The 54,154-nt window shown below is 39.1% G+C and overlaps 1 protein-coding gene across 1 annotated transcript; it reads left to right on the top strand.

Annotated features, from left to right (window-relative positions):
- The first annotated feature begins 486 nt into the window (after window positions 1–486).
- Nup155 (nucleoporin 155) lies at window positions 487–49,190 on the top strand. The gene is made up of 35 exons (XM_027401330.2): window positions 487–783; window positions 3,256–3,393; window positions 4,300–4,396; window positions 6,734–6,804; window positions 7,465–7,557; window positions 8,599–8,765; window positions 9,963–10,068; window positions 11,417–11,490; window positions 13,419–13,510; window positions 15,793–15,890; window positions 16,338–16,490; window positions 17,754–17,854; window positions 18,772–18,942; window positions 19,892–20,002; window positions 20,683–20,777; window positions 22,792–22,880; window positions 23,503–23,565; window positions 25,170–25,317; window positions 27,027–27,093; window positions 28,533–28,648; window positions 29,679–29,776; window positions 31,697–31,827; window positions 33,630–33,821; window positions 34,948–35,086; window positions 36,078–36,213; window positions 37,870–38,023; window positions 38,217–38,321; window positions 39,064–39,218; window positions 40,760–40,889; window positions 41,525–41,638; window positions 42,039–42,159; window positions 42,577–42,687; window positions 46,277–46,413; window positions 47,917–48,023; window positions 48,979–49,190. The coding sequence occupies exons 1-35, from the start codon at window positions 624–626 to the stop codon at window positions 49,115–49,117; spliced, it is 4,179 nt and encodes a 1,392-aa protein (XP_027257131.1). The 5' UTR covers window positions 487–623; the 3' UTR covers window positions 49,118–49,190.
- Window positions 49,191–54,154: the final 4,964 nt, after the last annotated feature.

The following is a 54,154-nucleotide window of genomic DNA, read 5'->3' on the forward strand; positions in this document are numbered from 1 at the left end:
TTTACTTTGTCTTTGCATTAACTACCTCAAAGGTCAAAAGTGTATTAGTTTGATATTACCAGCAGAAGCCATGATGCCTGGCCCGGTAGACTTTCAGTTTCCTAGAACTAGATGGTCTATTGAGTGCACATATTAGGGCGCTATGGTAACGGATGTGTGCACTGCTAAGTAGCTGCAGTCACCGAATTCCAACTTGAGGGTGGGGCTCAAGGCCAAGGTTCAGCTCGCGCAGGGTCACCACCGCTCGGCCGACCGCCAGCGCCCCCTAGCCCGCTCCGCACCCGGAGTTCCTCCTCCCTTTCCCTTCCTACCCCGCCCGCCCCTCTCCTCCTGGTCCCTCCCCTCTCCACCCTTCCTTCCCTCCCCAGGCAATCTACAAACTCAACTCCAGCCTCCTCCCTTACTCCTCCAAAGTCCAACCCCTTCAACTGCCTCCTCTTTCTGTCCCGGAAACGGCGTCTTCCAGGACCCAGGAGGACGAGCAGGAAGTGCGTCATGATCTGGCGCCCTGTGTTTCGTTTGGCGCGCGCGTCCCAGCGAGCGGTTTTGGACTCGCTTGGTTTTTATCTCGTGTCACCTCGGCTTTGCATTATTTTTGTAGCCTGGTGTCCGCGATTATCGACATGCCATCGTCTGTGCTGGGCTCGATGATGATGGCCTCCACGTCGTCGGCCGCCTCCCTGCAGGAAGCTTTGGAAAATGCAGGGAGGCTTATCGACCGACAGTTGCAAGAAGACCGCATGTACCCGGACCTTTCCGAGCTGCTCATGGTGTCCGCCCCAAGTGAGTGAATCAATCGGTCCACTGGAGCCCTGTTTCTCCGCCTAAGAGATTCTGGTCTGATTCTCTTGTCTTAGTCCTTACTTATCTCTACATTAGTGCTTGCGAAGACATTCAGAGATTAGGGCTGGGTTTCCTAAATTTTTGAAGAACTGCAAATTCCTCTCAGTTTTTTTTTTCTTGTCTACATTTTGTTCATTGTAGATACCAGATTCCCTTTTTGTACATTTCTTGTATCAGGGATGAGGCAATCAGAAAAGCAAACGAGTTAATTTGGAAATCTACAAGGTTCTCTCAGAGTCGTATCTTATGTGTATAATTGGCATATTTATAAATGGTGGTACGAACCAGTAAAGAAGTAATAGGAGTCAGAATTCTGACTGACAGGGACGGTAGGACAAAGTGCATCTGTCAACAAACGAGATACCTGAAAGTATTTGCCTTAAGGTTAAAAAACTGTAACCAACTAAAGGTTTGTGGAATTGCATTAGTTGCTACAAAGTGACTCTTGAAACATGAAAGTTGGAGAAAAGTAGATACCGGTTATGGTACAGATGAGACTTGTGAGCAAAACAAAGGTACTTTAAGCAGGATAATTGATGTAAAGTAGACCAATACACGTGTAACGATTTATAAAAACCTTTCGAGAGATTTCTAATCAGAAGTACCAGTAGCCTTTGTACTTGACAGCTACTAACAAATGGGCTTGCCTTTGAGAAGATGTTTGACCTATTAGCCACAGTCATCTGAATATGTCCACCTTAAGTTTGAAAACAAGATATAAAGAGTCGTGCTTTCTGATACTCTTAAATATGTACACTGTTTACATATACTTCCTCACACCAATCCCTTTCCCTCTAGCATTTTTTTTCCCCTCTGCCTAACAGACTTCCCAAATTCTTTCTGTATAGCCCTGGTTGTCCTAGAAATCACTCTGTAGACCAGGCTGGCCTTGAACTCAGAGATTTCTGCCTCAGATCCTTCCCAAACTCTTAGTGAAGTCTGTAGTTTAATTCAGGCATGGTGCTACACATCTTTAATCTCAGCACTTAGAAGGCAGAGGCAGGAAAAATCTCTTTTGAGTTTGAGGTCTGTGTAGTCTACATAGTGATTGCAGGATGACCAGAACTAAACGGTGAGAGCCTGTCTCCAAAAAGAGAGCCTTTTGTTATCTTTGAGTTTTCTTGACCATTCACATTCTCATCTTCACAGAGTTATTCATCTTTTTTGTATTGCTACTTTGTTTCAGCTGTGCATTGTATTAAAATTATATTTTAGGCTGGGCGGTGGAAATGCACACCTTTAACTCCAGCACTGGGGAATCAGAGACAGGCAGATCTCTGTGTACTGGGAGGGCAACCTGGTGTACAAAGTGAGTTCAAGGACCTAGAACAAGCCAGCCAGGGTGGTTACACAGAGAAAGCCTGCCTCAAAAAAAAAAAAAAAAAAAAAAAAAAAAAACCTGTATTATATGATTTAGAGTTACCAAAAAAAAAAAAAAAAAAAAAAGACTCCAGTGGAGGAGTAAGCCGTTATACGAGTGAACCATGTTGTAGGAGGCATATCCATGATTGTTGGACCACAGTGATTAGTATTTAATGTCACTTCCCCCCAAATCTGTGTATTCCAAATTAGAGCCCAGTAAGGTGACTTGAATTATTGTCAGTCAGGTGTAGTGTTCAGGGCCCTGAAGTACGAGTCAAGCAGACTAGCCCACTCCTTCCCCTAGGCTCTGAAACATCGAGCAAGAGAAAGGAAGCACAATAAGAATTCTTTATTGAGCTTGGCAGTGGTGGTGTATACCTTTAATTTCAGCACTTGGGAGGTAGAAGTAGGTGGATCTTTGTGAGTTTAAGGTCAGCCTGGTCTACATATTGAGTGCCAGGACAGGCTTCAAAAGCTACACAGAGAAACCCTGTCTTGAGGGGAAAAATAATTCTTTATTGAGAACAGTCTATGTCCCCCACCAACTCCCAGTAATATATTGTATTTTTAGTACTATTTGTATGTGACATGTTGGTCTGGAGGAGGAGAAATCCAAAGGGGAAAAGAATGGATTTGTTTTGGTTTTAGGACAGGATCTAATGCAACTGGGGCTGGTTTCTAACTGTAGTCTAAGATAGCCTTGAATTCTTGATCCTCTTTCATTCACCTTCTCTCCCAGAGTGCTAGGAATGCAGACATATGCCACCATGCCTGATTTTTTTGCTAAGCTAGGAATTACAGCTAGGCAAGAACTGTGCTAACTGAGCTACATCCCCAATCTTGATAGCCTTGAAACCAGTAACTGTCCCAACTTTTAACAATGGGATTTCTTAGTTCCACTTTATAGCAGGTCAGAATTCCTTAATATCAAAGACATCAAAAGCACTGGGGTGGGGTGGGATAGAGGGAGCTTGAATTGCTTATCTATTCTAATAATACCTTACTGTTGTATATAAATGCTTCTTTTTATTTATTTATTTATTTTTGTAGACAGTCCTACCGTTTCTGGAATGTCTGATATGGATTACCCTCTCCAAGGACCAGGTTTGCTGTCAGTACCCAGCCTTCCAGAGATCAGCACTATTCGAAGAGTTCCCCTTCCACCTGAGCTGGTTGAACAGTTTGGACGTATCCTATTGCTTTTTTATTTAGCTATTTTATAAATATTAGATTAGTGCTTTCATTATTATAACTCCTGTTCTATGTTTACACAATGTCTGTAAGTTATTTACGAGTTTTCAGAGCAGAGCCAATGCTCAGTGGTAGAGCACTTGTCTGTCTTATCTGAGGCACAGCTGTTCAATCTTCATTACCCACCTCGCCCAAAATTTTCAGTCTTGGGTACTGGCATATATCTTTAATGCTGGTACTCAGGAGGTTGAGGCAGGAGGATTGTTGGCACTCTTGCAGCCAACCTGGGCTATATCATAAGACCTTACGTCAAAAACAGTGCCTGGGTAGTTTGCTTCCGGTCTTAGAGTAAATAAGCATGGGTCATTCATGGTGGCAGACACCTTTAATCTCAGTGCTTGGGTGGTAGACACAGGGGATAAGTGAGTTCCAGTGTAACCACAGCAGTTGTGAGGATAAGGCAAGAGAATTACAGTTCCCAAGACAGCTTGAGCTAATAGTGCTATCTCAAGAAAAAAGGAACAAGTGTTATCAGCTGGAAATAATTCAGCAGTAAAGAGGACACACATTAGATTCCCAGCACCCACTTGGTGGCTCACAACTGTCTGTTAATTCTTAATTCCAGGGTCTTCAAGGCCCTCTTCTGGCCTCTTTGGGCACACATGTTACAAAGACATACATCAGGATAAAACACAACCACACAAAATAAATAAAATAATTTAAAAGGGAAGTAAAGAGAAAAGAGAGAAGGAATGTGGACAGGAGCCTCATGGGTGCCAGGCAATCGCTGAATCACCGAGTGACAAATCTAGCCAAGAGATCGTGGGTTTTAAGTCAAAAGGTACTAAACGAATTGAGAAAAAATAATTGGACTGTTTGCACCTTACATTCATGCTTCCTCAGATATGCAGTGTAACTGCATGATGGGTGTTTTTCCCCCTATCAGCAGAGCTTGGCTTACAATTGACAGTGACATATTCATGTGGAACTATGAAGATGGGTATGTATGGAAGGCTGGCTTGGGATTCTCTTAACCTTTATTGTTTATTGCAGCTAGTGTTCTACTCATCAGAAACTGTCTGATTTTTAACTTTTGTTTATCTTGTTTGGGTCAGTGCTTCCCATTATGCAATCTAGTCATCTGGGGGCATTGAAATGTGGATTTGGGGGCTTGGGATGGCTCAGTGACTGAAGTGCTTGCTATTCAAGAAGCAAGCATGAAAACCCGAGCTCAGATCCTTAACATTCACATAAAGAAAGGCCAGGCATGACAGTATACATTGAGGGGCAGAGACAGGCAGATGCTGGTGTTTTACCGGCCAGCTGGTCTAGTTGAAACAGTGAACTCCAAGTTCAGTGAGAAAAATTGTCTTAAAAAATAAGGTAGAAGCTGGGTATTGGTGGTGCATGCCTTTAATCCCAGCACTCTGGAGGCAGAGGCAGGTGGATCTCTGTGAGTTTGAAGCCAACCTGGTCTTTAGAGCGAGCTCCAGGACAGACTCCAAAGCAATACAGAGAAACCCTGTCTGGAGGGGGGGGGTAGAAAGTGGAAGAAGACAGCCTACATTGCTAACCTCTGACTTCTATACATGCATGCACACAAGCATACCTGTGCACACATATGCACAATGTGGACTCTTTTTGTAACAATTTCTTGAACAACGTTCTTGGTCTAAGTACTACCTCAACCTACTCATGGCAAGCACTCTACCATGGAGCTACATTCCCCAACCAAAATACTGCTCTTGTTTTTTGTTGTTGTTTATTAGTTGGTTTGCTAGTTTCAAAGTCCTGGGGATTAATCCTACTGTATCATGCATGTTAAGTGTTCTCTCATTGAGTTATATCCCCATCTTCCAAAGGACCTCTTAAGAAACAAGGCATAAATTCCAATTTGTAGTCTGTAGAAAAGCTTATACATTGGTATTTTTGATCTGTCATTTGGCATTTTTTGTTTTTTGATTATATTTAATTTCTTTTGTGTATGTGTTCGGGTGTGTGTACCACAGTGTTTGTGGCAATCTGAAAACAACTTGCACGAGTCAGTTTTCTTTTTCCATTACATGGGCCCTGGTGGTGGTGCCTTATAAAGACTGTTTCCTTACATTTCTGTGGAAGTTGGTAATTATTGAAGTGATAGTTGTTTCATGGTTTTTTTACTTTATGTGTAAGTTAAATATACAGAATATATAAAATCCAAAGTCAGTGTATCTTAAATATAGCAGTATATTGATCTGGTTAGCTTTCTTTGTCTTTACAGGTAAGTCTTGTGTTACTTCCACTTCATATTTCAGTCACTCAGTTACCTGTTTGAGTCATCTATATCCTTATTGAGATAGGAATTGTCATAGAAGGCCTGTGTAGTTAAGCTGTTACTCTTGCATTGAATAACTGATGCCCTTTTAGAAACAGATATGTACACATGAACACATTCAAAATGCTATTTCATCAAAATTATACCATTTGACAACTTACATTCTGTAGAAAGATACTTAATCTTAAAACTATATTTAACTCTGGGTGGTGGTGGTACATGCCTTTAATCCCAGCAGAGGAGGCAGAGTCAGGCGGATCTCTGTGATTTCGAGACCAGCCTGGGCAGCCTCCAAAACCACAGAGAAACTCTGTCTTGAAAAACAAAACAAAAACAATTTATTTAACTAGGCATTTCCTTGAGTGTCTTAATCATAATAGCAATGGTCTGTGTGTTTGTTATAAAAGTCTTAACTTTAGTGACATTTTTACTTTTCTATTCAAATCTAATACTCATTCATTTAACAAGTAATTATCTTAAGACATGGATCTGCCTCCTCTTTGACTAGGGTTCAGTGGGTAGACCTTTACTGTGGCAAGAATTGGCTTTTTTCCAGGTCAAGAGTTATGTTGAATTTGGATTTGTTGATGGAATGACCTCAATACCATTGGTTTCTGAATTCCTTTATAATCTCTCTGCATTATGATACAGATTACACACTGGAGAATTTTTCCTATTCTATTATTATCATTAAGTTTTCCGAGAGCCTTCCCAGACAGTCCTCTCCACACTCCTGCCCCTGTCCGGGGATTGTCATTATTTGGTAGCCATTGCTTGCAGCTTGGATAGATGCTTGGAAAGTTTCTCTAGCTTATCCTTAGAAAGATCTAGTGCCTGTGTCTTAGTCCTTCACTAGTTTTGTTTGCTGTTTTAGGTTTTTACTCTATTCTATATCTAAATTTATGCAGCTAATAAAGAGCATTATAAATAAGATATATATATATATATATATATTATATATATATATATATACACACACACACACATATACATATATAAACATGTTTTCTTTACTTTGAACAGAGGTGACCTTGCCTATTTTGATGGACTCAGTGAGACAATTCTTGCTGTGGGGCTTGTGAAACCAAAATCTGGTAAGAGATAAAACTATCAGGATGAGATTATGACTATGCACATATTCTCCAAATGTTTTAAGGGCTCAATCAAAAAAATTCCTACTCTTCCTTATAACACCTGGCAGCAATCACTCTACTTTTATCTATATGATTGACTTTTTATCTGTAGTTTTTGTTATTTTGTGTCCAGCTTGCTTCACTTAGTATGAGTCTTCACAGATCATGCATGTTGGGTATATCTGAATTTCCTTCCTTTTCTGCCTGGTGTGGCAGCACATGCCTGTAATCCCAACATGGGACAGGGAGGGGGGAGATCATTTCAAGGTCATCTTCAGTTACATCACTGGATTGAGGCTAACTTGGATTGGGCTACCTCAAATTTATCCCACAAATTTCCTTCTTATGTGTGGCTAGGTAATGTTTACCCGGTATGTGTATGCTATAATTTTTATATGACACTAACTGTTAAATCCATTATTTCCTGTTAGTTCTTTTCTATGTTTATGTACTTTTTAGTGCTTTAACATAGGAATATTTAATCATCACAATTTGCTGACTGGGAATCAGACTTTTGTTGTCTAGTTAGGAGCTCACTTTAATGGTACAGCCATATTTTATTCCTGCCTACATGCTGTGTGTTTTTCAGAAGATAATGTACCTTTGTCTGCTTTGCCATAGGCATTTTTCAACCTCATGTACGCCACCTGTTGGTTTTGGCAACCCCTGTGGATATAGTAATTCTTGGACTCAGCTATGCTAATGTACAGACAGGTATGGTAGCCCACTCATATGCTAAGGTTTTTTTTGTATTTTTTAAGATTTTATTTATTTATTATGTATACAACATTCTGCTTCAATGTATATTTGCACACCAGAAGAGGGTACCAGATCTCATAACAGATGGCTGTGAGCCGCCATGTGGTTGCTGGGAATTGAACTCAGGACCTCTGGATAGCAGCCAGTGCTCTTAACCTCTGAGCCATCTCTCCAGCCCCCATATGCTAGGTTTTTAAAAATGATAGTATGTTGAAATGAATATTACAATGGTTTTTTAGTACTAAATCCTCACATGAGTTTGGGTTTGCTTTTTCTTGCTATTTTGCTAAATGTGATAAATATGTGTACTATACGTGCAGTTTAAGAATTATCTTTAGTGAATGTTTGTGCATGTACGCTACAAGGAATTGAGTTCAAGATCTTACATATGCAGTGCAAGCACTTTACTACTAAACCACATCCCTGGCCACTGTGTTAAACCATTTTTTTTGTTTAAGAATTATTTATTAGTTTTTTGGGGTAGGGTTTTACTGAGTAGCCCTGGCTGTCCTGGAACTCGCTCTGTAGACCAGGCTCACCTCGAACTCATAGAGATCTGCCTGGCTCTGCCTCCCAAGTGATGGGATTAAAGGTGTGCACCACCGTAGCCAAGCAAGGTTTATTTTTATTTTGTGTGTATGAATATTTTGCCTGAATGTATATTTGTGCATTGTGTGTTTGCTTGGTGTCTGAGGAGGCCAGGTGATGTTAGATCCTCCAGAACTTAAGTTACAGAGGGATGTTAGTAACTTCCATGTAGGTGCTGAGAACTGAACTCATGTGTTCTGAAAGAGCATAAAGTGCTCTTTAACCCCTGAGTCTGAGCCATCTCTCCAGTCCCTCAAGCTTTTATGGTAACTTTATAAAGTATGCCATAGGTGTTTGGGCTATTTTAGTAGGTAAAGTTACCAGTTCTCAAGATAATGTGAGGATTATTTTAAAGTTTGAAAAAGCTAAGAAAAATGTTCCCTGGTTTTTCTTGTTGCACACTTGTAGGTTCTGGCGTTCTTAACGACAGTATGTGTGGTGGGATGCAGCTGCTTCCAGACCCTTTGTATTCTCTTCCCACGGATAACACTTACCTTTTAACAATTACTTCCACTGAGAGTGGCAGGATTTTTTTGGCTGGAAAGGACGGATGTTTATATGAAGTAGCATACCAAGTAAGCCTTAACATTTACATTTGTTTTTGTTTTGTTTGTTTGTTTGTTTGTTTTTCTGTCTCTTGTAAAGGAAAAGAAAAGCTTTTGTCTTAATTTTCTAATTGCATGATATATATGTAGGGGACAGTGTAAGCCACTCCTGCTAGAAGCTGGCTACAGGTGTGCCTAACCACGCCCTAATGGGCATGGTCAAGGTGAGGTCAGGATGATATGAGATAGGGTTTAAAGAGACAGACAAGGTACATGGGGGGGCCCCTTCTCTCTGGCCTCCTGCCTTGCTGCCCCTGGCATGCTCTGGCTTACGTTTGGCTGGCATTTACTTAATAAAGGATATCTTAATCTCATAGGTTACAAAGCTCCTTCAGGATGTATGTATGTATGTATGTATGTATGTATGTATGTATGTATGTATGCACACACATACATATATAGGATAGGAAAATATTCAAGCATAAACTATAGTCTTCCATCACTTCTCCATACCCATAAGACCCAGTCCTCCTGGGTAAAACCCTTCTTTCTTGGAGCAAAGGTCAGTATTCTAGAACTTGGCTCAGAGCTTCACAAGTGTTAGACAAGCACTGTGTCTGTGAATGTATCGCAGCTTTCCTACTGTGATAATCTGTTTATATGTGACTTTAAAGCAATCGTTCCCAACCTATGGATCACAAACCCCCATAGGGGGTTGCATATCAGATATTTATACTACAATATACAACAGTAGCAGAATTACAATCATGAAGTAACAACAAATACAATTTTATCGGTGGGAATCACCACAACATGAATTGTATTCAAGGGTCACAGCATTAGGAAAGTTAAGAACCACTGTTTCAAAGCATGATACTTATGTTGGTATATGTGTATTTATATATAGATAAATATCTGTTTGCATGTGTTTGTATGTATATGCTGTGTTTGTATGTATATGCAATCAGTTTATGTTTGCAAATGTATGTCCTTAGGTTACTATTAGTTATTTTCACAATTGGCTTTTCATTGAATAATATTTCTTGAACGTTATTTTTTGTATTTAGTAGTTATTTCTAATTATAGAATGATTTGTAATTAATTTTGAAGATATTTTCCTGTCTTTATAATCGCTGGTGATTCATGGAGACATGGAGAGGCTTTAATAAGCATGGATACAGTCATTGTGTTACCTGTATTACAAGTCATGTATTGCTTTTCTCCAAGGCAGAAGCAGGCTGGTTCAGTCAAAGATGTAGGAAGATAAACCACTCGAAGAGCTCACTTTCCTTCCTTGTCCCTTCCTTGCTGCAGTTCACATTCTCAGAAGATGGTAAGTAGGAAACAAATTGGGCAAATAAAAGAAAATTTTTGGTACTTTCAGGCTTAACTGTGTGTGTGTGTGTGTGTGTGTGTGTGTGTGTGTGTGTGTGTGTGTGTGTGTGTGTGTGTGTGTGTGTGTGTGTGTGGTTTGTTTTTGGTTTTTCGAGACAGGGTTTCTCTGTGACTTTGGAGGCTGCCCTGGAACTAGCTCTAGTAGACCAGGCTGGTCTCAAACTCTCGTATCTGCCTACCTCTGCCTCCCCAGTTCTGGGACTAAAGGCGTGCACCACCACCATGCCCGGTGTCAGGCTTAACGTTTTCTTCAGAAATTTGCATTCTTAGTTAAAATACTTTTTATATACTTAAATTCTGCATTTGTTATATGTCCGTGAGGTGTCTCAAAGAGCAGAGACATTATAAAACAGAAAGACATTGTAATCTTCAGTTCATTTTCTGCAAATTCAGGATCATTCCTGGACTATGTCCAAAATACCTTTCCTACTTAAACAAAAAGATGTTTGTGTGGTCTGTCTGTCTCTGCATACATGCACAAGTAAGAGAGACAGATTTACATATGTGATAAATGGTCAAGAATAAATTCCCAGCTCAAATTTATATCTCTCAGTTGTTTAGTTCTTTTGAGACAGGGTTTCTCCTTGCAGCCCTGGCTGTCCTAGAACCAGTCTGTCCTCAAACTCAGAGATCCACCTGCCTCTGCCTTCCAGGTGCTGGGATTAAAGGCATGGGCCACCACCAACTGGCCCTGAAAACAAAATTTTAAAAATTAAAAATTCATTTAGAAGATAGAATGAGTAGTTTTTCTTTTAAGACAGAGTTTTGCTATATTCACAGCCTGGCTTAGTAACTCTTATATATTTCTTTCTCTCTCTCTCTCTTTTAGTTTTTTCAGACAAGTTTTCTTGGGTAGCCTTGGCTGTCCCAGATCTAGCTCTATAGATCAGGCTGGCCTCAAACTCACAGAGATCTTCCTGCCTCTGCCTCCAGAGTGCTGGGATTAAAGGTTTGTGCCATCACCACTACCACCACCACCACCTGTGTTTAATCTATTTCTTAAGCTCTTAAGCAGTTCTTGGGCCATAGCCTCCTACAAGCTAGGATTACTGGAGAGCAGCATCCAGTAACTTACCTGAAGCTGTAAGCTATTTGTGCTCCCCTTGATAGTGACAGTATTTGACATCTTTGTGTGAGCTAACATTCTCTGGCTTGGTCCTTACTTTAACAACTAAGTAAGAGAGTAGAAAGCCCCTGAATGCAAATCCTAATGCATCAGTTTTAATTTGTTGTGACTGTTCAATTGATAATCGTTGGGGTTTGGCTTTCTTCTGTTTTACTTTTAGATCCTATTGTTCAAATTGAAATTGATAATTCCAGAAATATTTTGTATACAAGATCGGAAAAAGGAGTAATACAGGTAAATATGCATATTTGCTACCACTTAAAAGTAGAAAAGCATCCCTTTTTAAATTTTTTTTAAATTACTGTGTGTGTGTGTGTGTGTGTGTGTGTGTGTGTGTACACACATGTGTTTATGCACACCTATGTGACACAGAGGATAACTTTAGGGGTTAGTTCTCTCTTTTTTTTTAAGGGCAAGCCTTTGGTTCTCTCTCTCTCCTTTGTTAAAGGCAGGACTTTTTCTTTTTTTTTATAATTTATTTTTATTTTATTTGCATCGATATTTTGCCAGCATGTATGTCTGTGTGAGGGTGTCAGATCTTGGAATTACAGACAGTTGTGAGCTGTCATGTGGGTGCTGGAAACTGAACCTGGGTCCTCTGTAAGAGCAACCAGTGCTCTTAACCGCTGAGTCATCTCTCCAGCCCCTAGTTCTCTTTTTCTATTATGGTATTCAGAGATGGAACTCCAGTTGTCGGATTGGTAGTGGCCAGCACCTTTAGCCAGTGAATTATCTTACCTGCTTACACCCCTCTTTTGTTTATTTTGTTTTGTATTTTGCTTTTGTTTTTTGAGGCAAGGTTTCCTTGTGTAGCCCTAGCTATCGTGGAACTCACTCTTTAGGTCAGGCTGGCCTCTGCCTCCTAAGTACTGGGTTTAAAGGCATGCACCATCAAGACCTGGCACGTCTCTGTTTTATGAAGAAGGTTTTATCACTCAGACTTTCTGTGTTTTGTAAAATTTGTTGTTTGAGACAAATTCTCATGAAGTTTAGACTGCCTTAAGCTTGATTTGTGGCCATGGATGACCTTGAAGTCTTGCTCTGACTCTACCTCCCAAGTATCTGTTTTTACTGGTGTTCATCACCATGCCTGGCTTCAACTGTGCTTTTTCTTTTCATTCTCTTCCTTTCTCTCTCTCTCTCTCTCTCTCTCTCTCTCTCTCTCTCTCTCTCTCTCTCTGTCTTTGGTTTTTTGAGACAGGGTTTCTCCGTGTAGCTTTGGAGCCTATCCTGGCACTCGCTCTGGAGACCAGGCTGGCCTCGAACTCAAAGAGATCCATATGCCTCTGCCTCCTGAGTGCTGGGATTAAAGGCGTGCGCCACCAATGCCCGGCCCTCTCTCTTTCTTTTTGAGATTTATTTATTATGTATACAGTATTCTGCCAGCATGTATGACTACACATCAGAAGAGGGCACCAGATCTCATTATATATGATTGTGAGCCACCAAGTGGTTGCTGGGAATTGAACTCAGGACCTCTGGAATAGCAGCCAGTGCTTTTAACCTCTGAGCCATCTCTCCAGACCCCCAATTGTGGATGCTTGCTCCCTGCTATCTACCTTCCTTTCTCCCTCCCTCCCTCCCTCCCTCCCTCCCTCCTTTCTTCCTTCTGATCTTTTTTTTTTTTTAAGATTTTATTATATGTACAGTCTTCTGCCTGCATGCCAGCAGAGGGCACCAGATCTCACTTAAGATGGTTGTGAGCCACCATGTGGTTGCCAGGAATTGAACTCAGGACCTCTGGAAGGACAGTCTTAACCGCTATTAAGACTGTTAACTCTTAACCGCTGAGCCATCTCTCCAGCCCCCGTTTGTTCATTTTGAGACATGGTTTCTCTATGTAGCTTTGGAACATATCCTGGAATTTGCTCAGTAGACCAGGCTGGTCTCGAACTCACATAGATCCACCTGCCTCTGCCTCCCGAGTGCTGGGATGAAAGGCATGGCCCCCCACCACCGGACCCAACTGTGATTTTTCTAATAAACACCTCAAACATTTTCTTAGGCCATTTTTTGATTGTTTGTTTGACTTGGTGAGATTTCAAATATTCTAATGTTTCCTTGTCTGGTAAGTATCATTTTACTCTTTAAATGAACAAGTCAACTTTAATATAATGTATATGACATATAATTCTGTCTAAAGGAGCAATTTTTATTCACAGGTTTATGATTTGGGCCATGATGGACAAGGGATGAGTAGAGTTGCCTCAGTTTCACAGAATGCCATTGTCTGTGCTGCTGGAAACATTGCTAGGTAATATGTACTTTAATGTCAACATTTCATTTGCAGATATGATTATACTATTTATATATGGTATATGTACATAAGTGTATATTCTTTCTATAGCATTTATACATAGCACATATGTTATATATACTATAAAATTAAGCCTCCAGACATCTCTAAAAGTTGAATGGTTAAGGAACATCACATTAAATTGTATTTGAAACCTTGTTGTTATAGACTGTTCTCATGTTGGTTTGAAACATATTTTGAGTGAAGTATAGCTTGTTGCATTTTTCCCTCTTGGACTTTTTTTTTCAAAGGTGCTGAGACTCAAACCCAAGGTCTCCCACACACTAGGCAAACATTCCGCCACCTCGCTGAAACACCAGCATTTTTTCTTGGAACTTTAAACTCAAGCTCTTTGTTGTGATAAGTGTTATAGCAGAGATAAAGTAGGTCAGCTCCTCCCCCCTTGCAACAGGCCTCCATGGTACAAGGTAGAATTTCATAGCTTTAATATCCCACTTAATTCTAAATAAAACAGAAGCTAAATGATACAATTTCTTTCTTTGGCTTCTTAAAGAGCTAGAATCCAACTTGCAATCTAAGGACTTCTGTACTGGACTCTGAACCAGATGTTGCATACTTGCCAAACTACTTAGTGATCTGTAGATATTCTTCTCCCTTTATAATAGTGGTCTCAACTTTTTAGATTATCTGTAAATTTGGGTAATTACAATGATCAGATTATCATAATGAAAATCTTCAGCTTTCTTTTCCTACTTATTAATTATAAAAATGTATATTCTGAGTGCAAATGATTAGAAAGACAGTTTTCCTTTTTCTTTATCTTCTGGAAAGCTTGCCACATCTACAAGAAAATGAGCAGCATGTTAAAAAGTCATGCAACTGAAGCAGTAGGATTTTCACTTTGATGCTCTCTGGGCTACACAGGGAAACTCTTGTCTCAAAACTATTAAATTGCTAAAGAACCTAACTATGTACTCTCAAATTGATCAATTGTGATTTAGGATATCTATCTAAATTCCCCAGTTGCTAATGATGGTCTCCTCCTTAACCTTCTTCCGTACTAGCCAAGTCACTTGGAAGTCAAGTGCAGGTAGCGTGTCTTTCCACTTCCATTTTTTTAAGTACAGTGGTAACATTGCAGAAAATTAGCAAGTGGGCATGGCGGGGCACTCAGGAGCCATAAGCAGGTGATTTCTGCCAACCAGGACTACATAGTAAGATCCTGTCTCAAAAAAAAATGTATATGGGAGGAAGTTGGACTAGTATAACTACATAATTACATAGTGAATGTTTAATTTCCCAGTAGTTCTGAAATTTTGACTTTGTTTCTTTTGTTTTTTGCTTACATTCTATTTTTCATGATAAAGTATGGCTCCTCATTCTCTTTCTCTCTTTTTAAATGTAGAATATGAATTTGTACAGTGGCTGTGTGATTCTCATCTTTCCAATTTGAGTAAATATACTGCTAACGCCAACACAACTCTTTAACAATTTTTATGGCTTTTTTTTCTTTCCAAATTCTATTATTAGATTATATGAATTGTATTGGTCATTAGTCTTTTTAATGCAGAACACTCCTTTTATTCATTAACTTTTATTTTTCATAATGTTGACATTTGGTAGGAAGGTACAGAAATTATTTATAAAATATTCTAGTCTCTCAATTTGTCTTATAATGTATGAGGGTCCCAGTAGTATTTTTTTTTTTTTTTGAAGCAAAAGTTTGATGTTGTCCAGGATGACCTTGAATTCCTGATCCCCCTGTCTGCTTCCCATCACACCCAGCTCTCATTCCTTTTTTAAGCTAGTACATACTGGTTACATAAACTCATTAAATCGATGCATCTGGAGGTGCTTAATTTATTTATCTCCTAATGACAGAGTTCTGTTTTCTCCCTTTTAATCAGTAGTGATCCCTGCAATAGTAATTTGACTCCTTGAGAACACTAGAGCTCTTTGGGTTTATTTAGCCTTATTAAATGGTCTTTTCAGTGGTTTGAAAAGGGGCCTAGTCTTAACTCTGCATATACTGGAGTCTTGATACTGCTTTCTACTGCTGCTATGTTACTTTCTAAGGAATTTAATTATTTAATGAGACAGGGCCCTCTATTTTATCTTTGGCTGTCCTAGAGCTAAGTATGTAGACCACACTGGCCTCAAACTCAAAGAGATCTGCTTGCCTCTGGCTTCCCAGTACTGTGATTAAAGGTCTGTGCCACCATACCTGCCTCTGACTTGACTTTATAAACTAGGGTGCATTTTGGTTTTGTTTCTTATAGGACTATTGATCGTTCTGTTTTTAAGCCAATTGTTCAAATAGCAGTGATTGAAAACTCTGAATCATTGGACTGTCAGTTACTGGCTGTCACTCATGCAGGTACGTTTGTTTCTATATCTGCCACTGCTCTTACAAATTTTGATGATACTTGGTTTGGAAACGTACAATTAGAAATGTTTTCATTCCTTCACTAGTTATTAAGCTATGTTGAGAATTCATAAAATGAAGATTTTTTTAAAAAATGGGAGCTACGGTTTCCCTACTCATATTGTGATGTATAACTAGTCCTGTAAGTGTCTTATTTTTAGTGAAAGATCCTTAACTGAGACACAGGTTCCCTTGGCTTGTCACAAGCTCTTGCTATAGAAAATGTGTTGTCACTGCTCCATTCAGTGACATTTTCTAGAAATTTGTTTAAATTGCTAGTGTGGAATTTCAGGCCAGTGAGGAAAGTGCTGTGTGCTTTTCAGATGTCTATGTTTTTGTGTGAAACTTCTTCTGGTCCTTACTTTTTGTTACTAATTGGTGTCTGTGCCCCATTATCAGGTGTGAGGCTGTATTTCAGCACTTGTCCATTTAGACAGCCATTAGCTCGTCCCAATACGCTGACACTGGTTCACGTCCGATTACCTCCTGGATTCTCAGCATCTTCAACAGTTGAAAAGCCTTCAAAAGTGCATAAAGCTCTTTACAGTAAAGGTAGGTTCTGAAGTGCTGTAAGATTTAAGATTAGAATTTTTTTTTAATGTGTATGAGTGTTCGACTTATATGTATGTATTTTCACCAAGAGCCTGCCTGGTACCCTTGGAGGTCAGAAGAATGCATCAGATCCCCTGAAACTGTAGTTTTCCCAAATGACTTTGAGCATGAATATGAGACCTGGGAAGTGAACCCAGATTCTCTGCAAAGAGCAACAAATGCTCTTAACTGCTGAGCCACCTCTCTCATCACCACTACCACCCACGTTTGTTTGTTTGTTTGAGACAGGGTTACACTGTACAGCCCTGGATGACCTGGACCTCTCCTATGTATACCAGGATAGCCTTGAACTTAAAGAGATCTCCCTGCCTCTGCTTCCCAAGTGCTGGGATTAAAGATGTATACCACCACAGCCTGGCATATACTTAATAAGTTTTTGTAAGTTACTAATGAAAATTGACAAACTTCAGACACGCAACAATGTGAAAAAGTAAACGTTTCTCTCAAGCTACTCACTATAAGATCAATGACACTTAGTAAGTGCTTTCTAATGATCACATGTTCTGTGTGTGCACTTGTGTAGAGACTTGCAGACAGTGTCAAGTGTCATTCCTCAGGCTCAGTCTGCCTTCCTCAGTTTTCTTTTTCTTGGAAACAAGTCTCACTGCCTGAACTCATCATAGACGTGGCTGGTTGGTCATTGATGCCCAGGCTTCTGCTCATATCCATTTCTCTCAGAGTAGAGATTGTGGGGATTGAACCTGGATTCCTCTGCTTACAGGACAAGCTATCTCCAGCCATGTTGTACTTGGTTCTTTCAAGTCATTTATTTTTACTTATTTTGTAACTTGTTTGAATTAGACCACCTTTCCATTTCTTGATGTATCTACTTGGTATAGGTCTGGCATTTCCTTTTTTCGATTTATTTGTAAACATTTTTAGTTATATAACTTATTTTTTCCAAGCACCATTTATTTAAAAACAAAGTTCAATTTTTTCCCATTAGATTGTTTCCACCATTGTATAAATTGTATGTACTGTTGATAATCACTAGAATTTTTGGTAATGCAGACTATTTATTTATTGTTTTTGTTTTTTGAGATAGGGTTTTTCTATGTTGTTTTGGAGCCTGTCCTGGAACTCTATTTGTAGACTAGTCCAGCCTAATAGATCCCCCTGCCTCTGCCTCCCGAGTGCTGGGATTAAAGGCATGCACCACCAACGCCTGGCCATGTAATAATATTTTATGTGTTTAACTTTTAGGAATTCTACTGATGACAGCCTCAGAAAATGAAGATAATGACATTTTATGGTGTATCAACCATGACACATTTCCTTTCCAAAAGCCAATGATGGAAACTCAGGTCAGTTGTTTTGGGACTTCCAATAAAACTCATGTGTAGTGCCTCAGATCAGACCCAAAGCTCTGTGCATGATAATTGGTCATTCAATCACTTGGACACATCACTATTCCAGTTACAAATGTTTTAAATGAAGATAGTATGGTAAATAACTTGTCTTCTGAATTCTTGCTATTTTCATAATATATGATTAGAAATTCTAGAGGGCATAGAGGGCAACTCTCTCAGCCTAGACACACAGGGGAGGGCTCCAAATGGTATGACAGACTTCGAAGATCCCCGATGGAAGGCCTCACTCTCCCTGGGGAGCAGAAAGGGGTTGGGGTTAGGAGGATCCGTGGGGGTCAGGGAAGGAAGGGAGAGAGAGGGAACTGAGATTGACACGTAAAAGAAGCCTGTTTCTAATTTAAATTAAAAAAAAAAAAAGAAATTCTAGAGGGACATAATTTTTGGAAAACATATTTGATGTTCAATCATAAGACTCAAGTTCAGATCCCAACACCCACATTAGTGGTTTACAAGTACCTGGCCTCAAACTCACTAAGATCTGCCTGCCTCTGCCTCCCAAGTGTTGAGATTAAAGGCGTGCGCCACCACTGCCCAGTGTGAAAGCCTTGTCATTTAGATTGCAGAAGTTAGTAGCCTGCCTTGGGAGGTAGTCAGAGAGCCTGGAAGGCATATGAGAGTATATCCAGAAAAAGGAAGGAAGAACCCGACAGATTTCATATAAAAGATGCTGTTTGGAAGAATAGTATAGTAAAAAGCTAAATATATGTTGACAATACTCATGTTACTGGCTTTAGAAGGTTTATTGTCATTGTTTAGTTTGGTTATTTTGGGGTTTTGTGGTTTTTATTTCTAGAAGCTTTGGCATATGTGAATTTAATAAAATATGAAAACGGGGTGTTTCTTTCCCATAGATGACAACCCGTGTTGATGGTCACTCCTGGGCTCTTTCTGCAATAGATGACTTAAAAGTAGATAAAATCATCACACCTTTAAATAAAGATCATGTCCCTATAACTGACTCGCCGGTTGTTGTACAGCAGCACATGTTGCCTCCCAAGAAGTTTGTTCTCCTCTCAGCACAGGTATGTGCATATTTGCTTTTCATAGGGGCAAAACAAGCTGTATTAAATGTACAAAAGTCTTCCTTTCATGGTAGTGTGAACAGTTGAACCCAGGAACTCCTTGCATGCTAGGCAAGCACTGTACACTGAGCTATACCTCTGCTCTGATATTATGCACAGTTTGAAGCATCTCGGGGTGGAGGCAGCTCTTGTAGTCTGTCCTGAGGATTACGGGGGACCACTGTACCACCACTTCTGCAGACTTGTCTGTTTCATCTATTGAGTCACGATTTATTAAGATTTATATGTCACAGAAACTAAGTTTTTCTGGTTTAGTTTCACATGATTTTCTTAGTTTGTGACTTAACTATTGAAAATTTCCCCTACAGATGAGTTTAAAGTAGTCAGTAACAGTTACTTTTTAGAATTTGTATTATACTGAAGTATTTTTTGTTTGTTTGAGGTTTATTTAAAAAAGAAAACTTGTATTTTATTCTAGTATATTTATAATTTTATTTTGTCCTTTAAACCTTGGACCTGTTTGGAATGTATCTGTGTATAATGGATGACTAAGGATTCAGCTTTATTTTTTATGAATATACATACATATGCCAACATATAATAATAATAATAATAATAATAATAATAATAATAATAATAATAATATGTGAATAATCCAGCTAATTCTCTGGTTGAGGAGCATTATTAGAAGGGTAAGATTGTTAATTACTTTGTAGATATGGAAATTGGATATAGGTTGATTGTTGTTCGGTTTATTTTGTATTCTTGGAGTTGCTTATTGTTAAATAAGATAGCAGTCAGTTATTGCCAGCCAGGTGTGTGTATTACTGGGGAGAGAACTTAGGGCTGCATGCCTGGCTAGAGCTCTCCCCCTGAGCTGCATCTCCAGCCCTCCACCAGTCGATTGGTAATCACTTATTCATGTTCTTTCTTGATTTTGACTTCTTAGGGTAGTCTTATGTTTCATAAACTTAGACCTGTAGATCAGCTGAGACATCTGCTTGTAAGTAACGTGGGTGGAGATGGAGAGGAGATTGAAAGATTCTTCAAATTACATCAGGTAAGTATACCTTATGGTGTGATATTTTAAAGAAGGAAGCAACAAGGATGTTAAAATTCTTTGTAAATTGGAAGTAAAACACAGTAATACATAGATTATCTGTTGTCTTGTACTCAAATAGAGTATGTACATGTAGTGTATGTTACCAAGCACACTGAATAAACCTGAGGCAGGAAGTTGAAGCAGATGTGGAGACATTAGTGATTCATAGCCGGAACTCTGACAGATTTAAAACTGAGAAGGCTTACTTAAAATTGGTACTGTCTAATTAAAGTTAAGTGTACAGTTCCAGGATTCAAACTACCTGCTGAAAATATATTTTTCTCAATGGAATGAGAAAGTTGTATTCACTAATCTTTAGTTTTAGTTTTTGCTTTTGTGCTATAAGGACTGATATATACTGGCTTCTTAAAATAGTACCCAGTACATGATAGGTATTTAGTAAATGTTGACTCTTACTGATAATTTCTTAAAATTAGAAGGATAGACTACAGGAAAAAAATAAGAATAACGGGTGATCAAGCTTTAATAAAGAGAAAGCATCTGTAATACTAGTGCCTGAGCAAAACTTTGAATCTGGGCTGTTCATTTTTTAAATATCAGTTGATTTCACTGTATCAGCATGTATTTATTCAACATTTGCTTTAACTACTAGGCGTGTCTTTCATTTTTCCTTACAGGAAGACCAAGCTTGTGCAACTTGCCTTATCCTCGCTTGTTCCACTGCTGCCTGTGATAGAGAAGTGTCTGCTTGGGCTACACGAGCATTCTTTAGGTACTTGTCAGGGTGCAGTGTGTGAGTGCGTGCATGCATGTGCTTTAGTAGTGAGCCACTTTGTTGAGGAGGTGCTTTCTGAATGTTGAACATAGGGTTTTTTACCCATGCTATACAAGCACTAAGCACTCTACCACTGAGCTACGTCCTTAGTCCCCAAATGTCCATCAAGTACCTTAAAATTATTGTGAAATATTTATATATGAAAGACCAGGTTTTTTTCTTTTTAAAAATATGAGTGCTCTATATACATATATGCCTTTATTCCAGGAGAAGGCATCAGATCCCACTATAGATGGTTGTGAGCCAGCATGTGGTTGCTGGGAATTGAACTCAGGACCTCTGGAAGAGTAGCCAGTGCTCTTAGCCACTGAGCCATCTCTCCAGTCCAGGACCTGCTTTTTGTTTGTTTGATTGATTGATTATTTGGTAGAACTGGAAATTGGATCTAGGGTCTTAAACATACTAAGTTCTATCTCCTGGACCACTTTTTAAAAAATTATGTCATTTTTTGTGTATAGGTATTTTGCTTGCATGTGTCTGTAGCTCATGCATGTGCCTTTGGGGGGGGCCTTAAGAGTGTAATGACTCCCTGTGACTCCAGTTTTAGACAGTTGTGAGCAACCATGTGGGTATTGAATATAGAAACTAGGTCCTCTGTAAGAGTATCCAGTGGGCTCTTAATTGCTGAACCATCTCTCCAGCCACCTGGGTCTTTTTTTTTTTCCTCTGAGGCAGGGCCTCACTGTGCAGCCCATGTTAGCTGACCTGCCTGCTTCTACCTCTTGAAGGCTGGGGATAAAGAGACACTACTTTCAGGCCACTTTTTAAAAAACCAGTGTGATAGTGTAAGGCTTTGCCAGGCAGGAAATAGGCAAATTATTAAAATTCATTACTAAGAGTGAAATCTCGAAAAAACTGTTACGCTGTTGGAAGTCTGATTACAATGCATGCCTTCCTTTTCTCTAGGTTTTCTTTAAATTTTATTATTGTTTTGTACCTTTCACCAAAGTTATTTCCCTGCATCTTTTTTTTTCTTCAATTATAACCAGTTCTTCCGAACCGAGGGATTCTGAGTTCTTTTGAACTGAAGGATTCTGAGTCACAGTAAGGAAACTTGGAGTCAAAGAGATAGCTTTAAAAAAAAAAAAAAAAACTGAGTGCTGGAGGTTTTTTTTTTTGTTGTTGTTGTTGTTGTTTCTTTTTTTGTTGTTTGTTTTGTTTTTTGTTTTTCAAGACAGGGTTTCTCTGTATTGCTTTGGAGGCTGTCCTGTAACTAGGTCTGTGGACCAGGCTGGCTTTGAACTCACAGAGATGCACCTGCCTCTGCCTCCTGAGTACTGGGATTAAAGGTGTGTGCCACCAATGCCCAGTTGAGTACTGGGGATTAAACCAGGATGCACACTTCCCAGCCAAGTGTTGCATCATTAACCTTTGCCCCAGGCTTCAGAGATGTTCTTTCTGTAAAATATTTCGCCGAGAATTTAGTATGTGATATAGTTTTTAAATTTATAGGGGCTGGAGTGGTGGCTAAGGAGTTAAGAGCACTGACTGCCAAGAGCACTGGCTGCCCTTTTGAAAGACCTAGGTTCAATTCCCAGCACCCACATGGCAGCTCAAAACTGTCTTATCACTATTTCCAGGGGATTGAACATCCTTTAGTATCTTCCATGTGCAAGGTAGTACATGGTACACAGACATACATAAAGAAAAATCTTTAATTTTTAAAAAATTTATGGCTAATCACACTGTCAGAGAGACCCCCGTGTATTTCGTTATTAAGCAAACTATTCGTTACAAATCCTTTTTTAGACATTAGTAGAGTCCCTCTAATTTCCTGGTAGCAATTTCAAATCAGCATTTATCAAAGGATTTTGCTAGGCAGAAAGCTCACTTCAGCACTATACATTAAAGTCTACCACTTATATAAATAAGCTGAATAGAAGCAGGAATTATCCCAGCTTTTACAGGAGGCACAATTTAATTCAAGTCATCCTTTTGTCACACACAATAGGTATGGCGGGGAAGCACAGATGAGATTTCCAGCTACTCTTCCCACTCCGAGTAATGTTGGTCCCATCCTGGGGTCTCCAATGTATTCTAGTGAGTATGGAACACTGAAATTAGCCTTGGTTTATGGTTTAGAAGTGATGACTTACTTTATGAAATGGAGAATTTTAATGTTTTATTAGTACATGAGCAATTCTTGAGAGAGTGACCGTTAATTTTTTGTTTGTTTATTAGGGTTTTTTTGTTTGTTTACTAGGGTTTTTTTTGGTTTTGGTTTGTTTTGAGAGTCTTCTTATGTAACCTTTTCTGGCCTGGAACTTGTTATGTAGACTAGACTGGCTTTGAACTCAAGAGTCCCCCTGCCTCTGTCTCCCAATGCTGGAATTAAAAGCGTGTGCTGCTATCATGTCTGGCAATACCGACTCTTTAATGAATACTAAAAAGCAGCATACGTTGTAACCAGTAGTTATCTACACAGCTTACTTAGTATTCAAAGAAATGGAAAGAGATGAATAATCAAGTAATAGGCAAGACCATATCTGTGTCTTCCAAATGGAAGAATGTTAGCTGACTACCTGAAAATAGAATACTTGTCTAATTCTTTTGTATGGAGGTAGTGTCAGTCACACTCACAGTAGCTTCTTAATATAATCTTGATGAGATCCAAAGCACTGGGGAAATATTTTACAAATCTCTACTCTCTTTTTCCTTGCAGGTTCTCCTGTCCCTAGTGGTGGTGCCTATCCGAGTCCATCCCCATTGGGGACACCATGCCACGGTACCTCTTTTCTATGTTTTGGCATTTCACTTCTGTTCATTCTATCATTAGTTATTGTCTTTAATATTTAATGTTGAAAAAGATGAACTTACCTAATCCCTTAAAAAATATAAACAAAATTCCGATGCTGAGGATATCTTTGAGGATTTTATCATTCACACAAGCACGATGACCTGAATTCAATCCTCACAACCATCTAAAAGAGCCAGCATGTTGATATGCACTTGTAGTCTCCAACACAGGACGAGGGGAGTGGGGGATTTGTAGTTCCTGGCCAGCCAGCTTGACCTATTAGCCAAGTTCCAGGCCCAGGAAAATCAAGGTTGCCCTCGGCAGCCCAGATGCATACTTAAAATCTAGTTTGGTCTGTAGTTGCATGCACACACAGATCAGCACACACACCAGCACCCAGCTAGCAGAGATGGCATCCAAGCAAGTTTTTGCATTGACTTTGAATGCATCATTTAGGAATTCCTGTAACAGTGTGGCAGTCTCTCACTAGCATATGGGGATTAACTGGGTCCTGATGACTGTCATTCTTTTTCTCTCCAACATTAGATACTGATTTCAAGTTTTCTTACTTTTCATCATGTAAAAGAAAAGTTAGCTGAGAAAAACCATCCAAGTTAGTTCCAGGGCAGCCAAAGCTACACAAAGACACCCTATGTTGAACAACTAAAACAAAAAAAAAAGTTAAACAAACAAAAAATCCAAGTCTACAATTTTTAGCTAACAAAATCAAATGTGTATCTATTTCTTCCATTTTCTTTATTTAAATATTTCCCTTTTTTTGTCTAGATATACCAAATTGATTATTGAAATTTCTGAACATTTCAGATTTTTTAAAAATTATTTTTATTAATTTGAGAATTTCATACATGCATACAGTGTGTTTCAGCATATTTATCCCTAATTCCTTCCAGAACCACTGTCCCAAGACCCCTCTCTTCAGCCTTCATTCTCCTGCTCCTTTTTTTTTTTTTAATAGTCCACCCAGTCCAGTGCTGTTTGTATCCTAATGGACATGGGGCCATCCACTGTAGCATGCCAGGACCCCAGCAACCCTTAAACCCAGAAACCATTAACTGTCAATAGCTCCTCAGCTAGTAGAGGTTTGTGAGCCCTTCCCTCAGCCATGTTGGCATGTTGACTGCTTCAATCCTGTATAACCAGCCATGCTGAGTTCATGAGTATAGCAGTCAAGTCCTGTCATGTCCACAAGACACTGTCTCACTCACCCTGTTACTCTCTGACCTCTGGTTCTTACAGTCTCTCACCTTATCTCCTGTGATGGTCCCTGTACCTTCTGGTGGTGGTTGTGGGGTCAGGCTATAATACAGGTGTCCCATTGTGACTGAAGTCTCCACAGGTCCTTATTCTCAATATTTCAACCTCTGTGAGTTTTTTTGTTAACTGCCATCTATGGCACAAAGAAACTTCTCCAATCAAGTCTGAGAGGCACACTAATCCTTCGAAATAGAGATGTGAATTCAAAGGCTGTTTGATACTATGTCCATTTAGCAAAATAATAGCAGGTTGGAGCTCATGAGCCCCAACGGTGAACCTAGGATTTACTTTTAAGAGACTTTCTTATCTGTGTACAGGTGCTCAGCCTCCTATCCTGTCAACCCCAATGTATGCCTTGGGAAATCCAGCAATGCAGGCTGCAAGCATGAGTGGTTTAACTGGACCAGAGATTGTGTACTCAGGAAAACACAATGGTATTTGCATTTACTTTTCTCGAATCATGGGGTAAGTGTTTTGTAGACTACCTTACTACTGTCTTATTTTGTCCTATTTGCAACTGTGAAATATTCCTAAATCTATATTTGGAACATTACTTAGTGAATTTTATTTTTAGGTTTAAGCTCATCCACTGATAAGATTTTTTTGGCCTTTAACTGTATTCATTGTTTTATTTCAGTGCGTATAGCCTCAGCTTTTATCTTCATGCACATTAATAACTAGCCTCATAAAGCATACTGTAACTGAGTAGTATGTATGTAGATTTTAGCTGGGCAGGTCTGGTCTTACATGGTTTACTCATGCATATACAATCAGATGTGGCAGTAGAAACAGTTTTATTTCTCTTAACTGGGTTGCTATATGCTTTGAGCCCCATTTATCCATTGGTGTGAAGTGGGCACACAGTTCTGTTCTCTGTAAAACATCTTGTCTCAGGCTGGAGAGATGGCTCAGCGGTTAAGAGCACTGACTGCTCTTCCAGAGGTCCTTAGTTCAATTCCAAGCAACCACATGGTAGCTCACAACCATCCGTTGTGAGATCTGGTGCCCTCTTCTGGCATGCAGGCACAGGACTGTATACATAATAAATAAAATCTAAAAAAAAAAAAAAAAAAAGAATTTGTCTCTTGATGGTGGTAGGGTTGTATGAGAATGTAAAATCTTGAAAAGCCTCCCTTTGCCTCTTGTTTACAACAGTGACATTCTGTGTCCTGCCTTACTTAGTGAGCCTCAATTCAAAAGATGAGGAGGAATTTCCATCCCTTTAAGGACGGGTATGGAAGTCACCCGCAGAGGAAACCGCTAGAGGGAAGGATGAACAATGGTGCACATATTTGTAGTCCTCCCATACCTTCTGATTAGCTGCCATGTCTGTGTAGATACTGAGATAAATACTGGCGTGTGTGTTATAATTTTTGTTTGTTTGTTTTTTGTTTTTAGAGACAGGGTTTCTCTGTGGCTTTGGAGGCTGTCCTGGAACTAGCTCTTGTAGACCAGGCTGGTCTCCAACTCACAGAGATCCACCTGCCTCTGCCTCCCAAGTGCTGGGATTAAAGGCGTGTGCCACCAATGCCTGGCTGTGTTATAATTTTTATTTTAGTGTATGAACGCATTTCCTGTGTGTATGCCTGGTGACCATGGAGGCCAGAAGAGGGGAGGGCATTGGATCTCCTGGAAGTGGAGTTACAGATTGTTGTTAGCTGTCATGTGGGTGGGTACTGGGAACTGAACCTAAAGCCTCTGCAGGAGCAGTAAGTGTTCTTAACCACTGAGCTTGTTCTTTAGTAGGCTTTCATTTAATACTCTTTCTGGAGTAATAGGGATGTTATATTTGAAAGTTTTCCAGTTTCTCCACTTTTTTCTTTTTTTCTTTTTTTAATTATATGTATTATTGGTGTGTATGCATGATGGAGACTAAGCATATGCCACAATGTACATGGGGATGTCAGAGGACACTTTTGTGTAATCCTTTCTCTCCTTCCACCTTCACGTGGGTTCCAGGGATGGCATTCAGGCCAGTAGGCTTGTACTACAAGAAAGTGTCTTTTCTTGTTGAGCCGTCCCCATCTTCTAGGAAACTTAGTAAATGTTAAAAGTAAGTAGATGCTAAGTTTGAAAGTGTGAGTGAAGCCTTATGTTCCTATAGAAGGGTAACTACATGTTATAAAATGTTGCATTCATTTACAGTATAATAATTAAAACTTTTTTTGTTCTAGAAATATTTGGGATGCTAGCTTAGTTGTTGAAAGAGTATTCAAGAGTTCCAACAGGGAGATCACTGCAGTAAGTTCCTATATGTCATCTCCTTGTTTGTATGTAACCAATAGATGATGTTAATAGGTAGTGTTTCATGTATCTTAATGTCGAAAGTAAGATGCAGTGATTGTTTTACCTAGGTGTTTGTCTTCTCATCCAGTAAACTGTCTTCTTTCTAGTTTGATCTTGTACTGGTCACTTACTGAGCAAAGTTTTTAACACTTTCACAGCCTGCTAATCCACTACAAAATGAGAAGAATAGCCCTTCTCCCTCTGAGAGTGGCTGTGAGGGTCAGAGAGTCAGCCCTAATATTTAGTCTCCTCATCTGCTCTCACTCTATGTAGAATAATATCACAATCTCAGGACTTGATTAGCCTGAGTTAATACCTTCTCAAACTGCTTCAAAGAAACCTCTTACAAAGCTTTGTTGTCACAGAGCAGGTAGGAAATTTTCTTTGGAGAATCTGGAGCATCACTTTTGTTTTAAAATGGTTAAGTATCAGGGTTTTGGTGTTTTGTTTTGTTTTGTTTTCTTTAATATTCTTTGTTTTCTTTGGTGTTCTGTTTTCCTGTGTAAGTTTTTTGTTGTTTTTCCGGACAGGGTCTTGCTATGTATTTCAAGCTGACTTTGATCTTGTGATTTTCCTACTACGACCTCCAAGTACAGGAATTGTACTCATGTACCAACATACACAACCAGTCCGAATTGTGATGCTCTTAAAGTTCACATTCTTTCCTTCCTTCCTTCCGTCCTCCCTCCCTCCCTCCTTTCCTTCCTTCCTTTTTCTGTTTTTTTTTTTTTTTTTTTTTTTTTTTTTGTTGTTGTTGTTGGTTTTGGTTTTTTGTTTTTTGAGGCTCTTTCTCTGTGTAGCAGCTCTGGCTATCCTGGAACTTACTCTGTAAACCAGGCTAACCTTGAGTGAGCCCACAGAGATCTGCCTTCCTCTGTCTCCCAAGTACTAGGATTAGAGTTCACATTTCTAATAATAACCATACATTTTATCTAACATAGTATTTGTATGTGCTTCTCTGGCTGAATCAGTAGATAATGATAGTAGGAAGGTTCCCTTGAAGAGGGATGATTGATTGATTGATTGATTGATTGATTGATTGATTGATTGATTGATTGCCAGAAAAGTCCATAAAGATGTGGGTGTTGTTATACGCTATACTGAGATCTGAGCAATGACCACGAAAATGTGGGTAATTAAGATGTTCATGTTATATTTGTGTTTTTCTTTTCATAAATTATATGTTAATGTTAACAGGAGGGGAGGACGGGGTAACCTTCATTGCCCTTCATTTTGTCTAACTGGATGTTGAATGGACTTGAGAACGGTACTATTTATAAAGATAGTCTGGCTCAAAACTAAAACTTTATATATTCAGTGCTGACTCTAATAGTACTTTTTTATGTGTACACTTTTTCCAAGTCTTCAACTTTTGAAAACCCTCCCTCTTACAGATTGAAAGCAGTGTGCCCAGCCAGCTGCTGGAGTCTGTGCTGCAGGAACTCAAGGGTTTGCAGGAGTTTCTAGATAGAAATTCCCAGTTTTCCGGAGGACCACTAGGAAATCCAAAGTAAGAACCAGATTTATTTATTTATTCACTTTTCCTGTGTATGAAAGATATTTTTTCTTCTTTCTTTGAGATGCTGAGCTGAAACCCAGGGCCTTGCACACAATGAAGCAAGTCCTCTACCATTGAAGTACGGGCTATTCAGTTTTTCTTTTCCATTGTATTTGTGTGAACCATCAGAACTATACTATACAGTCGGTTTTTGGAGAAAGGGTTTCTCTGTGTAGCCCTGGCTGTCTTGGATCTTGCTCTGTAGACCAGGCTAGCCTTGACCACAGAGATTTTACTGCCTCTGCCACGCAAGTGCTGGGATTAAATGTGTGCACAAACATTTCCTAGTTAGTCATAATTTTTTTTTTTTTTTTTAAGACAGGATCTCACTATGTAGCATTGGCTATCCCGTAACTTACCTCATAGACCAGGCTGGCCTCCATATCATAAAAATCTGCCTGCCTCTCCTCCAGTGCTCAGCATTAATGAGTCACCATGCCCTGTCCAAGATCTGTCCTATTAAATGGTACTTTTCTATAGATTCTAATGTATTCACGAGATTATACAATATCACTTTTATCTGATCCTGGAACATTTCTGTATCTATTGCCAGTCTCTCTCCATTTCTCTTCTGGTTCCTGCAACCAGTAGTCTATTTTATGTCACAGTGAATCAGCTTGTTATTTTATCTAAATGAAAATATGCAATATTATTTTTTGTGCCTGGATTATTCCTTTCTGTAATGTTAGGAAAGACTGTCCACTTCTATTATTTCTCTATTTTTTAAAATTGCATTTATTTGAAGTTGGGGGAGAGGGGTGTGCCACAGCATCTATGTGGAGGTCTGAGTACAAGTTGCTTCAATTGGCTCTCTCTTTCCACCATGTGGGCGTTCTGAGGATCCAGCTGTGGTCATCAGACTAGGGAGCAAGCATTGTTACCTGTTAAACCATTTTAACTGCCCAGAGAGATGAATGAGAATTGTACACCTTCCATACCTCATTAAAGCTGTCACACTCACAGTCTGTATTTTCTGTTTCAGTACTACTGCCAAAGTGCCACAGAGGCTGGTAGGATTCATGCGTCCTGAGAATGGAAACACCCAGCAAATGCAACAAGAGCTGCAGAGGAAGTTTCATGGTAAATTATTTCTTGTGGTCAGTTACACCAGTTACCCACACTTGGCTCCACCAAAGAATTGCATTACCTGAATAAGAAACAATGAACTTCCTTTATTCAGAGTGAGATTTTCTGAAAATGCAAACTTATTATTATTGAAGTGCCATCTTTGTGGCTTTAAAATAAAGCAGCATGGATATTGCTGGTTTCAGTAATTCAGCTTAACTTCATAATATATATATGAAACTATGTACTTCAAATATTTACACTTCTTTGCCACCAGAAAGCATGATGCACTCTATTTGATGAATTTCTTCTTCATAATGGCATACATAGACCATAAAGTTGACCATTTTTGTTGCTTTTTCATTCAGTTGTCAACAGTTTCAAACAAGTATATGCATTCTTTTCTCTCTCTCTCTCTCTCTCTCTCTCTCTCTCTCTCTCTCTCTCTCTCTCTCTCTCTCCTACCTCCTTCCACTCCAGTCAAACCTCCCACATACATCCCAGTTGCTTTCCCAGCTTCATGACTGAGCTTTGTTGTGTGACCCTTTTAGTCAGGGCTATCTGGATGACCTTTGGTTTGGGATAGTCCATTGAAGCTGGTGGGGTCACCAATGGAGACATAGCTGAGTCTGAATATACCCTCTGGAATACCTATACTCAGCTTAGGGCCCCCAGAGTCCCCTTGAAGTGGACAGTTGAACACATTCACATTGTTGAACAATAGTTACCAGCATCCATCTCTTGAACTTTTTCATTATTCTATAGTGAAACTCATTACGACACAGTAACTCCATATTTTCCCTATCTGAAGATTTATAGCACCTACCAGTCTTTAATTTGTTTACTCTGGGTACTTAGTATTAGCAATTTTCTTACTGGCTTACTTCGCTTAGCATACCGTTTTTTTTTACATTCATTCGTGTTGTAACATGAGTTAGAATTTCCAGTCTAAGACTGAATAACATTCTATTGTATTATATACACATACAATATATAGTGTATTACGATAAATCTTTCTGCCAAAAGCCTTCGAGCCCTGCCATGTGTATGCTTTACGCAAGCCGCCCGCCTGAGTTAGTGCCCTTTGAATACACAGAAACTTGTATTAGGTTCAAAGCTGCTTGGCCAATGACTGGGATTCCTCATCTGTTAGCTCAGTCTTAATTATCATAAATCTATATATTTTATAAGACTTATCAGACGCCTTATTGGCGTTCCTCCTTGCTGGTGGCTCATATCCTGCTGCTGGAGGAGGCAAAGGGGAAAAGGGACATACTTCCTGTTTCCTCACTTAGATATGAGTCTCTTTGCCATGTCACTTCCTGCCTGGATCACCACTTCTCTACTACATTTCTCAGAATCCTCTTTGACTCCTAGTCCTTGCTTGCCATTGGCCAAACAGTATTTTATTCAACAATCAATAAGATAAACATACAATGAAGTACTTTCCTCATCAATAGTGTTTATCCATTTTGTCCCTTTTGACATATGCTGTTCATTTAAAGATAAGGCAAAATTATCATGACTGACTGAATTGACTTAATAATGTATTAGGTTTTATTAATGTAGGATTTGAGAAACTGTCCTGAGAAACTTTATGGTGCCTTCCAGAAGGCCTTCTATGTTACTGTTTTGGTGGCAGTGTGTTTGAAGTAGTGTCTAAATGTCCTTTGGGTGGGAACTTTCAAATGTGGCATACTTAGAAAATGTGACAAACACACTGCCATGTTTTTATTTTCATGCATGCAAATGCAAATGTTTTTGTGTGTATACACACAAATGTATTTCATGAGAATGAATGTACCAGTGATTATTGTTGTCTGTGCTAGAGTCAGGGAGAAACATGGAGATTTCATTCTTAGCTGTTTTATTTGACATAAGAAAACAGTTCACCCTGAGTCATTTTGTATTTCATTAGTTGTGTTTTATCATTAGAGGCTCAACTGAGTGAGAAGATTTCACTTCAAGCAATCCAGCAGTTGGTTAGAAAGTCCTACCAGGCTCTGGCTTTGTGGAAACTCCTCTGTGAACATCAGTTTACTGTCATTGTAGGAGAACTTCAAAAGGTGAGGTCGGCTGGTCCTTTGGGGTTGTTTGATTCCCAAACTGCTTAAGCCTTGACTTTCATTGTTGTTGTTGTTGTTATTTTAAAAGGTTTTTGTGCTCCAAGAGAGGGGGGTGGTATACATATATGCGTGTTTGCCTGTGTGTACATAAGAGCACCTCATGCCTATCTGCTGCTGCCCAAGGGAGGCATCAGATTCCATGGAACTGGAGTTACAGGCAGTTATGAGCTTCCATGGTGGTTCTGGGAATTCAACCTGGGTCCTCTGGAAGAGCAGCCAGTACTACTGACTGCTGAGCTGCCTCTCCAGACCCCTTAAGTCTTGGCCATAAGCAGCATTTCAAGTGAAACTGTGACCCCTGGTCTCTTTATTGGTGCCCAGAAAGTGTTTATGGTGGGTGTTGCCGAACGTTTTTTTCTTATTTTTAAGCCTGTTCTTTGTTTTCCTCTTTTTAAAATTCAAAACTTTTTTTTTTAAGATTTTATTTATGTATTATGTATACAACATTCTGCTTCCATGTATATCTGCACACCAGTAGAGGGCACCAGATCTCACAGGGGCTGGTTGTGAGCCACCATGTGGTTGCTGGGAATTGAACTCAGGACCTCTGAGAGAGCAGTCAGTGTTCTCAACCTCTGAGCCATCTCTCCAGCCCCCTAAAATTCAAAACTCTTATATTTAGTTAATGAAAACTATTTTATTCTCCATTCCAGCAAGGATGCTTTTGACTTTTGTCTGATTATAAATTTAGGGTAGATACTTTCTCCTTTCCTTCCATTGTCAATTATGTGCTTGAGGAATGCAAATTAGGTGTTTGTCCCAAAACTTGCAATATTTTGTAGATATTTTGGTGAAATTTAAGAAAAGAAAATACATCTCTATAAAATTACTTACAAGACTATAAATGACTTTACTTACCCTTTAGAACTCATCTTATCAAGCAAATTTGTCCAAATGCAGGACAAATTCATGCATTTAACATTATTTAGGAAAAATAAAACAAATGCACAAGATTCTCTTTTGTTTGGTTTGGCTTTTTTTAGATAGGATCTATGTGGCTCTGGCTGTCCTGAACTCATTATGTACTTCAGACTGGCCTTCAACTCACAGAGAACTGCCTGTCTCTACCTCCAAGTGCTGAGATGAAAAGTGTGAACTACCACACCCAGCTCCAGCCAGATTTATTAACTCTAACCTCGTGATTGTTTTTTGCCAGCTGCCAAAAGCAACATGGCCTGGTACTGTGCTGACTCTGCCTTGACTTGACTTTTCTCAAATACAAAGTCAGAGGTTTGAGTTAGACCTATGTAGTTTACCTCCAACATTATATGATTTTACTGTAGATTTTTTTTTGCAGAGCTGTATCACTGGTTTAGTGTATTCTCTTTTCAACACTGAGAATTGAACCAGGGCCTTAGGACTAAGCTGCATACTCAGCCCTGTTTCAAATTAGAGTCTGCTGGTATTTACATTGCTTTTTGTTATTAATGAAATCTCAGTATTGTGGCTCACACCTGTAAACCTAACATATGGAAGGAGGGAAACAGGCAGATCTGTGTTCAAGGCCAGCCAGGTCTACATAAGAAGTTCCAGGCCAGCTAGTGCTACCTATTAAGATCCTGTCTCAAAAATGAAAACAACAACAAATAAATAAAGATAATTTTCACTTTGTTAGGAATATTTTTTTGTGTGTTTCTGTGATTTTGTTAGGAATTTTTTGTGTGTGTGTTTCTGTGATTTTGATGAAAGGCTTTCTCTCTCTCTCTCTCTCTCTCTCTCTCTCTCTCTCTCTCTCTCTCTAGGAGTTTCAAGAGCAGCTAAAGATCACTACCTTTAAGGATCTAGTGATCAGAGACAAAGAGCTCACCGGTGCGTTGATTGCTTCTCTTATCAGCTGCTACATCAGAGACAATGCTGCTGTGGATGGCATTAGTTTGCATCTGCAGGACATCTGTCCCCTTCTGTATAGCACAGATGATGCAGTTTGTTCTAAGGTATGACGGTTCACTGCTTTTTTTAGTGTTTTCATAGATGAGGTTTACAGTGTGATGAATAGGAATGGAGAACTCATGCTTTTTCAATATATGACCTCAGGGCAGTCTCTTAGTATGTTCTGGTCTTAGAATCCTCAACTAAGAGAGGGGTTGAAACACATGGCTTCTTAAAAATACATGTATACTCTTTTAAGTGTTATATATAGGAAAATCGTTGACAACATTTTTAGGCCATGTTTTAAAAGTCCAAGATTATGGGGCTGGAGAGATGGCTCAGTGATTAAAAGCACCGACTGCTCTTCTAGAGTACCCAGGTTCAGTATCTAGCACCTGAATGACAGCTCACAACTTTCTGTAACACCAGTTCCAGGCGATCTGACACCCTGTTCTGATGTCTGTGGGCATCAGGAACATGGCATGCTGCACAGACATACATGTAAGCAAAACACCCATGCACATAAACTAAAAAAAAAAAAAAAAAAAAAAAACACAAAGGGCAGGTCGGTGGTGGCTCACGCCTTTAGTCCCAGCACTGGGGAGGCAGAGGCAGGTGGATCTCTGTGAGTTGGAGACTAGCCTGGTCTACAAGAGCTAGTTCAAGGACAGCCTCCAAAGCCACAGAGAAACACTGTCTCACCCACCCCCCCCCAAAAAAAAAAAAACCCACAAAGGAGTTAAGGAAAATGACTTAATTTAGAAATTAAGAAAGTTTATTCACTAAGAAATTTGTTTCCTTCCTTAGAAAGTAAGGAAAACCACTAAGACTTTAAGTAAATCTGGAGTGAATCAAAGTTAATGAGGCAATTCTTATTGATCCTTTCCTACAGGTGAGAAACAATAAATAAGTGTCACATGATGAACTGCCTGCTGACCAATAATGTATTGACTAGGCAAGAGCATTCCCAGACAAAGCTATCTGGCTTAACATACTTGGGAGAGGAATTAAGACTAGCTAGGATATTTTTGGTCAAAAACTTTTCTGCCTAAAATTAAGAAGTAAGTTTGTAGAGTTTTTATTTATAATGATAATAATCCACATGTAAATTTGGACAGATTAAAATGTATATAGACAGCATCATCTGCCTGCTTGATTTTGTCTCTTTTTAAGCTTTTGTCATCTCTTTAGGCAAATGAGCTTCTTCAGCGGTCCCGACAAGTTCAAAATAAGAGTGAAAAAGAAAGAATGTTAAGGGAATCACTGAAGGAATATCAGAAAATCAGCAACCAAGTAGACCTTCCCAGTGTCTGTGCTCAGTATAGGCAAGGTGAGTAGCAAACTGCTTTTGTATCTTTTTCTTAACTCAGGACAAATCGCCATGTAGGAATACAGCAGGGCGATGAAAGTCTCTCTTCCCAGATGCAGATCTTCTGGCATCTGTAGTTTTAATTTTGTGTAGTTTTGGGTTTTCTTCTCCTACTGGAGATCAAACGTAGCAGCTGTACATGTGAGGCAAGTGCTTTTTATTTGAGACAGCGGTATATGTAACTCGGGCTAGCCTTGAAGGCACTAAGGATAACCTTGAGTTTCTGATCCTTCTGCCTCTGCCATCCAAGCCTGAGGTTATGCACGTACTCCTCTGGTTCTGGGTAATACGGAACTTTTGGCTTGGAATTTCAGGCCTTGTCAAGTTACACTACTGAGTTTCACTTAATCTTAACATGCCTAAAATTTTTTGACAAATCTTACAGGTAAAAGCTGTAACTGTTAGTATAGATTTGAAGCATAAGATCTTTTATTTGTTGTTTTTTTTTTTTCCTAAAACTTCTTTCTGTTGTCTTATGTACTAAGGTTCTTTATAGTGGGAAATTACCAATACGGAGTCAGGTAGAAATATAAGGGTATTTAATAGGGAAAAACCTTACTTACAGAGCCACCTAGCCAGCCGGCGTGGCAGCAGTCTATATGCAAGCCCAAAAGAGAAACCGAAAGCGAAAATGCAGTCACCCTACGTCCCCTGACCACAACCTGGCAAGCTTTCGAGGGCGTGGTCAGGCACACCTGTAGCCAGCCCCTAAGTAGGCGTGCCTATAGCTTCCCTACAGTTCTTTCCAAGAAGGGATCCATTAGTAGCTGTCTTCCAGCCATATTAGACCTTTTTTGATAAGAGACATCAGGACTATTTTTCGATGCTGTCACCAGAATAGCAGACATTTACTAGAAATTCTGCTTTCTGGGTCTGTCGTGTGTCTGCTAAGAAAAAGCATTGGGAACTTAGTGGGAAGCTTAAGCCTCAGTCGGCCTTTTCTTTCCATCAGTGCGCTTCTATGAGGGTGTGGTGGAACTTTCTCTTACTGCTGCGGAGAAAAAGGATCCTCAGGGTCTTGGACTCCATTTCTATAAGCATGGAGAACCAGAAGATGATGTTGTTGGTCTTCAGACTTTCCAAGAGAGGTGAGTTCTCAGCCTTAGCTGATTGTCAGGTTTTTATAGACAGGCCTTTCTTTGCATAAAATTTTGAATGTTAGTATAGGGAAGGAACATTTCAAGTACAACCCCGAAAACATTTAATTATGTTCTTACTTTAAAAGACCTGGTTTTTTATCAAGTACTGAATGAGGATTATAATTTTCACCCTAGACATAAGATTTTAGTTTTCTAGTAATTGAAAAGGTACAGTATTGTGTGTTTATGCATGTGATATATGCACACATGTATGTGCACTCTTGGAATCGAGGGGAAGACACCAAATGGCCTGTTTTCTGTCAGTCTCCAAGTTACTCCTTTGCAGGGTTTCTCACTTAAGCTGGCGTTAAGCTGGCAGTCAGCAGGTCCCAGCAGTCCTCGGACCACACAGTGCTGCAGTTACTGAATGAGTAACTGTTTCTTGCATGAGTCCTGGAAATTTGGACTTGGGTCCTCATGCTTGCAGAGCCAGTACTTTTTCATCTGCAGAGCTGCCATCTCAAGCCTTACGAGTGGTTTGCTGTTTTTTAGCGGGGACAGTCTCATTATGTTTCCCTGGGGAGACTGGAAATCTGTGTAAACTAGTCTGGCCTCAGACTCAATGATAGTCTTCCTTCTTCCTTCCTCCTGAATACTAGGATTACAGACATGGGTCACCACACCTGCTCCTCATAAATGGTCTTTGACTTGTAGTTTTGAGATTTTCTTTTATTGTTTGTTTGCTTGCTTGCTTGCTTGTTTTTTAACTTTTGAAACTTAATTATATTTTTTTGAGATCCCTAATTTGAGAGTAAAACTGGCTTCCCTTCCTCCCCAATTTCTGCTTCAAGGTGAAAATAAGTTTGTTATTTTGTTTTTTGGTTTTTTTTTTCCAAAAGGAGATCTTTTGAGTTCACAAATTTGTAGAGACTTAAAGAAAAATATGCTTAAATTTTTTTTTTTTTGTGCCAGGCAGCGGTGGCACATAAACTGGGGAGGCAAAGGCAGGTGGATCTCTGTGAGTTGATACCAGCCTGATCTACACAGCGAGTTCCAGGACAACCTCCAAAGCTGCTTAGAGGAACCCTATCTGGAAAAACACAAAACAAAACAAAATCTTATTTTGTGTGGTTTTGCCCTTCTACATTTAACCAAATAGTTTTCAAATCTTTTGAAAAAGTATATTGGAGTTTTTAGGGAGCAATAGAGGATAAGGGTGCTTTAGTTTGGTTTAGGATTTTTTAATTTTTATCATTTCATGTATATGAGTGTTTTGCCTGCTCTTATATGCATCATTTTTGTGCCTAGTATCTGTGGACTATAGAAGAGGATGTTAGATCTGCTGGAACTAGAATTACATAAGTTATGACCTGCCACGTGGGTGTTGGGAATTGAACCCTAGTTCTCTGAAACTGTAGCCAGGTTCTTAGCCACTGAACCATTTCTTCAATCCCTAGTTTTGGGTTTTGTTTTTGTTTTTGTTTTTTTTTAACAAGCTTCAAACTCATTCCTGCCTTGGCCTATGATATAGAGGCTGATATCATTATGTCTCTTTGTTTGTCTGCTTGATTAATTGTTTCAGACACAGCCTTACTTATCCTGGGCTCATCTAGCATGAGAAAAATATTTTCTAGTTAGATATGTAATTGACCCTTTTCTTTTCAGATTGAACAGTTACAAGTGCATTACAGACACTCTTCAAGAACTGGTAAATCAAAGTAAGGCTGCTCCGCAGTCTCCTAGTGTACCCAAAAAGCCTGGTCCTCCAGTGTTGTCATCAGATCCCAACATGCTGAGCAATGAAGAAGCGGGACACCATGTAAGGGACAGGCACACGTCCATTCTGGAAGGGGGGTGTGTTTGAAAGCTCTACATCGTAGTGGTGGCACAATCACTGGGAAAGGAAGTAACTAATAGTTACCACTCAACCTATTTTCTTACAAGAAGGCTGGGGTTATATCCGGCAGGAAAGCCTTTAATCATCACAACTTTCACTGTTTTCTTTATTTTAGTTTGAACAAATGCTAAAATTGGCTCAGCGATCCAAGGATGAGCTCTTTAGTATTGCTCTTTATAATTGGCTAATACAAGCTGACCTTGCAGATAAACTACTACAGGTAAAACTAGTATTTGTACAATAAGTTTATGTTAATCTATGTTTCTAAGTAGCATAATAATAGTTCTTGTAGATATAGGAAATTAGTTTTTCATCTTATGTATAACATTAGGGGCTATTTTAAGATAAGAGTGTAATTTGTTTTTCTATGGAGCAAAATAGACTGCTTCTTGAACGTTGTTTAGAGGCTGATTTGAACAGCAGTGTAGTGGAATAGTAGGCTCTGGGTCACTAATTAGGCTCTGCCATTGAGTAACTGGTTGGCTTCTTTTTAAGTATCAGTGTTCCTTGATTTATAAACTTGAGACCTGGAATTTGATAGTGCCAGAGATGCCTTTTGGGCTCACAATCAGGAATTGTTCTCAAAGTTCATTAAAAGAATTAGAATTTTACACTTTTTTTTTTGTTAGTGTGATATAGAAAGTTCTTCATTAATTAGTATAACAAACAATTTGTGATGAGAAATTGATTTCACCTATTGATGTTGGATTCTGTTTTGCTTCTTTTTTTTAAAGATTTTATTTATTTATTATGTATACAACATTCTGCTTTCATGTATACCTGCACACCAGACGAGGGCACCAGATCTCTAGAAGAGTAGTCAGTGCTCTTAACCTGTGAGCCATCTCTCCAGCCCTGTTTTGCTTATTTCCACTGAACAAGGCACACACACAAAATACACTGTTCTACTTTAAATGCACATAGGTGATCACAAAAATTTTTCATGTAACTACAATTTCTAGATTGCCTCTCCTTTTCTGGAGCCACATCTAGTCCGAATGGCCAAAGTGGATCAAAATAGAGTTCGATATATGGATTTACTCTGGAGATATTATGAGAAGAACAGAAGTTTCAGTAGTGCCGCTCGTGTCCTATCCAAACTGGCTGACATGCACAGGTATGGCATGTAAGGGTGTTATTCTAAGGAATAGGACAGAGCTGTGTATGTGGTTATGTCCACTGGAACCCAGGGAGGCCAGCCTAGGCAACATAGTCAAAAGAGTGGGGAGAGCTGTGAGGGTAGCTCACTGGTAGAGCACATATTTACCATGCACGAGACCCTGGGTAATTCAGTCTCCAGTGACCGCCCCTTGAAAAAGAAAGTTGAGAATTCAGCTATGGCTACTAGAAAGAATGAGACTCTGTGTCTGTCTGGGGGGGCGTGGTTAAGGTAGGTGCAAATACACAATGCTTTCTTGACTTTCTTGCCCTCTATAATCATTCAATTCTGAAAGTTGCCCTCACATACAAAGTATAAAGTGGCCTTCTTAATTTCTGGTATAATAAAAGGCAACTTTCAATAGAGGCCTTTGTTAATTTGTTGCTTTTGTAGTTAAGAATTAACATTAATAGCATGGTGGTGGTTGCACTTGGGAGGCAGAAGCAGGTGAATCTCTGTGAGTTTGAGGCCAGCCTGGTCTACAGAGTGAGTTCCAGGACAGGCTCCAGAGCTACAGAGAAGCCTTCCCTGTCTTGAAAAACAAAAAACAAACAAACAAACAAACAGAAAAAAGAGTTCATCCATTTGAATTGTCAATCATCTGTCTGTGAGTCTAGCCCACAGGAAAGTTAATTCACTTGAAGACATTCTAGGGACAGGCAGGATTAATTAATTACTCCCTTAATGAGATAATTCACTTAGGCTTGAAGAAACCTCCCTTAGTGTAGTTACTTTTCTGAGTTACTAGTTTTCATTTCTGTCCATGTCTTCTTCCATCTATTTTTCCGGATGCTCTAGACTTGATCACTCTTTCTCTGGCTAGCATCCAGGCTACACAGAGATCCACCTGCCTTTGCTTCTGCCTCCTCTATCCCTCATGTGGCTGCTTACAAATGAAATTTTTTTTTCCATTTCTCTTCTAATCTTCCTGCAAGTGTTTACAGCTTACCTGCCCTAATGTTTTTTTCTCTTAAACACAAATTAAATGTCTTCAAGGTTTCTTTCTACTTCATTTTAAAATTCTTTTATTAATGAAACAAAAAATATAAAACAAGGGAACTCCAATTTCCCCAGTAACATGCTTCCCAATGTGGTGTACCCCAGTGATTCAATTAACAATAGGATTTTAGGTTTTTGACATAAACATATTTGTTGTGTAAAATTATGAACTTCTCATTAGAAAGCTAAAGTAATTGGCCAAACATGATGGTTCACAGATATAATTCCAGCACTTTGAAGGTAGAGGCAGGGTGATTGATACCTGTTCCAGGCCAGTCAGAGTCTGCATAGAGGGAGGGAGGGAGGGAGGGGGGGGGAGGAGGGAGGGAGGGAGGGAGGGAGGGAGGGAGGGAAAAATAATTAGGTCTATTTAAAAACCACTAATAGTCTCTTATTTCAAATAGCTAGTTTTGTTCTGGTCTTAAAATAGTATGTCTTGATATATTTGAATCTTCAGATTTTAAAAAACAATATAGCTCAAATTATGGATTTTCCCCCAGCACAGAAATTTCGCTTCAACAGCGACTAGAATACATTGCTCGAGCCATTCTTAGTGCTAAAAGTTCCACTGCCATTTCATCAATAGCAGCAGATGGTGAATTCCTTCATGAATTAGAAGAAAAAATGGAAGTAAGTACTAAAATACGTGGTCTGTGTCATGTTGAGCAGTAGCCAGTTACACCACTGCCTCCTCTTCCCCCATGTTGAAGTCATTATTGATTGTAAATGCTTCTGTTTATATATGTTTATTTATTGTCATGTTTGGATATAAATCTTATGGAAACCCTGTTTGGGACATAAGAGGCATAATTTCAGAGATATTTTTCCCATATCATATGTATAGTTTTGTTGTTGTTTTTGTTTTATATTCCCACTGTTCAGCAGCAATTGGATTGCATTGCATTCATCATTGATTTTTGGAATATAAGGGTAACTAAGATTAAAAATCTATGACTGTCCATGACATGTTTGACTTTATTTCTCCTTTCTAGAGTGAACTTAAATCAACTAGCATTGGCAGACTGAGGTCCAGTCTAGAAATTTGTCTGCCTGTGATCATTGGGTTACTAATGGCAATTAACATTGAGCAGTAAGATTCCTTGTCACAGCTTATTTCCTGTGGCATCAGTTATGTTGAGAGGGCAGTCTCTTGTAGTTAAGCCTGTCTTCACTTTAGCAGACTTAAACTTTTGACAAGGAATCATTTCAGGTACCTGTTGAATATTGTAATAATATTAATACGTCATGTTTTCTGTTGAAACTAGGTCGCTAGGATCCAACTTCAGATACAAGAGACACTACAAAGGCAATACTCCCATCATTCCTCAGTGCAGGATGCAATTTCTCAGCTGGATTCTGAGCTGATGGACATTACTAAGGTACTGAAAAGCAGTGAAATTTCTGTAATAGTCACCCTGTTTTTAGAAATCCCAGAGAGAGAGAGAGGAGAGAGAGAGAGAGAGAGAGAGAGAGAGAGAGAGAGAGAGAGAGAGATTTGCTTGATGGAAAAGTAAGAAAGTTACCTTTGACAGCTTGTCCGTGGACTGATAGGTTTTAGCTGCTGCATATGACTCTTCGTATGACTCTTGGCAGAGCTGTATGTGTACATGTTTTAAAATATTTGTTCCTAAAAATATTGTATAATGGCTACTCAACTCCCATCATGTCTATATACTTTAGATAATATTTGATTATTTGTAATTGAAAGGCGTACTTTACTATTAATCTCTGGACACTGACCTGTAGTTGAATGTTTAATTTTGGAATTTCTTCCCACAGCTTTATGGGGAATTTGCTGACCCATTTAAACTTGCAGAGTGTAAACTTGCAATCATTCATTGTGCTGGTTATTCAGATCCCATATTGGTGCATACACTCTGGCAGGATATCATAGAGAAAGGTAGGTGTCCTTATGTTTTTTTAGTGACCCATAAGAATACAAGCTGCTAGCCTTAGCTAATATATCCAGGGCTTATGAAAATGTGCTCCATATGCTTGATAAAGAGGATGTAGAGGACATATGTGTACAGTGGGAAGGTGATAGTACAGTGTGAGCCTGGTGAATATTTGGGAGCATGCTCACTGAAAGTGTAAATAGTTTATTGGATATATACCACCTTACAATTATCTTAAACACTTGCCTCAAAATCTTGTAACTATCACTATAGTGAGATGTAAACCAGACGCTCACAGAATCTGCTGATTACTACATTCATGCAAAAATCAGTCCTATTTTGCATCTTGAAGCTATTAAGTAGCCAATTAAACATTTCACATTTAGAAACAGTCATGATTTCTATTTACATTTCTCTTCCAGAATTGAATGACAGTGTAACATTGAGCTCATCAGATCGAATGCATGCCCTCAGCCTCAAGCTTGTCCTCCTTGGCAAAATTTATGCTGGCACACCTCGTTTCTTTCCTCTAGGTAAGCGGAAAACTTCATTGGCCTTTAGAGCAGAATATAGATTTTCTTTTTGCCATTCATCTATTTACTTATTTAGTTCAGCAGTTTTTTGTTTTGTCTTGTTTTTCAAGAAAGGCTTTCTCTGTATGCTTTGGAACCTGTCCTGGAACTCTCTCTCTGTAGACCAGGCTATCCTAGAACTCATAGAGATCAGACTGCCTCTGCCTCTGCCTCTGCCTCTGCCTCTGCCTCTGCCTCTCTGCCTCTGGGATTAAAGGTGTGCACAACCACCACTCTGCTAGTTCAGCAGTTTTAATTCTGATTCTCCAGATAGAATCCCTGAAGAATAACAGAACTTGATAGTTGACCATGAAATTTTCTCGGAGTAGCTTTCCAACTTTCTCCATCAATTTTGGAATTATGCTGAGTGGTAATATGGTTTAAATATAGCTTAAGTGATTATCCTGTTGGGAAAACCATTACTAGTGTCAAATAAATAAAAATGGCTGATAATTTTATGTATTGGTTATTTGAGATTCAGCTGTTACATTGAAGAGGCGCACCCAAGAGTGTGCATGTGTATGACAGCATTTTGTTCTGAAGCCAAGATCCTTTCATCACCTCACCCTCTTTCTCAGTTTCTCTTTTCCTTCCTCAGCTCTTCCTCTTTGTTTTTTTTTGTTTTTTTTTGTTTTTTTTTTTTTCTGTGTGTTGTTCTTGGGTTTGAACCCATGTCCTGGTGCACGGTAAGCAGGTTTTGTGCCACTCAACTATACTGGGCCAGCACTTGGGTTTTTTAAGTAGGTTCTATAATTATGTAGTTCAGACTGGCTTTAAACATGGGATCCTTCTACCTCACCTTCATGTGTTCTGGGACCACAGGCATGTGTTAGCATGCCTGGTTTTTTCTTTCTTTTTTTTTTTTTTTCAGAACAATTAGACTAAAATTTTAATTATCTGAACTTGTTTCTTTACCGAATATGCTGAGTGTAATTGTTATGAGCCAATTGCTAATGTACAGTTTTCTTTCTATTATGAAAACAATAGCTATGAAGTAGGATACTAAATACTTACTACATTATTTTTTAAAACTGAGAAATAGGAAAATATTTATAATCACACATTAAATCACCAATTTTGTCAGTTTTAGCCTTGCTTGGGGTTTAGCCTAGGGCCTTGTTATGTTAAGCAAACAACACTGAACTGTACACCATCCCTAAATCTTTTGCTGTTTGTGAAATGAACATTCAGACTTACAGACCATCTCAAGTACTAAGATCTCTTTGTTGTCAGCTATACTTAAAACTGCATTGTGTCCTTGCCACTTCACTGATAGGAAAATAAGGAAACTGGCTGCTTTGGAGCCTTTGCTGCTCTTTCAGAGGACCTGGGTTTGATGCCCAGCCCAGTACCAAAGCCCTCTTCTGACCTCCATGAATTACTAAACAAACTTGGTACATATAAACTCATCCATAATATGCATGCAGATAAAATTAATAAATGAAGGAATTGATTTATGTGGTATTTACATTTTTGGTAAGTATGTGAAAACACTTAAGTTTGGGACCATTTGGTCTTTTGGCATTGGTTTAGATTCCTAGTTTTTTGTTGTTGTTGTTGTTTTGTTTTTTGTTTTTGTTTTTGTTTTTTTGGATTTTCGAGTCAGGGTTTCTCTGTGTAGCTGTGGAGCCTATCCTGGCCTGGCATTCGCTCTGGAGACCAGGCTGGCCTCAAACTCACAGGGATCCGCCTGCCTCTGCCTCCTGAGTGCTGGGATTAAAGGCGCGCGCCACCAACGCCTGGCTGATTCTTAATTATTTTAACCCTGTGCTGTGGAGTTTAGAGTAGCAGTGTTCAATGGTTTAACAAGCTCCACAAGACTTTCAGACAGTACCAGCACTCAGGAGGCAGAGGTGGGCGGCACTGTTGATAGCTCAAGACCAGCCTGGTCTTCATAGCAAGGTCCAGTCCAGCCAGGGTTACATAGTGAGACCTTGACTTTAACAGAGAAAAGAAGGAATCTTAGTATTTGCTCTAAGTCTTTAAATAGTAAATTCCATATTGCATGGTGGCACACACCTTTAATCCTAGCACTCAGGGGACATAGGCAGACATATCTCTGTGAGTTCAAAGCCATCTTGGTCTACATAGTTCCAGGACAGCTGCATAGAGACTCTGCTTCAAAAATAAATAAATATAAATTCCACAATAATCACAATTTCAAATTTGTCTTTGTTTTGTGATACCTCTTGTTCATGGATGTTTATATTGGTTGTTTTCAAGTTTCAAATATCAATTGTAAGTTTTGTTAGAGCTTATTTATAATAAACAGTAATGACTATTAAGAATGAGACCATAATTGGTCTTTTAAAATGCATATTGATCCAAGCATTTTGGCACTTGCCTGTAATCCCAGCAGGCGGGAGGATGGGACAGGAGGGTCAAGCATTAAGGTTGTCCTCAGCTGTGAGGATTGTGAGGCCAATCTGGGCTACATGTGGACCCTTCCTGGAAGAACTAAGTAAGTACACCAGGGGTGGAACATTGAAAACATAATATCTGCTGTTGGGGTATAGTAGTCCTTTCTGACAGGCTGTTGAGTATATATATGTTTTTTAAATATAGATGTTGCAATTATCAAGTTCTCTCCAGTAGTAAAACTATTCTTCTCTACATTCTTTCAGATTTTATGATTTTATTTTAATATCTTTAAAAGTGTATAGTTTAATGGTTTTAGCACAAACTTGTGTATGCATAACCCGACCCAAATCTAATTTTAGGAGATTTTCATTAACCCCAAAAGGAACCCTATACTTAATAGTTAATCACTTCTTATTATTTTCTTCCCTTATGCCCTTGGCAACTACAGGTTTATTTTCTGTGTCCAGTTTGCATGTATATATCTTTCTTTTTTTTTTTAGGTTGTTTTTGGGTTTTGGTCCTGGGGATTACACTCAAGACATTCTATATACAAAGAGCATGCTCCAAAATATGTTTATTGTTTTTTGTTGAGAGGGAGAGGGAAAGAGAACACTTATGTACATTCATAAACATGAATATGAGGTCAGGAAACTTCCCTAATTATTACTTAGCTTTGTTTGTTTGGAGATAGGATAGCCTGGTAAGTTCCTAGTAAGCTAAGCTGGTTGTTCAACAAGCCCCAGGAATCCACTTGTTTCTGGCTCTCTACTGCTGGGATTACAAGCTTGTATCACTATATCTGCCTCGTTTTCATGCTGTTAGACTTTGTTTTGATGCTTTAAAGAGAACCATTTTCCCAAATGACCCTACCTCCTGGCCCCCAAATGTGCTTGAAATTCATTTTCAGATAGCCACTAGAAACCACTCATTTAATAATTAAACAGTTTGCTGAGTCAAGAGTTCCATATTTCTGGGCTCTAGCTTAGCAGTAAGAGCACCTGTTGCTCTTGCAGAGAGTCTGAAAAGAGTTCCTAACATCCACCTGTATGCTCACAAATGTTAGTAACTGCAGCTCTAGGAGACATGATGCCTTCTTCCGGCCTCCACTGACACCAGGCATGCACATGATATACATATGTACAGACACGCAAAGCTCTCATCTGAATTTCTGTCTTTTTTTCTTTTCCAGATTTTATTGTGCTGTTCTTAGAGCAGCAAGTTTGTACATTAAACTGGGATGTGGGTTTTGTGATACAGACCATGAATGAAATTGGAGTGCCTTTACCTAGACTACTAGAAGTTTACGATCAGCTCTTCAAGTCACGGGTAAAGAAAACAAAATGATCTTCCCTGGGTTTCCTGTGAGGTGTTCCAATTACATGTTTATAGGTATCTTAACATTTAGGCTGCATGTTTTCAGTGGAGATTTGCTTCAATTATGCAAGTAAAATAAACTTTGGACTCTTATCTGAGGGTTGCTTTGCTTTGAAATACTAATTTTATATGGGTAAACATAATTAGCTGGGCGACAAACACCTGTAACCCCAGCGCTTGGAAGGCAGAAGCAGGTGAGTTTGAGGCCAGCCTGGTCTACAGAGCAAGTTCTAGGACAGCCAGAGCTGTTACACAGAGAAACCCTGTCTCAAAACAAACAAAACAATAATTGTATGTATTTACTCGTGTCGTAATAGATAAACCAAAGTAGGGGCTATTTCTGGACTATCCTAGGGTCTTGCACATGATTGACTAGTGTTCTACCACAAGACTGCAATCCCCAGCTTACTTGCTTTAAGCAAACAAAATTAACAGCACATTTACTCATGTATCCTCATTTTTTAAACATCTCATGTAGAGGATAGGGAGATCCTAGAAGTAAAGTGCTTCTAGCCCACGTTTGATCCACAGAACCCATATTAAAAACTAATGCAATGGTGTGTTTGTAATCCCAGTACTGGAGAGACACAGACAGGTGCATCCTGGGGCCTCTAACTGTGCCTTCAAAAGAAAAAGAAAAAAGTTAAGGCGGACACCTGCCAAGCAACAACATCCTAGACTGTCCTTTTCTCTGGTCTCCATGTGTTTCCACCTGCCCCACCCTGCCGCCCCATCCCACATGCATTATGTTGGAGGAAAAAAAAAAAAAAAAAAAAAAAAAATATTATATATATATATATATATATATATATATAGTGTGTGTGTGTGTGTCTGTGTGTGCGTGCGCGCGTGCACGCGCGTGTGTGTAGTTGTACAAAAGTTGAATCTTTCACTGTTTTTTGAAGGCTGACCTTAAACTTGGGATCCTTCTACCTTAGTTCCCTCGGTGTATAATGTGACACCACATAATGTGTTCTCCAAGGCTTTTCTAATAACTCAACTGAGCCTCATAATTAGGACATAATGAAAATAGTAGTGCCTTCACCTTACACTACAAAAAGATAAGGATAGAGACAGGAAGCAGCCTGTTGTAATCTTATGGGCCATAACAGATTAAGGTTCTGTGACTGCTAGTTTCTTTTACTCTATGATCAGACTGCATAAATTTAAAGGAAAATGGCTCACTGCGCTGGCTGACCTAGAACTTACTATGTAGACCAGGCTAGTCTTGAACTCAAAGAGATCTGCCTATCTGCCCCCAGAAGACTGGAATTAAGGACATGTGCCATATGATCGGCGGCTTCTAATGCTTTGTAAAGAAATTTTGCTTGCATTCCAAAGACTTCCTTATCCAATATAAATAATTAGGAAAACACACATACACACACCTATATATTTGATGAGTTGTAATATAAACTGTGTCTGTGTATACATACATAAATTTTCTCTTCATAGGATCCATTCTGGAACAGAGTGAAAAGGCCACTGCACCTTTTGGATTGTATCCATGTATTACTGACAAGATATGTTGAGAATCCTAGCCAAGTTTTAAATTGTGAAAGGTACCTGGGTAACAAGTATGAAGTGGGTATGGAATGCTCTTAGAGCTGTGCTTCTCAACCTTCCTGATGCTGTGACCCTTTAATACAGTTCCTCAGGTTGTGGTGACCCCACCACCACCACCATAAAATTATTTTTGTGGCTACTTCATATCTGCAATTTTGTACTGTTATGAATTGTAATGTTAATATCAATATGCTATCCCTAAAGGGGTCGTTGCCTATAGGTTGAGAACCACTACTCTGGATATTACAAAGAAGCAGTAGAGAATTTCATGGGTATATTAGCAATCCATATTTAATGATCACCTAAGCATTTGCATTCATGAAAGACTAGAAATGTTTTCAGCCATGGCCCTAAATTTTCTAAACTGAAAGTTAATTTATAAACTACCTTATGCTCCTTCTTATGAATGAGGACCAAGACATTTCAGTTATGTCTTTGTGGGATGATTGAAAGGGAAAGTCTTTTTAAAGGCTGAAAGTATGTAAATAATGTTAACAGGAGTCATCCTTTAATGCCTCCAGCTAACACTGACCTCCACCTACATTCCCCTCTCTGTTTCCTGCTACTTACCATTCACTGTTATCTAATCCTTGCTTTTCAACGGACTATAAGAACGTTAATCAAAACTAGGTCTGAAACAGCCTTTTGAAGGAAATGGGTTTAAGTGTAGATGGTTGGGGTTCTGAATCAAGGGCTCAGTGATGAAGAGCACTTTCTGCTTTTTCGGACTTCCTGAGTACAAGTTCCAGCAACCCCATAACAGTTCACAACCATTCATAATGACATTTGCAGGGGCTCTGATGTCCTCTTCTAGCCTCCAAGAGTATGGGACATGTGCATGGTACACATACATACATGCCAGCAAAAGCACTGATACATATAAAAAATGAATGAATGAATGAATCTTCAAGAAGAAAGCAAATGGGTGACCTGATGTCTTTCCCTTTCCAGGAGAAGATTTACAAATCTCTGTCTGGATGCTGTTTGTGGTTATCTGGTTGAACTCCAGTCAATGAGTTCTTCAGTAGCAGTACAAGCCATCACTGGGAATTTTAAATCTCTCCAAGCAAAGTTGGAACGGCTTCATTAATTATTGTAATATATTTTCTTTCTTGCATTTTGGTCTGTAAAATAAAAAAGCTCAGCTGGGTCCAGAAAACAGATGTTGTATATCTAAGAATTTTGGTAGAAATTTGATTTTAATAAGTGATTGTTAGCTACAAATAGTACATTTGCCAAATGAATTTTTTATGACTAGCTTTTTTTTTTTTTTTTTTTTTTTTTTTTTTTTTTTTTTTTTTTTTTTTTTTTTTTTTTTTTTTTTGATTAGTTGGATCCAGGTATGTAGCTCAGTGGTAAAATGTTTGTGTAGTAAAATGTAAAATACCCTTGATTCAGTTCCCAGCACCACACACAAACAACATCATTTTGCAGAAACCTGAAATAAGATTATGTATGATTCTGACACACAAAGATAATGTTCTTATTTTAAATTTTACTACTGGCACCAATTTTGAATTTATATTACTTCATGTTTATCTAGTATCATAATTTCTAGGCAATGCCAGGTGTAATGGCACACTTTAAATACAGCATTTGGGGAGGCAATGGCAGGCAGATTTCTGGAACTCTCAGAGTTCCAGGCCAGCTAGGGCTACATAGTGAAACCTTGTCTCAAAACAAACAAAACTAAAACACCTTATAGGCTGGGTTTGTTCCCATAGCACCGGATTCTATAACAATCCTTAAATAGGTATTTTTAAAGTTAATTTCTAGAAAATTTCCTGAACCACTAATTGTATCAATTACAACCTTTTAGGATATTTCTCCCTCTTTTTTCTCTTCTATTCACCATAAATATGTACACTAGATTTTTCTATGTATACATTTTTAGGTATGTATGTATATGTGCTGGATATGTATGTATTTATATACAGAATTGTTTGAATGTGCGATAAGCTTGTGACACTTTGTATTTAAAACCTTCATGATCAGCCAGCTGTGGTACAGCGCTTGAGAGACAGAGGCAGAGAAACTCTTGAGTTCAAAGCTAGCCTGGTCTGCATATTGAGTTACAGGTCAGCCACAGCTGTACAGTGACTACTGTTTCCTTAAAACCCTCACTCTCAGAGTGTGTATGCTTCAAGCCAGCAGCAGCAGCATCCTGGAATTTGTTACAAATTAAATTCCTGGGTCTCTATCATAAATGCCTGTTTGTGTTTTAACTGCCCTCCATGTTACATCAAGAACAACCCATTTATAGATTCTATTGTTTTCTGTAGCTTATGGATTGATTTCCCTCTCTGATTTGATTTCTCCAGTTCCTTTCTTACTAATGACCACAACACAAGTTTTACCCAAGACATAGTGGATAAAGCAAAATTGTTAGTAATCTAGTTTTTAACTTTTCTTAATAGTGCTAAGTTGAACCCAGGGTATTCATCCTAAGCAAGTAAGTACTCTACCACTGAAGCAATACCCTCAACCCCTGAATTTTTTGGAGCCTATCCTGGCACTCGCTCTGGAGACTAGGTTAGCCTCGAACTCACAGAGATCCGCCTGCCTCTGCCTCCTGAGTGCTGGGATTAAAGGCCTGGGCCACCACGCCTGGCTCTGAATTATCTTTAACATGTTAGAATTTTGGACACTAAGTGTCCAAAGTATTATCAATGAAGAAAGGAAAGAGTGAGAATGATTAAAGCTAACAAAGAAAAACAGAACTCCTTTCCACTCTCCTTAGGTTTTTGGGGTTTTTTTGTTTTTGTTTTTGTTGGGGGGATTCTCCCCCACCCCCACCCCCTGAGACAGGGTAGCTCTTGTAGACCAGGCTGGTCTTGAACTCAGAGATCTTCCTGCCTCTGCCTCCCGAGTGCTGGGACTGAAGGCATGTACCATCACTGCCCGACTAGTTTTGTTTTGTTTTTTTCAATAGAGTCTCACAAAGCCTAGGCTAGTGTTAAACTCTGTAGCCACCAGAGTGATCCTGAATTTCTGATCCCCCAGCCTCCACCACCTGAGTGCTTCACCATACCCACTTTATGTGTTGCTGGGCAGTAAACCCAGGGTTCCATGCATGCTGGGAAAAGACCCTTATCAACTGAGATATGTTCCTACCTTCCCCGCCCCACACCCCCTTTTTGGCAGGGTCTCACTATGTAGCCCAGGCTGGCTGCAAATATATTCTGATCCTCCTGCCTCAGTCTTCCAAGCACTGGGAATCTAAGCGTGTGCCACCATACCCATCTTCCATTCTGAATTATATGAGTGGTTTCTTCTTTTTGTTGTCACTATTGCAAGTTTGGCAGTTTTATAAATATATTTTGAATACATTTCTACTTCTACTTTTATGTTTTCCTATGATTGTAGATTTCATTTTCCACATTTTTTTTAAAAAGAATTTAGCTTCCCTTTGACTTACAATCTTTAAATGTATATTTCATAAAAGATCAAAGTACCACTAATTGGGTATCACTACTACCTCGTATTTTTCAGCTTACATTTTCTTAAGTTCAACTTTTTTAGGCTATAAAATGACTGCATCTGATATATTAATGGTTTTAGCATTTAAAATTCTGTCATGATTATTTTAAATGAAGATCTTGTTTAAATGCTTTCATTTAAATGTGAATCCATTTCTGCTAGAAGTACATGCCACTGTCTCTAGTTATGTTTTAAGTGTATTTAATATATGTGTTACATATATTCACTCATCTGGGTGAGGTACCTTTTGTATTATCACCACATTCAGGGGGGGCTTAGGTGAAAGAGTCAAGTTCAAGGCCTGCTTTGGCTTAATGGTAAAACCCTGTCTCCACAAATATATAGAAAGAAATGTCTAGAGATGACTATACACACATATAGCCACAGTATCTGCTTACAGATCTGCAGGATACAAAGTCAAAAAGTATGAAATTGACAGATATCTGAACACTATTCCCTTTATTCTTTTTTTTTTTTTTTTAAGATTTTATTTATTATGTATACAGTCTATACAGTCTTCTGCGGGCATGCCAGCAGAGGGCACCAGATCTCATTCAAGGTGATTGTGAGCCACCATGTGGTTGCTGGGAATTGAACTCAGGACCTCTAGAAGAACAGTCAGTGCTCTTAACTGCTGAGCCATCTCTCCAGCCCTATTCCCTTTATTCTTATAGCACATTTTGAGAAAGCTTAAGAATTTTAGCCCCCCAGCAAATGTTTGCATTGACCTCCCATTGTTGCTAAAACTTGAACATCAAAGCAAATTATCTGGATGGTCTGTCCACTCAGATTTTTGGCTTGTGCCTGCAAAGGTAGGCTGATCCTGGAAGTCTGTCGGCAGATGTAGCAGGGGCAATGTTCTAGCACTGTCCACTGTGTAAGTTCCTGATCAGGGTTCCTATGCTCCTATGTTGTATCTGTTACATATGTGTAGGCAGTGAGCGGGTTGTTGGTGGAACATCTTAGGAAGGTGCATTCGTTGTGGACAGTTGTGTCACTGAAGGTCTTGTGATGTACTTTTGTTGTTAGGTAGTTTCAGTGTAGCAGAATGGTCAGGGAAGAGACAACCTATTTACTTGTTTATGCAAGATACACGATGTTGACCTGACAATTTGTGTTTGACAGGTTTTTAATTGTTTATTAACTAGTGACTTCATTGAACACCTGAATCACATTAGTTTCTCTTTATGTTTATAGTTTAATCTCAGAAGTCTTTCACAGATTGTTTATTCTCTTACTTAGGATTCTTTGTTTCCCCTCTCCTTCACTAGAGGAAAAATAGTGGTGATACAGTCATGGCAAATAAATGAAGAACTAAGACCCCAAACTTGAGATGTAAAAGAAATTAGTGTTTTCTTGAATATTCTCTATCAGTATCTTTACTTAAATTATTTAATATTAACACCTTTCAGACGACTTTTGAGTTCATTACCAAAATGTAAACTCTATTATGTGTTCATATATAAGTGAAGAGGTTGAAGCTAAATGGTAAGCCTCTTAAGACTAAGTATTTAAAAGCAATAATGCTTTTTTTTTTTTTTTTTTGGTTTTTTGAGACAGGGTTTCTCTGTGGCTTTGGAGGCTGTCCTGGAACTAGCTCTTGTAGACCAGGCTGGTCTCGAACTCACAGAGATCCACCTGCCTCTGCCTCCCGAGTGCTGGGATTAAAGGCGTGCGCCACCAACGCCCGGCTGAAATAATGCTATTTTAAATTGCATTATTTATTGTTTTCCTCCAATACTAGACATTAATTTCCGTCAATTTTACTTCTCCTTTTAATTAATTTCTATAGCAATATACAACATGTTTGAAATTAAATATTTATCTTAGTTAATATCACACCATTTCTTCTAAGGGAAAAAATGAGAATTATTTTTTTAAAAATTTATTTTGTATATAGTGTTCTCTGCATGTATTTCTGTACACCAGAAGAGCACACCAGATCTCATTATAGATAGTTGTGAGCCACCATGTGGTTGCTGGGAATTGAACTCGGGACCTCTGAAAGAGGAGCCAGTGCTCTTAATCTCTGAGCCATCTCTCCAGCCTGAGAATAATTATTTTTACATGTTAATTTACTGTGTTGGATCCAGGATCCTGGCAGTGTGTCTCCAACCCACACTTGGTTGACTTCTGAACTTACTCTGTAAGGCTGACCAAGCCTGAGTGCATGAGTTTCCCCCTGCACTCCACCCTTTTACTCCTTTATTTTCTACCTTCATTCCTTACTGTCTACTTTTAAAGATATGAATGTGATCATTCTCTCATTTTTACCCTTAGAAGAAACGGTTGAGTGACATGTAAGGCTTAGGTGATTCATAATAAAAGTAATGAAAGTCTGGAGCCCATTTTAGCACAAGAATGAATGGACTGGAAGAAGTGAAAAGCTGAAGTCTGTCTTTCCTCTTGGTGGATCTAGAGCCCCAGTGTCTTCAGGTCTCTAACCCAAAAGCCTCCTTAGTTTTCTACAGGCTGGGATTACTGGCACCCACCATGCCCTGTGGTCTGTGCTCTGTACTTTTTATCTTTAGTCTTTGTGTCTTTACAGTCATTTTGTCCCATAGCTCCTGGGAAAGTATGGATACTGTTAGCTGTAACCTGGAAGTGTAGTTAACAGAAAAAGACCTGTCTCTAGTCATGGACTCCA

Source organism: Cricetulus griseus, chromosome 2, assembly GCF_003668045.3.
Source record: "Cricetulus griseus strain 17A/GY chromosome 2, alternate assembly CriGri-PICRH-1.0, whole genome shotgun sequence".
In the NCBI taxonomy this organism is placed as follows: domain Eukaryota; kingdom Metazoa; phylum Chordata; class Mammalia; order Rodentia; family Cricetidae; genus Cricetulus; species Cricetulus griseus.

Coding starts and splice junctions, on each gene's coding strand:
- Nup155 (XM_027401330.2), top strand. CDS start 624: ATGCCATCGTCTGTGCTGGGCTCGATGATGATGGCCTCCACGTCGTCG. Junction 7,558..8,598: donor CTATGCTAATGTACAGACAG/GTATGGTAGCCC, acceptor GCACACTTGTAG/GTTCTGGCGTTCTTAACGAC. Junction 33,822..34,947: donor ATGATGCAGTTTGTTCTAAG/GTATGACGGTTC, acceptor TCATCTCTTTAG/GCAAATGAGCTTCTTCAGCG.